This window comes from Lissotriton vulgaris, chromosome 12, assembly GCF_964263255.1.
Source record: "Lissotriton vulgaris chromosome 12, aLisVul1.2, whole genome shotgun sequence".
Taxonomy (NCBI): Eukaryota; Metazoa; Chordata; class Amphibia; order Caudata; family Salamandridae; genus Lissotriton; species Lissotriton vulgaris.
In genome coordinates, this window is record NC_141700.1 from 418,249,164 (window position 1) to 418,321,252 (window position 72,089).

Here is a 72,089-nt window from a genome sequence, read left to right on the forward strand (position 1 = left end):
CAGAAGCTCAGCCAGGAGTCTTCTATGGGTCAGTAATAAGTGAAAGCCTAAGCCACACTTAACCAGGAATCAAAGAGAATTATTGAAGCCTAAACCTCATCAAGTCCACTCAGATAGAAGGCACTCAGGGAAGGTGTCTGCAAAGAATCAACCAGAAAGTTCTGCATAGAGTCTGCATAAGGGGTTCAGCAAGGCAGTCCGGCAAAAGTCCAGAAAGAATCTTTGAATAAATCTGGGGCAAATAATGTACTATAACATACAAAGTCCTTAGGCAACGCCCCCTTGATCACACACTCAGGGGTCCATTGTCCTCCTAAAGTTCCTTCCCAGGTTGCAGACTTTAACATCAATGGATTAGCTCACACTGGACATGGGAACAACATCTATTTTTCAGACACACTTGGATTGAATCATTTGCTCAATAGACCTTTCAATTGACGCTTTGTATTTCCATGTACCTTCGTCAAGATCTTTTTCTTGGGCTCCTACCCCTATCTCTGGTATAGTAATGTATCTATTGTAAACTAACAATGAAAGTGAATACCTGCAGGAAATGTTGTGTGAGCAGAAAATGGAATAAAGCAGTTTATGAATTGCAGCATGGTGTAATACAGGCCTAAACTGGTAGGAGAAGTTAAACATCAATTGAACGGTGCACATTTACATACAAGGACTGTAGGTTTCTAATACATGTTATTGAATTCTTACCACATGTGACACATAATAAATCCCTAAAATGAATCCTGTGTACGTATGACTAAAGACTACATTTAAATGCATATATACGTGTAACAACAGTGCACACCTTCCATAACCTTTGTCGTTTCAAGTAAGCTAACATTCTACATATATGAGGATGATTTTAATTAAAGTTTCAAGTCATTATGTGATAATCATACGTTATAGCACACGTTTATGAAAGACAGGTTTCTTCTGCATAGCAAGTACATTACCTATTAAACGAGGATAGTTTATTATTCATTAATACTTCATTGAAACATCTCAATTAGCATGGTTAAACACACACTTGTGAGTAGATTATCTAATTCTACAATAAATGCACTCCCTAATAGTAATGTAGAATGCAATATTTTCATTAATCATTGACTCAAGTTAAAAATGTGCTGAGAGCACTTTCATGTCATGCATCCATTGATATTTTACGTCGAAATTTGTGACGTGTAGAGAGTGGACTACTTTGCACTGCACCAAAACCAAGCAGTAGTAGAAAGTAGAACCAAGTATGATAACAGGAACCCCTTTCTACACACAGTTGCTATCAATCTGCATGTCTTCAACATGCTCACACCTTTTTATAATCGATAATCATTGTGCTAACTGTAACTTTGTTTCTTTTAAGATGAGGATTTTTTGTATAGCCATACAAATACAGTATTTCAAACTCCTCTGTAGTGAGCATAAGGTGGCAGCAGGTGGGAGATATGTAATACACTCAAACTAAAGAAAAACAAACATTAGATTAAATGGCATCTCCTGAGGGGTGTGTGCCTTCCAGAAAGAGCAAGCAGAGGTAACTTTGCTTTTGTTAGGATAAGAGTAGCCTGATCTGCAGTACAGTCACAGGACTTAGTCATTTTGACAGTATGCAGTGGTCCACCACATCAAACATTGCAGGTGATCTAGCATATTTTACACGGTGTATTTACCTTCCTCTGTGATGGTGAGGGACATAATTGCGGGGGCAAGGTTGTTTGACACTTGTGTCCTGAGGTTTGTACTAGTATGGCTCTACAAACTGGCCCAAGTAACCCCTTCAGCACCTGACTCTCAGGATAACAATGGCGAGCAATAAATGGGTTCTCGAGGTGGTAATGTGGGGGACAAACGTACAGAACTCAACAGTCAAATAGCAGACACAGTAACATACTGTCCAGCCCAGTGATTATGTTAGTGAAAAAAAGAAGTTCTTTAATGTCATAACAAAACAAAATACTGCACAGCACAATAGAGGCCCAGTTACAGGATTGTGACCTTGCCTAAGAATCCTAGTCAAGTTTTGCAACAAGTACTCTCCTGATTCTGGAAAGCTCACTCAATGTCTGCTGTGACTTATGCAAAATTACAAACATAGGCACTGACTAGGCACAGGTCTAGTGTACTAGTGATGACCCCACAGAAAGCTGACGGATCATTTCGGAAAATTCTTCCCAAAAGCAATCGCACTTGCCAACCATTATTGTTCTCTGGGCAGATTTTCCTCTGCAAGATGCGTTCAGTCTTTCACATTTAGGCCCTGCTTTAACCACTCAAGGAGATGTGGCTAATGTTGCATTAACTGGTGTGCTCACTGGATCTGCACCATCAGCAGCACTCAAATCGGTAATGCGGACTCTGGCTGGGAAAAGAGGGGTGCTCAGCTTCAGCAGTTAAGACACATGGGCTAGTTTCGGATGGGTTGACACCTTTGGCAGTACCGGCTTCTGGGCTGTTTTTAAGTGGTAGCTTGTCTTCGGGAATTGCTACATTTGGCCTGAAAACAGGGTTATCCCTCACCAGGTATACCAATGTCGGTCAGCTGCAGGTCCAGGGTTTCAGACATGCCCCAGGGGTTCTGAACAGCACAACCCTGATTTTGTGTTTGATTTGTTTATGCGGTCTGCTACGGGAACTGCATTGGGTGGCCAGGAAACCCCTCATGCCACTAGTCTGCTCCAGCTTCACTCTTGATAGCAGTCAGCTGCTTCTCAGTGTTCCTCACACTGGAAAATCAAAAGCTGTGGAGAGATGGCGGCACTCGTGGTAGAAATGTTTCACAAATGTAAATGATGTAAGGTAGGTATTCGTATTTTAGGGTGCCAGGAAATAGTCCCTTCCGGCCGGTAGGGACTGGTAATTGTAATAAACAGAGGGGGAGTGCAAGGACCACCTGCACTGTTTCCAAAGGCACTCCGATAGGAGAGTGAGCTCCTGTATTATATTTTCTTCTCTAGGTAGTAGAGGTATTAAACAAACGTAGTCAATGGTAATCCTTTTTGGAATATTTAATCGATAAGTCACATATTACATCATAGTGACTTGTTTGCAGAACAGTACATTGATTTTACTTCTTAATTGATTACTTCTTAATGACATCCATTGATCAATGAATTATCCCTATGCATTTCGGGACTGGGTCCTTCGTCAGGGGATAGCGAAAGATCTGAAAATAAACATACTAATGTCAGGAAGGGGAGCTCGCAGCCACGAGGTATACATTACGGTCAGAAAAGCAAAACAAAACAAAACATGCATGTTTTGGCGCGAAAAGGAAATAATGGAATTGAAAGGTTCTTGAGTTAGTCAAGTCTGTGATGGGGAAAATTGATGGACGATAATGTGAGGGTTAACAAAATCACCCGTTGAGTGTATAATAAAATGTGTCAAGATCAAAGCAAGCCTGCAAAACGGAACGATCACCCGTGTGTAATACCCGACAATTATGTGCACTGGGAGAGAACAAAAGTGCGCTTAGCTAGACAACACGAGTGTGACGGTCAAGGAGTGTAAAGAGACTTACCACACTGGAAACACAGCAGGGCTTCTCCGCTTACAAACCCAGCCCTCCCCTTCTCTCTCCGAGCAGATAGCGAGGCTTCTAGGACCTAGACAGATCCTCTGCGTCTCTAGCCAGTTTTGCAACCTTCAGGTGATACCTGCTCAAATCTGGGAGACTGGCTACCTTGCAGACACCAGCCCTGGTTACATAACAGCTCTTCAAGTACTCTGAAGAGTACTTATATCCTTGGCCTAGAAGAACTTGGAGAAGGAACAAAGTTGGGTGGTTTGGGACCCACTTTAATACACATTTTCCAGACATTGTCTAAGGTTTTAGAACCGGTTTGAGTTGGGCCCTTTTCAAATGTAATTTTCTGGCTGTTGTGCAGACTTATCCTTTGTGTAACTTGATGGCTTACACAGCAGATAGGTGGGCTTCAAGGAATATCCTAAACAAGAGCACAATACAATGTGAACATTCTGCACATGGTGATATCAGCCTTCCTGAAGGACCAGTCAGGAAAAGATAAAGCAGCTCTGGCTTTGCCTAGAAACAGCCTCACCTTTAACAACAGAACATTTCTGACCTGATCCTCACCACTACCATCTACCAAATGGAAATGTTGAGGAATAACTAATTACCAGCCCTTTGTAGAAAGGACCTCAATCAAATTCTGTTTAGAGCCCTATGTAAACACCCTCACTTTTGTGCCTGGGTTCCAACCTCGAGCTACACAAATCCAGTCAATACTCCTCCACTGTTGGGGGAAACTGCATCCACCTTCCATCTTGTGCATTGCTAAATGAAGAGTCATCCCAAAAAAATGTCACTCATACCACCACTCAGACTCTCACCATACACGAAATCTAGTTAGCAAGCATGTTTCATATTCACTCTACATACATGCACTTGGCAAGCACACGGAATGTCAGGACAATGGTCTGGGGTGACACTAAAGTGGAAGTTTACATGAATGTGGTCAGTAGCCCACACTCCTTGCTGACACAGGGCAAGAGGTATGGTCAGGACTAATAGTTCACCAAGTTGGTACGCTGCCACCATCGCTTTATGTGATCAACTCAAGATATGTGATCAACATATCAAAATATTTATGTGATCAACATATTTATTTGATCCATATAGCAACATATTTATGTGATCAAGCCGAGATAGGTCTCATGTCTGTTATGAGGGCACTCTTGGTACACCCTCCAGGTCACAGAACAGGTTTTAACGAGGCCTGCGCGGAATTTCAATTATGCTTGAGTATTAGGAGTAATTTCTGTGATTCAGTGCTCAGTGCTCATGTGAATTACTGTTAACATAGTTTCTCTGGCGCACATAGAGTAATTTAGGGAAAAATCCTACTGCAAGAGAACATTTAGCGAGTGCGAGGGAAGCTCACACTCGCTTTTCGTGTTCTGCGCATTTAGCACTATTTCGTAGAACAAAATGCATCCTCACCTCTGTTTTGGATGCAAGGGTACGTTGTGCAGTAAGAAAATAGCACTAAATTCCAGGAGTAAGATAGGGGAAAATCCTACCCTAGGAGCTCATTTAGTGAGTATCAGCGGCTGCTCGTGCTCTCAATTCGCATTTTGTAACATTTTGAGATATTTCTTTGCGTAAGATGCATCCTTGCATCCATTTTGGGCACAAGGGGACATGTTTTGCTCCAGGAATTAACACAAAAAACAGAAGTAACTCTTCTCACTTAATTCTGCATAATCCATCAGAATTCTCAGGCGATTCCACATAATTATGTTGCACGGAATTACACCCACGCCTATTCCTAACCTTGAAATTATCATTGACAGATTGGCTCAGTCAAATTACTAGTTAGATCAATTTGGGCAGGTACAGGCTTTTATATTATGCAGGAGACATTCTTATACAACAAAGGCAGTGGCAGGCTAAAAAAATAAACAAAACTTTAAAAGGCCTATTTTCTTCCAATAGTTTCCACACTAGTCCTTCCCCTACAACCTCACAGCACATTGGTAAGCTGCTGGGCAGATAAAGAGGGAAAATGGGCCAAACCTGTGATGTCATTGGTATGAAAGGGTGCGTGAAACCATAGCCTCTACCCTTGTGGTGAATTGCCTTCAATGGGTGAAAGCACATTCTGTGAAATCTTGGGTTGGAAGTAAGTCAAAGGAAAGGTTCATGTTTGAAGGGTGTCTGGGTTATATGGCAGCCATCCTTTAAGGTTACTCGATTAAATGAATACATATCTCGTTCTTGTGCAGCATGGACCTCGCTTGTTAAATGTAGCAATAGTTAACACTGAGTACAGATCTGCTTTAACTAAGAGTAGTAGTAGTAGTTATAGTAGTATTAATAACAACATTATTATTATAATTAATATTAATAATAATAATAATAATAATAATAATAATAATACATTTGTATACTTGTTCATGGCAAAGTTTTACCATTGATAAGCTCTCTCAGTACTAACCATTTTTATGGCATTCAATTCTTTAAACTTAGAAGGATGAAGGTCACACCAGGTGGTAACAGGAAGGCCTTAATTTGCAGTACCATCTTGACGTCCTTGTGTAATTTTGCAAATAAACTTCAATATCACCTGTTGAATCACCTACATGAAATGATTCTGTGTCACACATTCATATATAACCAGCCACAGGGCGTTACTGCGGTATGAGAGGTTGTGTACTCCTCCCCTATCTATTACACGTTTGTGAGTCAAGCATGCATAGCTGCAGTGACTAGCTTTTGCAACATGATCAGAGCACATCTATGCCCTCAGGAACGCCATCCACCCCCTCCCACTCAGGACACTTGCAGTCAACTAGTCCAACTATAGAGAATAGGCACACTTCTGTTCTCTCAGCTCAACTCTCCAGGGCGCTATCATGTTCAGCCACAGTGTCTAGCTCCAAGGAGCAGGGTCAAAGCATACCTCTACTCTCCAATTAAAAGTGTTACATTTCTCTTGAGAAGTACCGGTACTCTCCGTCTAAACATAAAAAAGTGCTGGTACTCAGTACCGGATAGTACCGACCCATTTAAAGCAACAGTCCTAACTCACCACCAGTGCTTAATTTGAGCCGGAGCTTTCCGTTGCTGAGCACCAGCACTTAATTGGTTTCGGTGCTCAGCACCGGCAGCTAATTGTGAACACCACACTTAGGGCAGCATGCCACAAGGTGGCGCTGCTCATGTAATTTAGAGATGAGCAGTATAACAGTTGTTTAGGAAAACAATGTACATAAAAAATTACTAATACCTGCTTCCCCAGCTATTCCTTTAGCTTTGGGGACCTGGAATAATCTGAACTGTCACATTTACATGCGAGAGAGCTGGTTAGTAGTTGTTTTGGCAGCGATCACAGGGGCGATGGGTGGTGCAAGATGCAGTGGCCTCCTGGTCAGAGCCCTGGCACTTAATATTTTACAAATTAAACACTGCTCACCACAGCCATTGTTTGATATACATGGTACTATTGACTTGCATTTCTCACGGATGTATGACGTTACTCCGCATACTTTTACTCCGCATACCGTTACAACGCGACTTTTACAACGCATACCATTACAACGCATAGCGCTTTGAGGTGCTGGATAGTGGTAAGTATAATTTACTATTCTAACTCCAGTCCCCGTGGACCCTAGGGAAGGTGTTGGATAGTAAATTATACTTATTCCCTATCCTAGAGCGCCCCCCAGCGCAATGCGTTGTAATGGTATGCGGAGTAAAAGTCGCGTTGTAATGGTAGTGCGGAGTAAAAGTCGCGTTGTAATGGTAGTGCGGAGTAAAAGATGCGTTGTAACGGGTGTATACCATTTCTCACTCCCGTGAGCTGCAGCTTCCAAAATTGTTGATAATGTAATAATGCTACAAGTCACACTACTGGACTCTGTGCGCTATACAAATAATAATTACACTTTTTTTGAGACCAAGCTTTAGTTCCCAAACTTTTTCTTGCTATGGATGAGACCTGCCCTTTTTTTGCTGAAACTGCTATGGGAAGTTTCCCTCTGATATTAGCTGCAGAGCAAAATGTTCGAAAGTGAAAAACGTGCGATGAAACTTCGACGCCATGTTAAGCAATCTTGATGGTAGACTTGGAGGTGGATGACGTAATTGCGTCGTGCTCTCTCTGTGTAAAGTCTCGCACGTCGGGGGCAGTTTGGGAAGCCACGTGCTCGTTCAGCTGTTTGCGAAACTGTCTTTAGATGTGATCAGGGCTCTGCAGGGAAAGCTGAGAAAGAATACAACGGAGGGTTAATATGAGTGCGACAAATTTCCTCTTAGCCACACCGACAATCTCGGCAACCGGCATCATCAAAGCAGTCTGCTTGTCCTACCGGTTTGGGCTAACCCAGATTTCGAATGTTAAGTAGTTTCGAAGCACGATTGTGTGTAAGTGTTTGCCATTGGTCAGCACAGTCATCCAACTGTAAAACAAAAGAGCTCCTTGTTAGAAGCAGAAAACATCCATATATTCCAAAACAGCGGTCTGTAGCTTGTGACACCGCAGTATATGTTGCAAGATGTAAGTCGCTCTGTGGCACACATTATAGTCTTTGGTTTTAAGAAGAGACAGATGTTCTGCTTTCTGTGGGACATTTTATGGGATTGAGAGAGTCAGATGTGCTTTGTGGCTAACCCTGCCGTTTCACCCAATGATATTGGATACCCTATTGCTTTTTTCATGGTCCAATAAAGAAGTTTTGATGTTTTGATGTGCTCTGTAATTGACCCCTTCTGCAGCAGTTCAAACCACTGCAGTTCACTGCATTATATATTAAGTTAGTTAAGCCCTACTATTAGACGGGATTACCACGCGCTCAGAAAACACTAGTGCGTTCATGGATATACCCCCTAAGTATACCAGCTAAATTCCGTCTAAATGACTTGGGGTTGAGCAGGGCTCTGAAGAGTGCCACATGCTTGTGCTGTTGCACTGAGTCACTAATGGAGAATATTTATCAGATGATGTTGCCACCCTATAAAGGCTCATGCATTTAAATATAAGAGGATGTCTGTTTATATTTAGCTGAGGCCTTTAGAAGAGTGACAGAGGGATTTAAAAAATATTCCTCCTAATTGGCTGTAATAATATTCCTGAGAACTTGAATCTCTTCCAGCTGTTTAGTTAGTAACTCTATAGGGCACATGTAATTAAACACGTCGATCTGCATGGAACTTCAGTGACTTATAAAAGAGTTCGGCCCTCGCTATGAGTGGGCAGTCATTTCTAGTTCAGCCAGTAAGAGGAGTTATCTGCTGAATCTGGAAATACAATTGGTGCCGTAATTTGACATGAGGTATTGCCATATAAGGAATTACCGCAGGAGTTTCTGGGACAAATACGCTAAATCAAACACTAAGGAATTTTTCCTTTAAAAATGTCTTACATGCTGACCAAGTCTTAAACTCCCAGTAAAAATTTGTGGATTAAAAAAAAAACATTCCTGTTATTTGTATGGTTTAGATCTGCAAAATGGGACACAATAATTCATAGAGAGAATATCGCCAGTAATCTGACTTCCTGAGTGGGCACCTTGTTGCCAGTGCCCACACCCACGCTTGTCTGCATGGAGCATGCACTGAGCTCTCATGTATATAGCGAGGGTGGTTGATTTCTTGCAACATGCTCTGTTTAAAATTGGGGAGGGTTAATAGTGAGAAATGCTGAATATATGTTTGAAAGAAAAAAGAAATATTTGCGCAAGGATGTAGGTATGCCGTAAAGAAAGGGGTTTGTGTTTTAAAAGGTGAGAATTGTTGTTTTCAGTTTTAGAAACTTACTGATGCATGTGCCTGCTGAGTAACAGAGCAATGCATACTCTTAGAGAGGTATGTATGTAATTATATATCAATTGTGATATCTAGATGTATTCAATCACCCAGGTACCACACATGCACTCTTCTGATAACACAGACACTAATTATGTACTCATTGAACTACGCAGGCAACACCCATGCGTTCATCCTATTACCCACATAGTAGCAATATAGTTATGTGAACACACATACACCAACTATACAGATATGAAACCACTGATGTAGTTCCTACATTTCTTCTCACTTCTGAACACTGTATTATATTTTTTGCACGTTATTTCACGGTCCTGATGAATGCCCGTAAGTCCTAGAAATAAGGCAATAGCGGCAGAAACATGTCGACCAACCTTTTAACCCCCTTCTCACTCAAAGTGCAACTGTAACTCATAAACCAGTAAAACCGGATGCACTACTATTTGAGTTTACCAGACCCAAAATCAGATTTATTAAAAAAAAAATTTGTCTCCCTGGTTTTTGTTTTTTTTATCTCTGGCTCACTACTGTACCAACCTTGGGTAAAATCCTCCTGGTGGACGCTGCATAACCTAAGTAGACCTAATGATTATGCACACACGTGAAATATAAGCGGAGAATCAAGATATACCGCTTCAAGACACCACCATACCCATCACGTGCATGAGGGTCTTAATATTGGGACAGAAAATCCCCCCAACCATCCTGCAGACCTAAGGTTGATCAGGACAAGTGATCCTTTCTCCCTTGATTATAACATATCCTTTGGAAAATGAATGGATCAGTATTCCATCTCCCCCATTTCTGATTAGAAGAGTAGTTCCTACATACTCAGGGAATCATGCAGGTACTACCTATATTCTGAGGGAATCACCTAGGCACTATCTATGCACTCATCCAATCATCCAGGGAGTAGTGTTGTACTCAACCAGAAACACATGTATTTTCAAGATTTAGTGAGGAATATGTACTCTTTTAGAACCATGTGGTGACATATATAATAATCTGTCACACATTGTGTGCATGTACTCAGAAGAATTAGTGAGCTATATGCTGTGATACAGATTAATGTGCAGATTTTTATATGCAGTGTTTCTCAAAATTTAAATCTGACACATGTGAGTAGAAAAGTATAGAAACACTAAATATACCAGTGACACAGTGGCAAATAAATAGTCTTATGTTGTGATTTTGTATTTAAAGTATTAAGGCACTGTATATACTTTTACACTTTGTACATATAGTGGGTCTGTGTGGTGGATGCCTGGGTCTTTGATTGAGACTGTGAGTGGGTGAATGTCTCTGTGTGGGTCTCTGAATGGGTGCATGGGTATCTGAGTGTGTCTATGAGTAGGTGTTTAAGTGGGGCTGTGAGTGGGTGAATGAGTCTCTGAGTGGGTCTGCAAGTGGGCAAGAGTTTCTGAGTGAGCTTGAATAGGTGCACAAGTCTGTGAGTAGGTGTGTGAGTTTCCAAGTGAGTCTCTGAGTGGGTGTATGAGTGTTTGAGTAGGTCTGTCAGTGGATAAAAGAATGTTTGAGTGGGTCTGTGAGTGGGTGCATAACTGTCTGAGTGGGTCTGTGAGTGGGTGTGTGAGTGTCTGAGTGGGTCCATGAGTGGGTGCATGAGTGTCTGAGTGAGTCTGTGAGTGGGTGTGTGGATCTGTGAGTGGGTGCATGAGTGTCTGAGTGGGTCTGTGAATAGGTGCATGGGTCTCTGAGTGGGTCTGTGAGTGAGTGTGTGAGACTCTGAGTGGGTCTGTGCATGGGTTTGTAGGTTTGTGAGTGGGTCTGTACAGTGGGTCCATGGGTCTTTGACTGAGAATGTGAGAGGGTGCATGTCTCTCTGTGTGGGTCTCTGAACGGGTCTCTGAATGGGTCTGTGAGTGGTTGTATGAGTGTCTGAATGGGACTGTGTGTGGGTGTATGAGTCTCTGGGTGGGTCTGTGACTGGGGGAGAATCTCTGAGTGAGTATGTGAGTGGGTGCACGAGTCTGTGAGTGGGTCTGTGAGTGGGTATGTGAGTTTCCAAGTAAGTCTCTGAGTGGGTGCTTGAGTGTCTGATTGGGTCCGTCCTTGAGTGCAAAAGTGTCTGAGTGGGTTGTTGATTGAGTGCATAACTGCCTCAGTGGGTCTGTGAGTCAGTGTGTGAGTCTCGAGTGGGTCTGTGAGTAGCTGTGTGGGTCTGTGAATTGGTGAATAAGTATCTCAATGGATCTAAGAGGGGTGCATGAGTCTCTGAGTAGCCCTGTGGGCAGGTGCATGGGTCTCTGAGTGGATCTTTGAGTGGATGCATGAGTGTCTGAGTGAGTCTGTCAGTGAGTGAACAAGTCTCTGAGTGGATCTCTGAGTGGGTGCATGAGTGTCTGAGTGGGTCTGTGAATGGGTGAATGAGTCTCTGATTAGGACTGTGAGTGGGAGCATGAGTTTGTGAGACAGTCTCTGAGTTGGTGCATTACTGTCTTTGTGGTTGTTTGTGTCTGAGTGGGTCTTTGAGTGGGTGCTAGTCTCTGAGTGGCGACTGTGAATGGCTGCACGAGTCTCTGAGTGGGTCTGTGAGTGGATGTGTGAATAGGTGCATGAGACTCTGAGTGGCACTATAACTGGGCATGAGAACATAAGTATATGTGTGAGTGGGTCTGTGGGTGGGTGCGTGAACTTCCAATGTGATTCTGTGAGTGGATGAATAAGTATCTGATTGGGTCTGTGTGTGGGGTATGAACATCTGAGTGGGTCTGTGAGTGGGTAAAACAGTCTCTGAGTAGGTCTGTGAGTGAACGACTGAGTCTCTGAGTAGGTCTGTGAGTAGGAGCATGAGTCTCTAAGTGGGCCTATAAGTGGGTGCTTGACTCTCTGAGTGGATACATGAGTCTCTCAGTGGGTCTGTGAGTGGGTACACAAGAGTCTGAGTGGGTGAATGAGTCTCTGAGTGGATCTGTGACTGGGTGCATTAGTCTCTGAGTGGATCTGTGAGTGGGAGCATAAGTCTGTGAGTGGGTCTGTGAGTTGGCGTAGAATTGTCTGAGTGGGCCTGTGAGTGGGTGCATAAATTTATGAGTGGGGCTGTGAGTGTCTTTGTGCATCTGTGAGTGTGTGCGAGAGTGTCTGAGGGGGTCTGTAATTATGTGCGTGAGTGCCTGAGATGGTGTATGAGTGGGTGGATGAGTCTCTGAGTGTGTCTGTGACTGGGTGAGGGTCTCTAAGTGAGTGTGTAAGTATGTGCATGAGTCTGTGAGTGGGTCTGTGAGTTGATGTGTGTTTTCAAGTGAGTTTGTGAGTGGGTGTATGAGTGCATGAGTCTCTGAGTGGGTCTGTGAGTGGATGTGTGGATAGGTGCATGAGACTCTGAGTGGCACTATAACTTATCTTATCTTATCTTATCTTATCTTTAGGGGGTTTTGTATAGCGCTCTGTCAGCATGAGTTTCCTGGCGCTGATTGAGTGCTGTGAGGTGTAGGCACGGGGGTCTAGCCAGACTGTGTAAGAAGAAAAGTTTTTAGGAGTTTTCTGAACTCCAGAAGAGAGTTGGAAGATTTGAACGGGAGAGGCTGTGGGTTCCAGAGATTGGGGGCTAAGTGAGCGAAACTGTGGCCGCCAAATTTTTTGAGCTTGACTAGGGGGGTAGCCAAGAGTTGATGATGAGAGAACCGTAGATTGCGTGCCGGACGGTAGGGGGTGACCAGGGATTTAAGAAAGGCGGGAGAGGTCCCAGAGACAGCTTTGAATGCCAGTCAGCCGATCTTAAATGCAGCCCTTCGTTCAACCGGCAGCCAATGGAATTTGCGAAGCAATGGCTTCGCGGACTGCCACTTCGGGGTCTTGTAGGCCAGTCTGGCGGCCTGGTTTTGCACTAGTTGGAGCCTGTAAAGAAGGGATTTGGGTAGGCCATGGTACAGAGAGTTTGAAAAATCCAGGCGGGAGAGTATCAGGACAATCAGGACTTGTATCAGAGCCTCAGATGTTAGGAGGCGGGAGACTTTCCTGATTTTTCTGAGCTGGAACACGCAAGATGACACGACAGCCCCTACCTGGGGCTTGAGGGAAAGCTCTGTGTCGATAATGACCCCAAGACTTTTTGCTGACTTGGCTGGAGCGGGCGGGGGGCCAAGTTCCGCCAGCCAGAACTGTGGACCCCAATAGGTGGGACTGTTACTTGGGAGAATTAGTTCTGTTTTCCCCGGGTTCAGCTTAAGCTCGTTAGAATTCATCCATTGTTGGATGTGAAGCATCACCGCTTGACAGTCAGTGGCTGCATTTGGAGTGTCGAGAGGGAAGATGATTTGCAGATTGTCTGCATAATTGAAGACGGTGATGTCCCACCTCTTCAGGGAGTGGATGAGTGGTTGAAGGTAGAGATTAAAAAGCAGAGGGGACAGGGAAGATCCCTGAGGCACTCCGCAAGTGGATGGCACCTTGGCAGCCATGAAAGGGCCTAAGCGGACCGCTTGGGTTCTGCCTGATAAAAAGGATGTAAGCCAGGCAGAAGCCAGGCCCTGGATGCCGGCCTGCTTGACACGGTGGAGAAGGATGTTATGGTCCACCGTGTCGAACGCCACTGACAGATCTAATAAGACGAGCGCTTGAGGTGCCCCTTTGTCGGCGTTGCCCCTCAAAGAATCCATGACTGCCAGGATCACAGCCTCGGTGGAGTGGGCTGGTCTGAAACCGGCTTGGTTGGGTTCGAGATAGTTGGAGAGCTCGATGAATTGGGAGAGGCAGCTGGTGATGTGTGCCTCCTGAAGTTTGGATAGATAGGGCAGAAGGGAGATAGGCCGATAGTTGGCAAGGTCCTCAGGGTCGGCGCCAGTTTTTTTTAGCAGGGGCACCAAGACTGCCTCCTTGAAAGAGTTGGGCACCGTGCCTGTCTCAAGGGAGGTGTTTAACAGGGGTAGGATGCAGTCCGGCAAAGCCAGGCAGATATCTTGAAACACAGAGGGTGGACAGCAGTCGTTGACTCAAGCAGCGAGTTTGGCTAGAGTGTTAGAGTCAAGGGTAGGAAAGCTTAGAAATGAGAGTGGGTTTCCAGGGTAGGAAGCTGATGTGGCAGCAGGAGGGACAGGGGAGATAGTATTCTTAATCTTAATGATCTTATCGATGAAGAAACTATTTAGGGCATTGCAGGACTCCTGGGTGGGGGGTTGAGAAGGAAGGGTTCTAGCGTTGGACGTGAGCTCGCTCATAACTGTGAAGATCATCTTGGATTTATTAGGGGCAGTGAGAATCCTTTCAGAGATATGTAGGGATTTTGCTGCCAGATTTGCACTTTTGTATTTTTTTCGTGCAGTAACGTATAACTCTCTATTAGTGGGCGAATAGTTACGTCTCCACCTGCGTTCCATCTGGCGTAATTCAAGTTGCTGAGTTTTCAGAGTGGTGTTAAACCACCTGTGTGATTTACTGTGCCTGGAGCGAGGTTATCTGGAGAGGGGGGCAAATTGGTCACTAGCCTTGGTGATCCAACCGAAGAGGTCTTCCTCCAGTGTGTGGACAGTCGCAGCGCTATCGGTCAGGAACGGGAGGAAACCTTGGTAGTCAAGTGTGCTCCATTTGCGGGCAGCCCCGCCTGTGAGTGGGGGGACCTTTACGCGACCCCTGACAGTGATCACGGTGTCGATCATATAATGATCCGACCAGATGCAAGGTGTGATCACGGGGCAGGAAAGTGTGAGGTTGTGGGTCCTAGTATATGGCCCCTGATGTAGGTGGGAGAAGTGACGAGTTGGGTCAGGTTGAGGCTGGAGAGAACTTCGAACAGCTCAGCCGCCTGAGGGCCAGCATCGCAGTTGTTGTACCAATAGTTGAAATCGCCGAAGACAGCGATTCGAGCAGAAGTGATCAGGTTGGCTAGCTGTTCGATGAAGGCAGCGGGAACCAGAGGCATAGGGTGGGGGGGGGGGGGGGGCGATAGAGAACGATAAGAGTAAGAGCTCCATCTCCAGTTTCCAGGCTGATGATGAGGTTGTCTACATTAGTGAGGATAAGAGAGGAGGTGGAGATAAATTTGAACTCCTTTCGAATGACAGCTGGCACCCCTCCACCAGCCCGACCAGAGGGTCGGTTCATGTTTAGCATCTAGTAATCGGGGGGCAGTGCTGCCAAGATGTCAGGGAGAGAATCGTCAGTCAGCCAGGTCTCGGTGAGTAGAAGGATGTCAGGTCTTTCATCAATAAGGAGGAGGAAAAGGTCATCCTGGTGTTTTACAAGTGAATGTGTATTTAAATATAATACACGGATATGCGTATCAGTAGTGCTGGGGCAGGATGGGGGCTCGCGGCTGGAACGTGAGGGAGAGGTATTACGCGCAATGCTGCATAAGGAGGCATGTTCTCGATTAGCTTGAGAGAGAACGCAGTATGCGGACTGTAGTTTCCTGAGAGCTGTGGGAGAGTAAGTGAGGAGAGTGGCAGTGTCCCTAGCCCCTGGGCCCGTCTGGCCGCGGACGGGCGCAGGCGGGCAGGGCTCTGGCACGACTCCGGCGCAGGTCCGGCGTGGCCGATGAGCGCGTCCGCTGCGCGGAGACATGAACGTCCCTTTTTATGCGCAACTAGAGCACGAAGATTATAGCCACACACAATATGGCCGCCGCAAGTCTGTGCCTGGGACCAACTCCACAGCGTCGATACTCGGCTGGGAGTGGCCCAGGGCAGCGGGGAGGAGGGGGAAGAAGTCAGCGCTCAAAGCTTATTCAATCAAGCAATATTAGGAGATGTTGCGAGTAAGTTAAAAAAGCGCCTTATTGCGCAGGCAAACAATTTAAAAGTACAGTTTTAAACAGAGCAACACAACCTCCCGGCTTCCGCCTCAGGAGGGCCACAAACACTCAGTCAATCGAGCGCTGGGTCAGAGGGAGCCCCTTTTATGCGCAACTAGAGCGCGAAGATTTTAGCCACACACAATATGGCCGCCGCAAGTATGTGCCTGGGACCAACTCCACAGCGTCGATACTCGGCTCGGAGTGGCCCAGGGCAGCGGGGAGGAGGGGGAAGAAGTCAGCAGTCAAAGCTTATTCAATCAAGCAATATTAGGAGATGTTGTGAGTAAGTTAAAAAAGCGCCGTATTGTGCAGGCAAACAATTTAAAAGTACAGTTTTAAACAGAGCATCACAACCTCCCGGCTTCCGCCTCAGGAGGGCCACAAATACTCAGTCAATCGAGCGCTGGGTCAGAGGGAGCCCCTTTTATGCGCCACTAGAGCGCGAAGATTATAGCCACACACAATATGGCTGCCGCAAGTATGTGCCTGGGACCAACTCCACAGCGTCGATACTCGGCTGGGAGTGGCCCAGGGCAGCGGGGAAGAGGGGGAAGAAGTCAGCGCTCAAAGCTTATTCAATCAAGCAACATTAGGAGATGTTGCGAGTAAGTTAAAAAAGAAGCGCCCTATTGCTCAGGCAAACAACTTAAAAGTACAGTTTTAAACAGAGCGACACAAGAGCAACACAACCTCCCGGCTTCCGCCTCAGGAGGGCCACAAACACTCAGTCAATCGAGCGCTGGGTCAGAGGGAGCCCCTTTTATGCGCAACTAGAGCGCGAAGATTATAGCCACACCCAATATGGCCGCTGCAAGTCTGTGCCTGGGACCAACTCCACAGCGTCGATACTCGACTGGGAGTGGCCTAGGGCAGCGGGGAGGAGGGGGAAGAAGTCAGCGGTCAAAGCTTATTAAATCAAGCAATATTAGGAGATATTGCGAGTAAGTTAAAAAAGCGCCGTATTGTGCAGGCAAACAATTTAAAAGTACAGTTTTAAATAGAGCAACACAAGAGCAACACAACCTCCCGGCTTCCGCCTCAGGAGGGCCAAAAACACTCAGTCAATCGAGCGCTGAGTCAGAGGGAGCCCCTTTTATGCGCAACTAGAGCGCGAAGATTATAGCCACACACAATATGGCCACCACAAGTCTGTGCCTGGGACCAACTCCACAGCGTCGATACTCGGCTGGGAGTGGCCCAGGGCAGCGGGGAGGAGGGGGAAGAAGTCAGCGGTCAAAGCTTATTCAATTAAACAATATTAGGAGATGTTGCGAGTAAGTTAAAAAAGCACCGTATTGCGCAGGCAAACAATTTAAAAGTACAGTTTTAAGCAGAACGACACAAGAGCCTGAGAATCTAAGTATATGTGTGAGTGGGTCTGTGGGTGGGTGCGTGAACTTCCAATGTGATTCTGTGAGTGGATGAACACGTATCTGATTGGGTCTGTGTGCGGGGATATGAACAACTGAGTGGGTCTATAAATGGGTAAAAGAGTCTCGGAGTAGGTCTGTGAGTGAACGTGTGAGTCTCTGAGTGGGTCTGTGAGTAGGAGCATGAGTCTCTGAGTGGGCCTATAAATGAGTGCTTGACTCTCTGAGTGGGTCTCTGATTGGATACATGACTCTCTGAGTGGGTGTGTGAGTGGGTACATGAGGGGTTGAGTGGGTCTGAGTGGGTGAATGAGTCTCTGAGTGAATCTGTGACTGTGTGCATTAGTCTCTGAGTGGATCTGTGAATGGGAGCCTGTGAGTGGGTCTGTGAGTGGTGTAGAACTGTCTCAGTGGGCCTGTGAGTGGGTGTGTTAATTTATGAGCGGGTCTGTGAGTGTCTTTGTGGGTGTTTCTGTGCATCTGTGAATGTGTGAGAGAGTGTCTGAGTGGGTCTATGAGTATGTGCGTGAGTGTCTGAGAGTGTGTATTAGTGGGTGCATGAGTCTCTGAGTGTGTTTGTGACTGGGTGAGAGTCTCTAAGTAAGTGTGTAAGTACGTGCATAAGTCTGTGAGTGGGTCTGTGAGTCGATGTGTATTTCCAAGTGAGTTTGTGAGTGGGTGTATGATAGTCTGAGTGGGTCTGTCAGTGGTACAAGAGTAACTGAATGGGTCAGTGAGTGGGTGCCTAACTGTCTCAGTGGGTCTGTGAGACAGTGCGAGGGTGTATGAGTGTCTGAGTGAGACTGTGAGTGAATGTATGCATCACTGAGTGGGTCTGTGAGTGACTGCATTAGTCTCTAAGTACATTTATGAGTGAATGCATTAGTGTTTGAATGAATCTGTGAATATTTTTTGGGGGCGATATTCGTAAATTTGTCACGGCGTTACACAGGGGCCTCACTGACGGTTGCGGGGACTTCATGAATATCACCCTGTTTCTCAACATACTATACACATCAAGGGTCCCTCAAATAGCCTTTATTCCAGCTGTGAGATTAGCTCACATTCATCCTGACCGCTAATGCCAATTTCTGTCATTTTGTTCCAATTAGCTAAAATGGGAGCCAAAACTCCCTGCTCAGGTTGCAGCCAGCTAATTACGGCATTCCTGTTGGCGCGTGCATTTCTGATCAATCACAAAATTGCCACGAATTAACAGTGATCGCAGATATACAAATTAGAATTTCCTTACATTTCTCAAAAACTACTAAATGGATTTACACCAAATAATTAAAAGCGTGATCTGCGAACCAAAAGCTACCTTTCTAGCAAATTCAGTGTAACTCAGTCGAGCGATTCAGGCTGTAGTTGTGTTTAAAACTCCTATGGGAATTGACATGGGAAATACACTTTTTTTGACCCCCCCTTTCTTTCAGCCCCTGATTGATGAATCACCCTGAAACTTTCCGAGCAGATCAAGAATCACCGTAGCCATCTTTTGGAAAATGTCATGAAGATTCATCAACTAGCGCCTAAGCATGGGCGAATTTTGCGAATCTGGCGTTCGCGAATTTGCGTATTTGCGAACTCGCAATCCGCAAAATTCGCGAATTCTCGCGAATGTGCGGATTTTTTTTGTGTTCGCAAGGGTTTCTGCCAGTTCGCGAGGGTTTTATACCAGTTCGCAATTGCGAACTTACTTGTCGACTCGCAACGGTCGTGACTATGTTGTTTTTACGTCTGCTTCATCATCACAGGTTCACAGCACCCTCTGTTTCACCACTGCCACCCTGTTTCACCCATGCCACCCTCTGGTACATCAATGCCACCCTCTGGTTCATCACTGTAGATTATGGGGGGGGAAGCAAGCACACCTGCCCTGCTTCAACTGACATTAATTAATTTGGGGTTGATTTATTAATGTGTCACTGTTTTAAATTTCCAGTCTGGCACCTGCTTCCTTATCTGTAATTTGCTTTCTGTTGCAGTGCAATTTTTTTTCTAGGACCTTTGTGGCCTACTTGTAGCTATTCTATGAGCCTGCTGTGAGGGTCAGAGCAGGGTCATAGAATTGTTGCAACTAGCAACTGAACTCTGGAGGGGCCCCAGTCAGGAAGCACTACAGGGAATGGTTACTAATGATGAGTTTGAACTTTTGCACCTGCTGAGTGCTTTCAGTTTTGCAAAACTCGTTTTTCTGCAGAACAGCAACTGTAATGCCCCAAACAAACCTAGGCAACTGAACTCGGGAGGGGCCCCTCAGGAAGTGCTACAGGGAATGGTTACTAATGATGAGTGAACTGTTGCACCTGCTGAGTGCTTTCAGTTTTGCAAAACTCGTTTTTCTGCAGAACAGCAACTGTAATGCCCCAAACAAACTTACTTGTGAAAGTTGATTTCTAATCCAAAAGTGATCCAAAGAAAGTCAAAAGGCCTCAAATCCAAAAAAGTGCAGGCAAATGTCAACCTGAGGAGTTATTCTGATAAAAATCATCATTTTCAGAAGGTCTATGCTGCTTTCTAGTGGAATTCTTGTGCAGAATTGCAAATTTTGTAATTTCGCGAGTGCAAGATTGTTGCTGCCCGCCGCACCTACATGTTCGCAATTGCGAACTCTCGCGATGCGTCGCCAAACTCCCACGGGATCCCGCAGCAAGATCCAAAATGGCGCAACACTCGCAAAATATCGAGAAAAACAACTCGGCAAACGCTGAATGACGGTAATTGAACGCCCCACGCCGCAATATTGTATCACCAAGAAAAGAAATCCGCTGCGTGTGAATTTGCGGATTTTTGGTAAATTCGTGAGAGTTGGCGGATTGCGAATTTACCAAAAATCCGCAAAATCCGCGAGCGGAACGGATTTTCCGCCCATGCTTACTAGCGCCACATATATAGTCAAGTCAAGAAGCATTATTTGCTCAGCTAACTATAACTGCTGAATTTCTCTGGTTTTGTACGAGTGAAACCTAAGCCTTACTATAACCTCTCTGTAACCTTTTTTTTTCAGTGGATTTCTATTGTTTTTAAATTCCATTTCCTAATTATAACTGCAATGTAACCTTTGTTTTTTCAGGGCACATATATATGGATATAGCGGTCGCCAGTAGGTAGTTATAGTTAGGACCAAGTTTCCATAGGAAGAGTGTTTTTTGTTTTGCTTATAACTTTGGCTTCGTTTGATGAATCTTCATGAAAGTTTCCAAACTAATTATTTGTTCATATCAGCTCCTATATTGAAAGTGTGGGGGTGATTCGTCAAGGAGGGGCCGAGATAAAAGGGGGGTCCCAAAACATGTTGTCTCCATGTTAATTTCTATTGGAAACTTTAGACAAGGCTACAGGTCGAACGGGTGAACGGAATTACTCCAAATTTGGCAGGGAGAAGGGTCTTGGTCTTGTTTATTTGATGTAAATCAGTTTGGTACTTTTGGAGAAATATCGAAATTTACAGATATCGATATGTGGGAATTCTGCCATCTGATTGGCTGAGGCGTTACGAGCACAAGCTTGGTGCTTATTGGCTGCGAGCGGTTGCAACTAGGAAGTGTTGGCCGCCATTTTGGGATTTCGTTGAAGCGAGTAAGGGGAAAAAAGGCAAATGGAGTAGGAAGGAGGAGGATAGGAGCAGTGTAACCTCTGTGGGGGAGTGCGAAGCGAAGTAGTCACTCCTACTGGTCTGAAAGTGCGGTGTTGCTCGGAGTGACATGGTGCTGAGATGAGATGCTGCTACACTCAGGTATGAAACTGAGGGCCTAAACCGTGAGCTCATTGCTGTAAAGTGATGTGGTCTGGCGTTTGTAGCATACGTGTGGAAGTAGTGTTAGTAGGAGTTTATAGCATACAGGGAGTGGGAAGTGAACTACTGACCGCTTCAGTGAATTTATAGTATACCGGAAGTGAAGTACTCACACCTACCGGTGGGAAGACTCGGGGATCAAACCGAGCTGACTGGTGGAAAGGGATGGGCTCTGGGCGCTGCAGCATACTGGCCCCTGTAGTATAACTGTGTAAGTAGTGTTAGTATGCTTTATAGTATACAGGGAGTGGGAAGCAAACTAATCACCCCTACTGGTCTGAAGACTCGGGGATTAAACCGTGAGCCTAAATCGTGAGTTAATTGCTGTAAAGTGATGTGTTCTGGGAGGTGTAGCATACTAGTGGAAGTAGTGTTAGTTTGCGTTTATACAATACAGGGAGTGGGAAGTGAACTACTCACCCATACCGGTCTCAAGACTCATGGATGAATCCATGAGCTTATTGCTGTAAAGTCATGTGCTCTGTGTAGTATTGCAATGTAAGTTATAGTAGAATGTTAGTATGTAATGCTACTAGAATGTACGTATGTAATGTTAGAATGTAGGCTGTCATGAGGGGAATCTTGGGGAGTTTGTACATGGTCCTGGAGAAGATGGTTGCCTTGCTGTCTGGTCCTGTTGGTAGCTTTTTAAGCTGTCTTGTTTTCATGCAATAAATCTACTTTTCCGGTCCACTGCTGTCTGCCTCTACAGTACATAAATTTAGCGGCGAGCGTGAAAAGCTAAAAGAAGGCAGCACTCACCAGTATTTCGAGCTTCCTTGCTTTGTGCTAAAGACCCGTTTTCTTTGTTAAGCTGCTTTTACTCATCCCAGGGTCGTCGGCTCATTGAACTATGTCATCCGACCTCTGGTAGGATTTATATTTTTCGATTTTGGGCTTCCTCTGCCTCTTCAGTACACTCTGGTCGCTGTAGTACACATGTGCAAGTAGTGTTTGTATGTGTTTATACTAATTCTGTAGTTATGCAGTAACCAATTCATCATGGTCCTAGGGAGCGCCACCTCCCAGGTGCAGCTCACACAATATCCTGGTGTGCATCCGCGGGACATTTATGTTTGCTATTAGAGGGCGGGTGCACAGCTTCAACCCTGTGATAGCAAATCCTTATTTGGCTCATTGAAGCGAGAGGAGGAACACCTGGTATTGCTTCAATAAAGCGGATCTGGATGGTAAAAATGGAGAAAAAAAATTAAGCGTGGTCTCACCCATTCATTTAAATGAGCCCCTGGGTGGGTAATAATCCGTGGCCAATTGTATTATTATATTGCGGGGTCTGTGCACGACTGGGGACCTTAATCTCACATGTAAATTAGGTGCGGGAGGGCACAGAGACGTTTAGCAGCCTATGGGATCACCACCTCCCCGGGTATTGTTTACTAAATGTTCGGAGGGCTTTGAGGCCAACTGAAGTCCGGGGATCGCCACCCTCCAGGGCTTTACTTAAGTATGCTGGGTGGGCCTCACCAGTCCTTGAAGCCTCAGTGGTCTTAGGCAGTGCCTTATTGTTTTGTAATCACACAGGCAGTACTCATGGTGTTGTAATAAAGTGATACACACATAGAACCCTTGCAGTTGTAGAATTCCGAAGGCTTCATTTATGTAATTGCCTGTTGGTTTATAACCTCCTATAAACAGACGATTTTCACAATAAACTACAGAGAAGTGTTGTTTGAAAAAAAAAGACGTATACACTCACTTATTTATTGGTAAAAAAATAACCTTTATTCAAACAACACAAATAAATGGAAACGCAACTTTATTCGAAGAAACAACAGTATAACATGAAATAAGTGGCTGGGACAGCTCCGAAAGCAGCGTACAAAACCTGCAAGACTAAATTTAAACAAAAGTATGTGTGCTATGTCCAAGAGAAAAAGAAAGGTAGTCAGAATGAAAGGAAGATAGTGAGAATAGGACAGAAAGGGAGTGCGTGGAAGGGAGAAGGGGAGGGAGAGTCAAAAGAACAGAGGGAGGAGGAGACAGAGCGTTGGTCTACTGCACCCAGCCCTCAGTGTTTACTCCCATCACACGTGTGTCTAGGACGCTGGGGTCCGTGAGAAAGAGTGCGGTCTAGCAAGTCCTTAAAATGAAACAGGTATGAATGAGGTAAAATATGACATTATTAGCTATGGGAACATCGCTTGTTGGCACCTGTGCACCCAGGCTGCTGCACCCCAGCACCTTCCCCCACACTGTGCTCAATTGGAGTTCCTGCGCACCAAGACTTCACTGCTCACCTGTCACCATCGGTGTGTCCAACGACATGCCAGTGCAAGCTCCGACTCCGGGGTGCATCCTCTCTAGGGTAGCACAGCAGGTCTCCGGTTGGGACGGTGTCTTGATACCACGATGGAAGGCATCAGAATGCCCAGGCATCATCATGGGGTGAGCACCCGCTCCGCCAATTTCAGCGCAACAAATTCAGCATCTGAAAAGAGAGAACAAATATAATGATGGAACCATCTGTAGGTAAATGAAGGTTTATTGGAAGCTTGATAGGGAACACCAGTTGAAGTACGATCTACCAACTGTTAGTGGTAATCGTGGATTAAAGAGGAGATGGAGTGCACAAGAATACACAAGGTTAAATAATAATATGGTATGGTAACGTTTACATACAAAGGAACAGAGCGCATGCTAGAAGCATAATGTGCGCGAGTAATGCAGTGGTGCAAGACAGTGTGCATGTACACACTTACTAATCAGCGCACTATAGTGCCCTAAAAGGCAATGCCATGTGTCTGTAGGGCAGCGCAGACCTCTGGCTCAGGCCTACAGTATGGTCCAGGAGGTCCTTAAAATGAGAGAGAGATGTGACTGAATGAGGTCAGAGATCACATCATTACGCACAGCAACATCGCTTGTTTGCAGCTGCGCACCCAGGATGATGCACCAACACCCCTCCCGCAGCACTGTGCTCAACACATGTCTGTAGGGCAGCGCAGTCCGCTGGCTCAGGCCTACAGTACGGTCCTGCAGGTCCTTAAAATGAGACAGAGATGTGACTAAATGAGGTCACAGATCACATCATTACGCATGACAAAATCGCGTATTGGCACCTGTGCACCCAGGCTGCTGCACCCTAGCTCCTTCCCCCTCACTGGGCTCAATTGTAGCTCCTGCGCACCGTGGCTTCACTGCCACCTGCCACCATTGGTGTGTCCAACGACGCCCGGATGCAAGCTCCAACTCCGGGGTGCCTCTGTAGGGTGGCACAGCAGGTGTCCGGTCAGGGACGGTGTCTTGTGTGTTCAAACACGACAGGCAGCAGTGTTCACAATTCAGATGCAGCGTTGATTGCAGGATGGTGTACACCTCATGGGTCCCTTTCGAAACACGACGTCCAGTAGGGTTCACAAATGATGTTCAGTGTTGATTGTCAGGATGGCGTACTCCTTATGGATCCCTTTTTTCATTGCGCAATATGATATGCGAGATGGAAGCGGCCATATCACCTTAGGCAGTGTTCAAGAACTGGGACATGCAGCATTGTCGTTATCCTATTTATACTTACACAAAGTGGGCTGGGCTTGTGTACGCCAGGCCAGCGTAGGGGTGTGAATGATTATTCCGGGGACCTGGACGTTGTTCAGTTCCTGCCTGGCCAGGAAGTGTACTTATGTGTGTTTCTGTTGCAGTTTTAACATTGCAGAATGCGCAGTTTGCATTAATGTAGCATGTAACGGGAGGGAGGCAACTATCGCTAATGAAAAGCTGTTCGAAAACATTGACTGACCAGCATCACATGTTGTTGTCAAGGTTGTTGATATGCACAGACATGCATGTAAGTCGTTTGCGGTACTATTGAGTGTTGCTGTCGCAAAGTGCGCACTTGTGAATGTGCTCGGATGGAGGGAGGATCAGCAGTGAGGCTACATCATACATAGTCATAACCTGACAACAGAGCATACAGCCATACAAATCTACACAATACTGTTTACTGTTTGTCACATGTGATATAGGATGTGCACTTTGCCCGTGGCTGACGATACCCCTTGGAGGCAACAATACCTACGCTGAAAGGCAGCACAATAATGTGCACACACACACCAGGGGCATTGTGTAACACACATTTTTTTTTTTATGTAATATTTTGCATGACCATCACACGTGGAAGGGTAACGTACAGACCATGAATATTGATCAAGATGATTATTGCATGTTGTGTGTAGTATAAGATATGTGTACACAGCAAACAACTTTTCAAAAAAGCTCTCTACAGCTACATTTTTCTTAAAAAACAAAAAAGATGTACATATTTTATTGAGAATATATAAAACATTACATCATTTTTAAAGTTTAAAAAAAAATAATAGAGTTCTAAAATATATTTTTTTAAATATAGGTTTTATAGAAATTAAAAAACCTACAAAATTCACTGAAAAAATCATAGGTTTTACAGACGTTATAGTTAGGAATTAGCATTTTAAAAAACTTTGAAATTCACAAAAAAAAATAGGTTTGAGGGATGTTATAGTTAGTTGGACATTTGACTCAGATAAAACCAGAGAAATTCACCCGTTATAGTTAGTTGAGCTAACTATAACTCACGCACCCGCAATGCACTGCTGATGACAGCACATATTACATCACTCATGATATGGTCAGTGACATCACTGATGATATCTCAAATGACATCACTGATGACATCACGGATGACATCATCCACATGATAATCTGATGCGCATGCTGATGCTCTAATATAAACTTTGATACACCCATTCTAAAATGCAGACTACTATTTTTGAAACCATACACACAACAATGCCAGATACTACACACCACTCACTATTTCCTAGGTCTACAGACACACCCAGTCACTTTTACATGTAGTTACTCATCAATACAGTACTATAATATGCAGTCATACATCTATACATATAGTCACACTCCGCCACTCATCCATAGAGTTACTCACACACCTAGTCAGTAATGCAAAGAATCAATCATATACCCATTTACCCATGTATACAGTTATACACACCAACTCCATTATTTATAGACACACCACATCACTTATTTATACAGATACTAACACATATTTAATGTCTTATACAATCAGTGATAGAAGCAGACAATCATTTATACACCCACTCTTCAAATAACGTACTCTCACGTAGTCATTTATATACTCCAACAATCACATATAGTGCTTTAAAACATATGTAGTTAGTCACAGATATACCACTGCGACATGTATTCACTCACCAACACACCCATACACACACTAAGTCATCCATACAGCCCTTCCCAGATGCACTTTTGAATCCATACATCCAGTGAATCGCCCACTCAGACATCTATGCACAGAGTCATACAGCCTCCACCAACCCACACAGACACTCGGGCACCCAAACAGATACTCAGACAACACATCAATAACCCATATAGACACTCATGTAGCTATTCACCAACCCATGCAGTTGCTTACACACCAACTGAGAGACTAATACAGACTTTCACACAGTTTAGTCACTATCCCATGCAATCAGTAAGACAAGCTCAATCGCTCACCTATGCAGTCAGTCACACACCTACTAAATAATCCCTGCAGGCACTAGTAAATGCATTCATCCTTCAATGCACCTTGGCATAGATATACATGAAAAATATTTAAACTTTAAAGAAACACACAATCACTGGATGATGTCATCAGTGATGTCATTTGAGATGTCATCAGTGATGTCATCAGTGATGTCACTGGCCATGTCATGAGTGATGTAATATGTGACGTAACAAGCAGTGCATTGAGGGCGCGCAAGTTATAGTTAGCTCAACTAACGATAACAGGCGAATTTCTCTGGTTTTATATGAGTCAAATGTCCAACTAACTATAACATCCCCGAAACCTATGTTTTTTTAGTATATATATATATCTATATCTATATATATCTATATCTATATCTATATCTATATCTATATCTATATCTATCTATCTATCTATCTATCTATCTATCTATCTATCTATCTATCTATCTATATATATATTCAATGAAAAAACCATAGGTTATAGTCCATATATAGTTAGGAATTTGCATTTACAAAACCTTATTTTACTCGCATAAAACCATTGAAATTCCATATATAGTTAGATGCGCTAACTATATATCGCGCACCCGCAATCCACTGCTGATGATGTCACATATTACATCATTCATGACATGGTCAGTGACATCACTGATGACATCACTGATGACAACTCAAATGACATCACTGATGACATCACTGATGACAACTCAAATGACATCACTGATGACATCTCAAATGACATCACTGATGACAACTCAAATGACATCACTGATGACATCTCATTTGACATCACTCATGTGATAATACAATGAACCTCTTCAGACTCTAATATAACCTTAAATACACTCAGTATAAACAGACACTCACAGACTGTCACTCATCCATGGAGTTACTCACACACCTAGTCAGTCATGCAAAGAATCAATCACACCTCCATTTCTTCAACTATACAGTTATACACACCTTACTTATTCAAACATATTCTAACACATATTTACTCTCTTATACAATCCCTGATACAAGCTCACAGTGATCCATACAGCCTCTCACACATTCACTGGCTCTTATCCACAGTTATTTATATATGTCAACTCTCACATGTATTGTGTTTTACATACGTACTTACTTGCACATGTAGCACTGAGATATCCATTCACTCACCAACACACCCATGCACAGTCAACCGCCCATATAGCTGTTTCCACATGCACTCTTGAACTCATACACCTAGTGAATCAACTGCTTACACATCTATGCACAGAGTCACACACCTCCCAGCCACCCACACACACACTCAGCCTCCCATTCAAATACTTGGGCAACCAATCAATAACCCATATAGCCACTCTTATAGCTACTGATCAACACATGCAGCAGCTTACACAACAACAAACATACTGATGCACAAATTAAGACAGTTTAGTCACTAACCCATGCACTCAGTGAGACACATTTAATCATTCTCTCATACAGTCAGTCATGCACCTACTAAATCCTTCATCCAGACACTTATACATCCACTCATTCTTCAATATGTAAGACATATTTTAACTTTACAGAAACATACAGTCACTGGGTGTTGTCATCAGTGATGTCATCAGTGATGTCATTTGAGTTGTCATCAGTGATGTCATCAGTGATGTCACTGACCATGTCATGAATGATGTAATATGTGACATCATCAGCAGTGGATTGCGGGTGCGCGATATATAGTTAGCGCATCTAACTATATATGGAATTTCAATGGTTTTATGCGAGTAAAATAAGGTTTTGTAAATGCAAATTCCTAACTATATATGGACTATAACCTATGGTTTTTTCATTGAATTTTCAATGTTTTGTAAATGCAAATTCCTAACTATATATCGACTATAACCTATGGTTTTTTCTGTGAATACATATATGCATACATATGCATGTTATTTACATGAAAGTTTTAAAAACACTAATAAAAGCAAAGCTAAAAAGCCACCTCATTACAAACAGAATGGTTTTAACTTAAACGAGGGCGAGATCTATTGCATTTTCAATGCTTGTTTACTTTGGTTCTATCAAGAAGGCATTCAGATGTGTCACACATTTGCCATAAATTCTGAATGTTAGCACTCTAGTTGCTCATTAGATCACTGTAGTAAAGCTAGTGCTCACCAGGGAAGTCTGCTGCTAATCATGGTTTGCAGCCATTTTCCCGCATTTTTTATCCCGCAGACTTTCAGTCCGCATACCATTATCCCGCAAGGTCATTGAGCTCGCATACCATTATCCCGCATTTTTTCAAAACGCATGTGCATTTATCGCGCATGCCTTTACAAAGAATTACGTTTTAAAGGCATGTATGGTAAATGCATTTGCGTTGTGAAAACCACGATGACGAGAGAGGTAAGTGGGTTTGTGTTAATTTTTTCGTGGGTTAGTGATTGTGTAGTGTAGTGTAGTGTTGTGTAGTGTAGTGTTGTGTTAGTGTAGTGTAGAGTTGTGGTGGTTGTTTAGTGTAGGGTCATGCTGGGGGTAGTGTTTTAGGGTTTAGGGTTGTGTTGTAGTGTTTGCGTAGTGTAGGGTCATGCTGGGGGTAGTGTTTTAGGGTTCAGGGTAGTGTTGTAGTGTTTGTGTAGTGTAGGGTCATGCTGGGGGTAGTGTTTTAGGGTTTAGGGTTGTGTTGTAGTGTTTGCGTAGTGTAGGGTCATGCTGGGGCTAGTGTTTTAGGGTTTAGGGTAGTGTTGTAGTGTTTGCGTAGTGTAGGGTCATGCTGGGCGTAGTGTTTTAGGGTTTAGGATAGTGTTGTAGTGTTTGCGTAGTGTAGGGTCATGCTGGGGGTAGTGTTTTAGGGTTTTGGGTAGTGTTGTAGTGTTTGCGTAGTGTAGGGTCATGCTGGGGTGTAGTGTTTTAGGGTTTTGGGTAGTGTTGTAGTGTTTGCGTAGTGTAGGGTCATGCTGGGGGTAGTGTTTTAGGGTTTTGGGTAGTGTTGTAGTGTTTGCGTAGTGTAGGGTCATGCTGGGGTGTAGTGTTTTAGGGTTTTGGGTAGTGTTGTAGTGTTTGCGTAGTGTAGGGTCATGCTGGGGGTAGTGTTTTAGGGTTTTGGGTAGTGTTGTAGTGTTTGCGTAGTGTAGGGTCATGCTGGGGTGTAGTGTTTTAGGGTTTTGGGTAGTGTTGTAGTATTTGCGTAGTGTAGGGTCATGCTGGGGGTAGTGTTTTAGGGTTTTGGGTAGTGTTGTAGTGTTTGCGTAGTGTAGGGTCATGCTGGGGGTAGTGTTTTAGGGTTTTGGGTAGTGTTGTAGTGTTTGCGTAGTGTAGGGTCATGCTGGGGGTAGTGTTTTAGGGTTTTGGGTAGTGTTGTAGTGTTTGCGTAGTGTAGGGTCATGCTGGGGGGTAGTGTTTTAGGGTTTTGGGCAGTGTTGTAGTGTTTGCGTAGTGTAGGGTCATGCTGGGGGTAGTGTTTTAGGGTTTTGGGTAGTGTTGTAGTGTTTGCGTAGTGTAGGGTCATGCTGGGGGTAGTGTTTTGGGGTTTAGGGTAGTGTTGTAGTGTTTGCGTAGTGTAGGGTCATGCTGGGGGTAGTGTTTTAGGGTTTAGGGTAGTGTTGTAGTGTTTGCGTAGTGTAGGGTCATGCTGGGGGGTAGTGTTTTAGGGTTTAGGGTAGTGTTGTAGTGTTTGCGTAGTGTAGGGTCATGCTGGGGGTAGTGTTTTAGGGTTTTGGGTAGTGTTGTAGTGTTTGCGTAGTGTAGGGTCATGCTGGGGATAGTGTTTTAGGGTTTTGGGTAGTGTTGTAGTGTTTGCGTAGTGTAGGGTCATGCTGGGGGGTAGTGTTTTAGGGTTTTGGGCAGTGTTGTAGTGTTTGCGTAGAGTAGGGTCATGCTGGGGGTAGTGTTTTAGGGTTTTGGGCAGTGTTGTAGTGTTTGCGTAGTGTAGGGTCATGCTGGGGGTAGTGTTTTAGGGTTTAGGGTAGTGTTGTAGTGTTTGCGTAGTGTAGGGTCATGCTGGGGGTAGTGTTTTAGGGTTTAGGGTAGTGTTGTAGTGTTTGCGTAGTGTAGGGTGGGTAGTGTTTTAGGGTTTAGGGTAGTGTTGTAGTGTTTGCGTAGTGTAGGGTCATGCTGGGGGTAGTGTTTTAAGGGTTTAGGGTAGTGTTGTAGTGTTTGCGTAGTGTAGGGTCATGCTGGGGTGTAGTGTTTTAGGGTTTTGGGTAGTGTTGTAGTGTTTGCGTAGTGTAGGGTCATGCTGGGGGTAGTGTTTTAGGGTTTAGGGTAGTGTTGTAGTGTTTGCGTAGTGTAGGGTCATGCTGGGGTGTAGTGTTTTAGGGTTTTGGGTAGTGTTGTAGTGTTTGCGTAGTGTAGGGTCATGCTGGGGGTAGTGTTTTAGGATTTAGGTTAGTGTTGTAGTGTTTGCGTAGTGTAGGGTCATGCTGGGGGTAGTGTTTTAGGGTTTAGGGTTGTGTTGTAGTGTTTGCGTAGTGTAGGGTCATGCTGGGGGTAGTGTTATAGGGTTTAGGGTTGTGTTGTAGTGTTTGTGTAGTGTAGGGTCAGGCTGGGGGTAGTGTTTTTGGGTTTAGGGTAGTGTTGTAGTGTTTTCGTAGTGTAGGGTCATGCTGGGGTGTAGTGTTTTAGGGTTTTGGGTAGTGTTGTAGTGTTTGCGTAGTGTAGGGTCATGCTGGGGGTAGTGTTTTAGGGTTTAGGGTAGTGTTGTAGTGTTTGTGTAGTGTAGGGTCATGCTGGGGGTAGTGTTTTAGGGTTTAGGGTTGTGTTGTAGTGTTTGCGTAGTGTAGGGTCATGCTGGGGGTAGTGTTATAGGGTTTAGGGTTGTGTTGTAGTGTTTGTGTAGTGTAGGGTCAGGCTGGGGGTAGTGTTTTTGGGTTTAGGGTAGTGTTGTAGTGTTTGCGTAGTGTAGGGTCATGCTGGGGTGTAGTGTTTTAGGGTTTTGGGTAGTGTTGTAGTGTTTGCGTAGTGTAGGGTCATGCTGGGGGTAGTGTTTTAGGGTTTAGGGTAGTGTTGTAGTGTTTGTGTAGTGTAGGGTCATGCTGGGGGTAGTGTTTTAGGGTTTAGGATAGTGTTGTAGTGTTTGTGTAGTGTAGGGTCATGCTGGGGGTAGTGTTTTAGGGTTTAGGGTAGTGTTGTAGTGTTTGTGTAGTGTAGGGTCATGCTGGGGGTAGTGTTTTAGGGTTTAGGGTAGTGTTGCACTGTTTGTGTAGTGTAGGGTCATGCTGGGGGTAGTGTTTTAGGGTTTAGGGTAGTTTAGTTGTTTAGTGTATGCTAAAGGCATATTCGTTCTAAAAGTTTTCGTTATTTTAATTTGCGGCCTAATAGTACATGCAGGATTTTTTTTGCGGACTGATGGTATGCGGGATTTCGTCATATATTCGCTAATCATACTTTCTATGGCAAAATGAACCCCCTCATTTTGTTCCTTTTTAAATTAAATGTTTTAAGAGTTACCACTTTATTCCAATCAAGATGGCTTCAGGTGTGCCATACCTTTGTAATAAGTAGGACTGTTAGCACTCTAGTTGTTCTTTAGAACACTCTGGGACAATCTGTCATTGGGCTATAGTTGGGCTACATCTGGCTGATATTTGGGCTACATTTGTTTTTTTTTGTCTCTGGTGGCCATCTTTGGGCTACATTGGGCTACATTGGGCTACATTGGGCTACATTTGGGCTCCAACATATATATAGCCCAATGTAGCCCAATATATATTTTTCAAAGTTAATTTTCGTAAAAACCACTGGAGCCTATATCTTGAGACATAGCAAAGGCACATCGGGCTACCAGTCCCTACAATTTTGCCAAGTTTGGTGTAAATCCATTCAGCCGTTCAGGCTAAAAGTGAGGCCAACCGCCCTATGGAAAATTGCATGGGAAAAACACGTTTTGGGACCCCCCTTTTTTCTCGGCCCCCCCTTGACGAAACCCCCCCAAATTTTCAGGGGCTGCTCAGAAACAAAATGTTCCATTTTCCTGAAAATTTCAGCCAATTCTATCCTCATAAGCCAAAGTTATTCGACATAGAATTTTCAAAAATCCCATAGGAAAAAAATCCTAACTATATATACCTACTGGCTATCGCCAGTAGGTAATATATATATATATATATATATATATATATATATATTATTTTGTTTGTGGTGTTACTATTAGCAAAACAGTATTATAATTGTGTTATTGAGACACTTTAAGATGGCGCCCCTTGCTGCAAAAAAAGCATCAGTCCTTTGTTTGTTTCTTTATGTGTTTGTAAACATTCATAATGGCGCTGCGCTCGTCTTGTGAGACGAAAACATTGAGAAAGGGAGGGCTCTCCCGAAACGCGTCTGTCCTGAATAAACTTGCCCTGTGAATACGAGCTGTGCCGTGCTTGCGTGTGCTTCTTTCTTCCTTTGACCCGGCTGGGCATTTTGAGGATTGTGGAGCTTTGATATTTTTGCCGCGAGCATCAACGCGGTTTGAAAGCACCCGCTACTTGGAGTGACTCGTGTCTTGTTGGTGCAACAACGGAGCGGTTTTGATCTACACACGAGTGCACCGCCACCACCGGAGAACGTGTACCGAGGCTGAAAGCACACCTCGACGTTGCATCATTCCGGACCCGAACAGAACAAGGGATTGCAGCTAATCGGCTGACCCACGAAGCGGTAAGCCGTTTTCCAATTACTTTCCCAAGTTGACTGTTCGAGTTGAGAGATTTGGTGGCTTAGCGAAAGCCGGCAGCAGACTCTTAGCAGGGCAACTCCTTGGATCCTGGGACCAGGCTCCAATCGAGACACAAGCAGCATGTTTAACATGTCAGAGCGCAGAGACGCCGCTGGGGGCATGTTCAAAAACAAAAACCCGGACATCTCCAAACCAGCACACACCACTAACGTGACCACCCCTAATGCCCTGACAACGCAGTTCCAGAAGTTGGAAAAATTATACGAACGTGAATTGCGGAAATGGTGGGAGGGCACGTCTTTGCAGGGTTACGTGGAGGTACAGAGAGTACCTAGAGGTTTAAGAATCTTTACCGTCCCTGCATATGAAAATCCGGACCCCCTCCTACTAGAAGCCTGGGCGGCTCACATAGCGAACTCGTGTAAAGGCATGCTGGAGATCTTAATCCAGTTCGCTTGGAGTGATCGCGACAAAGTGGTCAAAGAAATTGAAGAATTGGAATCTGTCATAGCACAAAACACTGATAAAGAGGAGCAAGATATGCTGAGGGCCAACATGAAGAAAAGACTCCAAAAATATGAAACGAAAATCAAATTACGGAAACAAGAAAAGTTTGACCGAGATGAACGCGACTATGCCATGGGAAGGGTTCTGACCTTTTCAAAAAAATATGATCAGCCACGCAAGGAGGTGGCCAGAAAAAGGCAATTGCCCAAATCAAACGTCGACATGAGAGTGGAAACTTCAGATTCCGACGTTAATGCCAGTGAACTGTCAGGAGAAGAAACATCTGGCGCGGCATCCTCATTTGAGGCAACAGATGAACAGACCCCTTTTCAGCAGGAGTACACGGTCATCCAAGAAAGTTGGCTAAGGGGCGGCAAGAACAAGCCACCAGAAGTGGCCGACAAACCCGACGGGGAGGCTGGAAAAGAAAAGGGAAAGGGCAGAGGCACCAACCAGACCAAACCGACAGCCAGGGTCACGAGGAGTCAAAGAAGAGGAAGACGGTAAACTTATCAGAACAACTCACCATCGTTAACCTCTCCGAAAGACACCTCACGCCAACGGAAGAGTCTGTACTAAAACTAGGACTCACTTTTTGTCCGAATAGGAATATGGAATATACGCAAACGCGTATTGATTTATATAAATTCATTCGGAAAGTCAAACTTCACAAATTTCATAAAACTAAGCCCACAGCAAAAGAAGCTCAACAACTGAGACTAAATCGGAATGTAACGGACCTCCTCACAGTTAACGACCTGACAGCCTGCGAGGTATTACACAATCTGAGAAGAGAAGGCGACCTGGAAGCCAGTCCAGTAGAAAACACGCTTACACAAAGACTGGCCAATGTCGACATAGATCAGATTGCACCCAAGAGTGATTTTAAGTTGGCCTCCAAATTTGTGCCCCAATCACCAGTGGATCCTATTGACGTCTTTTCTGATGTGGTCATCAGGGACCTGATGTCCCTAAGAAACGCCGAAAGCAACCAGAAGACGCAATTCAATACCACGAGGGTGCAACAACGTGCCATTAAGTCACTCATGGAGGATAAGAACATTGTATGCAAACCCTCAGATAAGGGGGGCAATGTTGTAATCATGTCGAGACCCAAATACACCGCAGAAGCCATGCGCCAGCTACAGGATACGTCATGTTATGCTGTGATCAAAAAACAAGAATATCTCAACAGCATTAACGATCTTCATACCTTACTCAAGAAGTGGTACGATAAACAAATGCTAACGCTGGAGGAATATCTGTTTCTAAAAACTACGAATCCCACATTACCTTGCTTCTACCACCTACCCAAGGTTCACAAGGACATCAAGGAACCTCCAGGGAGACCAATTATTTCTTCCATAGGAGGATTGACTGAAAATCTGTCCAAATTCCTGGATCACCACCTGTTTAACTTTGTATTGTCCCTCAAATCATATATCAGAGATACTACTGATTTCATTGAAAAGGTGGAACAGTTGGAGTGGCAATCTTCTTATATCTTGATTACCATGGATATAACGAGTTTATATACTTGTATTGACCACGAACAGGGGTTACAGGCAGTCGAATACTTCCTCAACAAGAAAGAACTCAAATATGCGATGCATAACAAGATGCTTTTGGAATTGATTTCATACTGCCTGCATAATAACATCTTTCTCTTCCAGGATACTATGTACCGCCAACTCTCTGGTACGGCCATGGGTTCCTGCTTCGCCCCCAGCTACGCGAATCTTTTCGTCGGCTGGTGGGAGGAGCAGGTAGCCTGGGCCCCCAGACTGGCCACCTGGAACACCAGGGTGGTCACTTGGAGCAGGTACATAGACGATCTGTTCCTGGTGTGGAATGGTACAGTAGAGGAAGCTAACCAGTACATCCAACTGCTCAATGAAAACGAATACCATCTGAAGTTTACCGGTGAAATCAGTAGGGACAGGGTCAACTATCTAGACCTAGAAGTGAGTGTGAGTGAGGGTCGTATCTGCACACAACTTTACCGCAAGCCCACGGCCGGCAATAGCGTTTTACACGCTTCTAGCGGTCATCCCCGTAAACTAATCAATAGTATCCCGTACGGGGAGTTTTTGCGGTTAAAACGTAATTGCAGCCACAATACTCAGTTTGAGAAAGCAGCTGGTGAATGCATGGAACGATTTCTAACCAGAGGCTACAGTTTTTCCCTTTTGCAAAACACCCTAGAGAGGGTTAGGAAAGTACCACGTGCTAGTCTTTTTGTTAAAGAACAAAGTCCTGATACTGAAGGTAAATTTCGCATCATAACACCATATGCTGCCGACTCATGCAAATTGCGATCCATTTTGTCTAAACATTGGCATATTTTAAAATCGGATCAAATTGTAGGGCCGGATATCCCCAACACCCCACTGATCACATTCAGAAAGGCCAGATCACTCAGGGACAAGATGGTTCATAGCTACCTACCACCGTTGAAAAGACCACTAGGCACCTTGAAAGACGCCAAAGGCTTTTTCCCTTGCGGAAAATGCAAAGCCTGTGCCTCAAGTAAAAGGACGTTAACATACCGAGTCCCAGGAATTAAGAATGGTAGGAAAATAGCAAAGTTTATGTCATGTCAGTCTGACTTTGTTGTTTATTGCCTCATGTGCCCCTGTCAGTTACAGTATGTTGGGAGTACCATCAATCCTGTTAAGTTGAGAATTTTGGAACATATGCGGGCCATTGTGAATAAGGACATCACATATCCAGTGGCCCGTCATTTCTCCCTTAAACATAACAGTGATAGAAACCTTCTTAGATACTTCTGTTTGGACCGAGTCGAGGAAAATCCCAGGGGGGGTAATAGATTACTTGCACTCAGAAGACTCGAGTCCCGTTATATAATAGACCTTGAGACGAAAGCACCTGGAGGCTTAAATTTGGGAGAGGAACTGGCCTCACACCTGGGTTGAACATTTGTGCAGTTCTATGCTATGACTTCCTGTCAAGTTGAACACTGAATTTCCAACATTGACTTGACATTTTGCTAATTTGTGCTAAGGTTCTTTGGAGTTGTTTTGTACGTTTTTGTTTTTGCTTTGTTTCTGATATGTGATGGATGCCTTCATCACCACTGAAATTATACTGAAGGATATGCTTAAATAGGTAACCACATTGTATGTTTTGCAGTCCATACAGGGGCTGCAATTGCCGATCCACGGCAAGATTTTTCCGACCTGTACACTTTATACATACGGTGTTCATGTCGTAGGTTGGTTAGGTTTCAACATTATACCACTGTCTTAACCCTGTGATATACTTTATAAGATTAGTATTGGGTTTTTTGTTGACAGGAGGTTAGCCGATACACGGCATTATTTTGTTTGTGGTGTTACTATTAGCAAAACAGTATTATAATTGTGTTATTGAGACACTTTAAGATGGCGCCCCTTGCTGCAAAAAAGCATCAGTCCTTTGTTTGTTTCTTTATGTGTTTGTAAACATTCATAATGGCGCTGCGCTCGTCTTGTGAGACGAAAACATTGAGAAAGGGAGGGCTCTCCCGAAACGCGTCTGTCCTGAATAAACTTGCCCTGTGAATACGAGCTGTGCCGTGCTTGCGAGTGCTTCTTTCTTCCTTTGACCCGGCTGGGCATTTTGAGGATTGTGGAGCTTTGATATATATATATATATATATATATATATATATATATATATATATATATATATATATATATCCTACTGGCGGTCGCCAGTAGGTAGTTATAGTTAGGATTTTTTTCAATGTTAAATCTCAAAATTCTATTTGGAAAAACTTTGGCGCCGGTTGACGAATCTGCCTGAAAATTTCCTCAAAATGGCCTCGTTGAGCTCCAGTCCTTCCCTGAAAGTTTGGGGGGGATGCGTCAAGCGGGGGCCGAGATAAAAGGGGGGGCCCAAAACGCGTTTTCCCCATGTTAATTTCCATAAGGCGGTCGACCTCACTTTTAGCCCGAACTGCTGAATGGATTTACACCAAACTTGGCAAAATTGTAGGGACTGGTTGCCTAATGTGCCTTTGCTATGTCTCAAGATATGTGCTCCAGTGGATTTTTAGTAATTTAGGTTAAAAAAAATATATATATCTATAGGCGCGCCCTGGTACGCGCACCGGGGAGCGCACCGGGTGTGCTACGCGACTTGCGCACGGAAAGCTGATTGGCTCACCGGTGTCCATTTGAAACAGTCCGGTGCGGCCGCCATCTTGTGTCTCGGTAGGATCGAGACACAAGAGGTGACATAAAAAAAGGGAGAAATGACTATAAGGGGGCAGGGTAGACCCCTCCCTGACCTCCTAGGTTTGATGTGGGGGCTAAAATAGGGTCCCGCGGGGCATTAAAAAAAAAAAAATCGATTTGCGCGGGGGGAGCGCCCGGTACGCGCACCGGGGAGCGCACCGGGGAGCGAAGCATAGGGAAAATCCAGGGCCTTATTTATGAAGGCCTTGCGACAGTTTTGCGCCGCCAGTGCGTCACTTTTTGTGACGCACCAGCGGTGTAAAAAATGCGCCTCATTGCGCTATATTTAAAAAGTGATGCATCTAGGTAGATGGGTTACTTTTTAAAACCCTGAGCCACATTATACCTGCGTCAGGTATAATGTATGCAGAGGGGGCGTTTCCCCACAAAAAGCCTCATAATAGTGACGCAGTGTAATCTATGAGATTTCACTGTGTCACTTTTAGGACGCTGTTGCGTCAAAATCTTGCGCCTGCCTCACAGCAGGCGTAAGACTGACGCAAGACCTTTCACATGGGGCTTTCCCCATGTGAAAGGACGCATTACTGGAGTTGCGTCACTTTTGTGACACACTCCAGCAATGCGTCACTTTTGCGCTTACAGATACGCCAGAAATACTGACGTATCTGTAACTCCTTGCGACATGATTCGTCATACATTAAATATGACACATCAGAAATGTCGTAAGGAGTGCGCACAGAAAAGTGACGCATCGCTGTTTTCACGCAGCGATGTGTCACTTTTCATAAATGAGGCCCCCAGTTTATTCACTGTGTCACCTCTACGACCCTTTCTTGCGTCAATACGTCCCTTTTGCATACATTACACCTGACGTAGGAATAATGTGGTGCAGGGGCTTACAAAGTGACGCAACTACCTAGATACGTCACTTTGTAAATATGACTGAATAAGGTGCATTTTGTACAGCACTGGTGCGTCAGCTAAAGTGACGTTCCGGTGGCGTTAAAGTGATGCATGGCCTCATAAATGAGTCCTTCAGTCTTCTACTCATGCGTCATATTAAATTTATGACGTATTATGTTGGAAGTTCTTTTAGATACGTTAGTATTTCAGACGTATCTGTAAGCGTAAAAGTGAAGTATTGCTGGAGTGTGTCACAAAAATGAAGCTACTCCAGCAATGCATCCTTTCACATGGGGCCAAGCCCCATGTGAAAGGGCCTGCACGCCTGCTGTGAAACAGGCGTAAGATTTGGAAGCAACAGCGTCATAAAAGTGAGGCAGTGATATCTCATAGATTTCACTGCGTCACCTCCACGACCCTTTCTTGCGTCAATACGTCCCTTTTGCATACATTACACCTGACGTAGGAATAATGTGGCGCAGGGGCTTACAAAGTGACGCATCAACCTAGATGCGCCACTTTGTAAATATGAATAAATAAGGTGCATTTTTTATTGGACTGATGCGTCATAAAAAGTGACGCTTTGGTGGCGTTAAAGTGACGCATGGCTTCATAAATGAGGCCTTCAGCCTTCAACTCCAGCAATGCATCTTTACTTACCCTTCCACACCCCTGTTCCTTTTCAACATTTTCTTTGAATATCAACATTCCCCATATTCACTCTTCTTCTCCTTACTTTCCTTCCCAGCACTCACCTTCTTTCATTCCTCCTACTTCACTTCCTTTCTCCTCTCATACCTTTCTGTTCTTTCTTACTCATTTTCCTTTCCATTTTCAATGCACTCCATTTCACTTACTCTTTTTCATTTTTTTAAGAATATAGCTCTTTGATGAGAATTGGAGGTAGTTCTGAAAAGAACTTTTTGTTTTCTTCTTTTTTCTAAACAGGAACAAAAACAGGGAATGGAAACTGCTCAACAGGAGCAAAAAAAACAAAAGAAATTAGGGGTGCTAAGGGCAGTGATGGTTCTCCAATGCTCGAACCATGAGCTGGACACTTTGCTCCCCATAGGTGAGGAGTTGATTGCAGTATCTGCATCTCAGGATACCATGGTTAAAAGCAGGTTGAATGTTTGGCACCAGCTCCTGCGATTGCCCCCTCCCAGAAGAAGTTGCTCCTCCGGTGGATGTAGAGGCCCCATCACTGGGAACCTCTTGTGCCAGAGCCCTTACACTTTCCCGGGCAAAATTCTGGGGGTGCCTCCTCTCCACATGCCGGATCATCGTGAAGTTCCCAAATGAGTATTTTTTTGGGGGGTCACCCCGTGACAGGACCTGTTTGCAGATCCTGCACTCCACTTTTGGAGCATTCACCTTCTTCTGGTCAGCTGGAATCTTAAAAAATTTCCAAATAAAATGTTCCTTCACCTTTGGGGTAGGAGGCTCTTCATTGATGAAATCAGGCTCTTCATCACTGCTGGATTCTCTTGCAGCCATGATTAGCCAAGCAAGATCGAAGAGAAAAAAGGCAGGTCTTTCAGTCACAAAAGTGAAAGAAGAAGTGAAGGAAATGGGTGGGGATTCATTCTTTGTAAAAAAAACTGTTACCAACCAATGAAAAGTGTTATTTTAAGGTCACATGACTTGACGCGCTGACGCTGCGCGCACCGGAGCGCTTCCGGGTGCGCACACGCGGTGCGAACGTAGGCGCTTCCGGGTCGCATACGCGGCTCGAATGTAGGCGCTTCCGGGGGCGCTTACGGTGCGCGCCGAAGTGACGTTTTGATAGTTTCACGGAAATGCTATATCATTTTCATTTCCTTATAAAAAAAAAAACTGCTTTTATTTGTATGGTACGAAATGTTTTGCGTTATTATTAACTTTTCATTCATATTTTTTTCACGAACGAAAGTAGCGCTCTGGGTGCGCTTTCCGGAGAGCTTACCGGAGCACGCACCCAGAGCGCCCCAGGAAAAAATGATAAAAAATAAAAAAAACTTAAAAATTAATACTTACACAGAACAGCAAATTGTAAAAAAAACATAGGTTAGAAACTCGATATAAAAAGGAATTAGCATTTTAAAAACCTATGAAATTCACTGAAAAAACCATAGGTTTCACACCAGTTATAGTTAGGATTTAGCATTTAAAAAAACCTATTAAATTCACTGAAAAAAACATATGTTTCACACCAGTTATAGTTAGCTGGAAATTTTACTGACATAAAACCATTGAAATTCCACGTTATAGTTAGTTGGACTCACTATAACTTGCGCGTGTAATGCACTGCTGATGACCTCACATATTACATCACTCATGACATGGTCAGTGACATCACTCATTACATCACTGATGACACCATCCTTATGACAGAGTGACAGACCTCCTTTCACTGTAAAGTAACCCTTGAAACATATATTAAAAAATAGAAACATTTTCAAAAAAAGTGGTGATACCCATACCAGATACAACAACAAATTCAGTAATACCACCATCTATATACACATCCACTCATTCACCAACAGTTCTACATAGTCACTCATACATATATTCACTCATCATATGTAGTGAAACACCTATACATCCTATTACACACCGACAGTCATCCAAAAGTTACTCACACACATAATCACACATGCAAATAAACTATTGAGCATCCATTAATTAGCATATACAGCTATACACACACTACCACCTTACTTCTAAGGAAACCTACACATACTCACTCTCTTAAACAATCACTTATAGAAACACATACTTATTTAAACAGGAACTCTTTCAATCTCTCACTCTCACATATACTCACTTATATACATCAATACTCACATATACTAGATTAAAACATATGTCGGTACTGATAAGGACACTAGTGAGACAGTCATTCACTCATTAACACACACATGTACACACTCATCCACCCATACAGTCCTGCACATATGCTGCCTTCAAAACACATACAAACAGTGAGTCAGTCATTGATGCATCTATGTGCTAAGTAACACCCCCACCAAACCATACAGACACTCATACTGATACTAAAAAAAACATCTAATAACCCATATACACACACATGTAGCTACTCACCAACCCATGCAGCCACTTATACACAAAGTGAAACACTGATACAAGGTCTGTTTCCTAATACAAACTAAATTCATTTATAATACATACAGATATACGAACAAATCTACAGACAGGAAGCCAAAGTTAATAACAAAACACGATCAAATGTATCAAATGACTATGGCTTTCCTGGCAGCTGTACATTTTAGTATATATGACGCTACGAAAAAACAGATATCCAGATCCTTTAAAGAGAATAATAGCTGTAAAGCATTCTTCGTAGAGCGAACATTATTTTTTAAAAAGATGGGTTTTAGATATAGTACCCTAAAGGAATGATAAAATTTGCCAAACAATAAAAAATGGCAGCAGCTCTGACGTGAAATATTATCGCAAGGGCATACGGTATCAGATCTGGCTTTCATTACAGGGAATGCACCAAGATGGTTTACGATTCCCAACCTTAAGCGTGTTAAAACAAACCGGTGAGAATTACGAGTGACACCAGAAAGGTAAGGTTGGAAACCGGTATTTAAATTGCAATCCCGGTAGAACATCACAGATTGTAACGTTCCGGACACCCTATCGTGACACTCCTTCTTATAGTTTAAAAACCTTTGTTTTATGTCATTTTTGGGGATGGAAACAACAGATTTGGGGTCAAGAAATATATCAAACTGAAATAGAAGATGAAACCAATAGTGTATGTACTCAAGCCACTTAATAGGTGAGGAGTGGTCCAACCTGAGACAATCGAAGATTATCTCCTGAGTAAATTGTGTTTCAGACTTGGCCCAGATTGAACGCCATAACAGCAGGGGACGTAATGCTGCTAGATCCGAGATGCGATTGATTCCGACTTCTTCGTGAATCAGTTCTACAGATGCTGAGGTCGGTACACACAGCAACCTTCTGAGGAACTTATTTTCATCTCTCTGCACAGTTGGACCAACGCAATGACCCCACACCCCCGCACCATACAGCGCTGATGTGACACATCTTACATTATAAATGTTCATCATATCTTTGATACTCCTCACCCCAAGTTTAGAAGAAAATTTAAAAATACTGTTGGTAGGCCTCGCCATTTTTAGACTAATGTTGTCGAACTCAGGTTGCCACATCCTGTTGCTTGCATAGGTAATGCCCAAATAGCAAAAAGTTTTAACTTGTGTCATCTTGACTTTTTCTATGCAGAAACTGGAATTAGCTTTCTTGGCTTTCGTCCCACAAGACATTACAAAGGTTTTAGATTTGTTTACTAGTAGTCTCCTACTTTCGATAAACAACATAAATCTGTCGATAAGACGCTGTAAACCAATCTGTGTGCGAGACAATAACACAGCGTTGTCCGCATACAATAAAATTGGGACCGGTTTCCCTCCTATCAATGGTGCATCTGCGGGAATCTGGCACAGAATGGAATCAATTTGGTTGATAAAAAGAGAAAATAAAAGGGGGGCCAGTACGCAGCCCTGGCGTATGCCTCTTGAAACTTTGAAGAAAGAGGTACATTCGCCTAGGGAACCATAACGCACCTTGCATGACAGCCTCTCGTAAAGCCTGGCCATGAAATATATGATCTCCTTGGGTGCACCCAATTCTATCAGAACCTGCCATAATATAGAGTGGTCAACCAACTCAAACGCGCTGCTCAGGTCCGCGAAGCAAAGAAACAAGCTGCCTTTTTTGACTTCCGTACATTTGTTGATTAAGAGATCTAGATTTACGCATTGTTCTAGTGTCCCCATGCCTTTCCTGAAACCGTATTGAACCTTGGTTAAAATATCCTTGTCATTTGCCCAGGTTTCCAGTCTCTTCAGCATAATACGGCTCATTACCTTGACTGATGCATCTAACAAGGAAATAGGACGATAAGTGCACGCCTCCGATTTACTGCCTTTCTTGAATAGTGGTATGATGACCGACTGGCCCCAGGATGGTGGAAGGCAGCCCTCTGCTGCTGCATTGAAAACCCTCACTAAAATAGGCGCCCACAGATTCATTTCGGTTTTAAGTAGGTCTATAGGTACTCCGTCTGGACCCGGAGCCTTTCCTCCTTTACTATTGGACAGTCCTTCATAGACCTCATCCAGACTTATTCCCAATGGTAAGGGCAACCAAGCAGAATCCTCATGGGCCGGGGTTTCTAAGGCCTTCTCCTCAGGATTGAAAATGTTAGTGTAATGTTCTATCCATGCATTGCAAGCTACATAAGATATTAATTCGGGGATACCGTCTGTATTTAAAAAGGGGCTGTTAATAGTTTCCCAGTAAAGTTTACTGTTTTGAGTTTCAGCTGCTAAGTTTAAATTATGCCATGCTTCTTCTTGCAGGACCTTTTTCCTGTTGGAAAGGGCTACCTTGTAATTAGCACGCAATAATTTGATGTTAATATTATTGAGAGGTTTATTACTTAGTGCCTTTTTAAGGTCGCGAAGGGACGAGGTGCAATGTTTGTCAAACCAACCCATCCCGGCTGCTTTAGTTTTAGACTGTTTCTTTGTGAATATTCCTTCAATGTTTGTGTTCATCCTAATAAAGCTTGAAAGCAGGGTTGCAGAATTGATGACATCTCCAAGACAATAAGTAATCTCATTTCTACACATTTCTACTACCTCCTTATGTTTTTTCGCTGGATCGATTCCGGCCCATTTAATCCTTGGGCCGTTCAGTCTCGTGGGGGCTATGTCCATGGAGCAGGTTTCCTTAGCGGATGACTTTGTACCCCATCCCAATAGAGTCAAGGAGATACTGTTATGATCGCTAAGGGTTTCTTCCCTAACCCACAGATTGATATATTCACTATTATTGGACATCAGAATATGGTCTATATTAGTGTTGGAATTCCTACCAGTGAATGTGGGACAAGTGAGATTGAGCTTATTTTTATTACAACTAAGCAGATCTAGGTCAAATTTGACCAACAGTTTATTTATTATCGTGCCATAGTTACAGTGTGGAAAGTGTAAGCAATCAGAACTGTCTGCCACGCCACTGTTGCCCATCTCTTTTCTAAAACAACAGGGGTTACCCATTGCTAAAGGGCATGGCTGAATATTAAAGTCACCAGCCCAGAGGATGGATGCCAGTCTGCATGAAGATGCCAATACCTTTTTGATTTCGCTTTCCAGGGGGAATAAAATATTTCCCCTAGAAGCGTCAAAATTGTTATTGTAAAAGTTTACAAGAATTAGGTCTTTACCCTTGGTGGATTCCATCCGTAGCACCTGACTGTGTGTTCCAACAGTGGAGTATCTTTTAGTTTTAAAGTTAATCAACTTGTTGGAGATTAGTAGCAGTAAGCCCCCCTTAGCTCTACCTGATGAAGAATTAGAGGCGTTTAAACAATAAGATGAGTAGCCTTCTGCATAGATAGGTTCTTGACACCACGTTTCTTGGAGACAGATTATGTCATGGCCGGCCCCAATGAACTCGTTCCAAAATGGGGTATTCAATTGAGAGATACCAGCTATATTCCAGGTAAAAATTGTGTACCCCGTAGCTACAGCTGTGGTTATAATATCACTTTCTCATTGAGGGGCAGTCGTTATATCAGGGGCACCCAGCTTAACACCTGTAGACACTACCAATGACTCCTGTTGGTCCACTAATAAATCTTCTTCTATATCAGATATCCTACCTTGGTTTGGAGTACCCACTATCTGTATAGTGATGTTTGGGTCATTAGGTAAATTTGGTGCTGTAGAGGTTTCAGAGTAAGTAACCAAGGTACACCTTGGCTTCACCTCTCGCCCTAGCGCCCCCTGAATTGAGTTACTACTATATAGGATGGCTGACGGTCAATCGACCATTTCCAGGCAATTGTATCTGTTACTGACGGGAATGCCTCGCCAACCCCCCATTATATGATGGTCACTGCTAGGATGCCACGGCCGTTGTTCCCAGTCACTACTCCTGTTCCTCTGTGTATACCAGGGACCCGCATAGTTCCAAGGGTGCTCAGGTGGTTGCACCCAATTTGGAGCTATCGGGTGCTGGCGCTCAAGTGGTTGCACCCAGTTTGGAACTATCGGGTGCTGGAGCTCAGGTGGTTGCACCCATTTTGGAGCTATCGGGTATTGGTGGCTACGCACATGTGGATAAAAGAAGGAAAGGTGATAAGCATTGATCCCCCCTTTCTTGTCCAAAGCAGGCCAAGAGCAAATATAGTCCACAGAGTCTGGGTCATCACAGGTTACAATGATGCAGTCTCCCTGTATACTTTTGGGTTCAGCCCCGATCCACGGGACTCTACGCACCGCTGAAATTCGAATTGTATGGGGGGGTTGTAGAGGCCTATTTATACTAAGCCACTGTGAGACCTTGTTCCTAAGGGACCAAGACGGCTCCTCTTTATTTATAGGCAGTTCCGGGACCCCCGTAAGGATGACAGTGTAGGGGGATACTTCAGGTCATAGATGGACAGGCGTTTGAACTTATGACCCCTCTTTCCCTCATCCGGTCGATTTGATGATGGTGCTGGGGCATTAATGGAAGGGTGGACCTTTGGTTCGATAGCTGGGTTGATCCCTTATTGGTGATAGACTGAGTGGGGGTGGGCTGGGAAAGGGTGGGCTGAGAAGAAGAAATAGTAGCCAAGGTCTCAGCCATAGACCCACTCTCAGGAATAGTTGATAAAGGGGTTTCTGGCCTTTTGGGCTTGGTTTGATTAGGTTGAGCTTTTGTCGCCTTAAAGGGCTTAGCTCCACCGTCCAAATGAGCCCCTTGAATTCCTGTTCTAGAGGGATTCGTTATACCCACCCCAGGGTTTGTTTGACCCAAGCTATGCTGAATCGATGGCTTCTGGGAAAGTATTGCAAGTTGTTTTTCAATCGACATTATGCTCCGTTCTAGGGGTTGCAAAAAGTCCTTTAATAGTTCCCTAAAATTCGCTAAAAGCTGGGAATAAGCACTACATGAGCTACAAATACCCCCCTCCTTATCCGTGGTCATTAAGTTTACTGTAGGTTCTTATAAGTTAATAAATGGAGTAATGGAATCACTTGGAGCACCCTGCGGTAAAGGGGCAGTTGCCCCCTTCTTGTTAGTAGGTATATTTTGGGGTTTGTTTGAATTGCCCTTCTTCTTATCTTTGCCCTGTTTAGGTATAGCACCCCCCTTTGCCCCCTTGAGCTGATTCTCGGGACCTAGGTCTTCAGATAAAATTAGCTGGAGGTCTGGAGTTTTCTCAAGGTTCCCCGTAGAGTCAAAATCAGAGGTGAGATTGGTAGCTGACAGGTCAACACTTTTCGGGATAGAGTGGACCTCCGCTATGGCGTTTGATTGCAGTAAGACCGGAATGGGCGAGGCTAGTTGGAGTGGGGATAACGCAGAAGCTAAGGGGCCCATAGAAGACCTCCTAGCAATTGCCAGGTCTTGTGACACCCTTCGCTCCAGCAGGGAAATACTTAGGTCAATGGCCTCATTAGTTCTGGAAATTAATTGGTCAAAGCAGTTTTCATCGCTGTCTTACTTCGGGTCCCCCTTGTCATGGTCGTAAGACAGATTTTTTAACACAGGAATTGGGGGATGCAAATAACTGGATTTTAAGAAGCAAAAAGCAGAAAGAAGGGCCTCTGGACATTAAAGTCCGCCCCTCGCCGGTCTCTGCTCGGCGGCCCCGCTCAGGTTATTAAAGAGCAGCCGGGCAGCGGGAGACAGGCGGGCGGGTCCGCGCTGGCTCAGGTGTTCAGAGGAGGCTTGGTGCGCAGCATGCAAGTGTTTACGGGCGACAGCAAAAGCGGCAGCAAAGGCGTAGGAGGTTCCCAACCCTCAATGGGGCTGATGGTGAATTTAAGCGCCTCCTGGCGCTCCCCGGTGACGCGGTTCGCCGCAAGGGCCTCTGGACATTGAAGTCCGCCCCTCGCCGGTCTCCGCTCAGCGGCCCCGCTCAGGTTATTAAAGAGCAGCCGGGCAGCGGGAGACGGGCGGGCGGGTCCGCGCTGGCTCAGGTGTTCAGAGGAGGCCTGGTGCACAGCATGCAAGTGTTTACGGGCGACATATATAAAACATATTGATTTTTCAGAAAGACACACATTCACTGGCTGGTGTCATCAGTGATGTCAGGAGTGATGTCACTGACGATGTCATGAGTGATGTAATATGTGACGTCATCAGCAGTGCATTGCAGGCGCACTTGTTATAGTGAGTCCAACTAACTATAACGTTGGAATTTCTATGGTTTTATGTCAGTAAAATTTCCAGCTAACTATAACTGGTGTGAAACCTATGTTTTTTTCAGTGAATTTAATATGTGTTTTACATGCTAATTCCTAACTATAACTGGTGTGAAACCTATGTTTTTTTTAGTGAATATATATAGATAGATAGATAGATAGATAGATAGATAGATAGATAGATAGATAGATAGATAGATAGATAGATAGATAGATAGATAGATAGATAGATAGATAGATAGATAGATATACAATTACACACATATATATATATTTTTGTATGCATGCAGGTATATGTATATATATATATATATATATTAAAAACATATAACATTTGTAAAAAGTCACAGTTTGCCCTAATAACACATCCCATATAGGAATTTTTGTTTAATATCACATCAAGAGAGTACTCCAATTGATAACTGTAAAAGTTGACGTTTTGGTCCTTTTAAGTTGTTAACATCACCATCATCAGGACTTGTATATCAGCCTCAAATCTTGTCTGACTGCTGAAACTTAACTTAGACAACATTATGATCCTTCAAATATTCGACACATAAAATATATGTTTCTTATTTGATAACATACATGTAAAAGTGTTGCAATTTCATATTTTCATACAATTCGACTGTCCTGTGATTACAATGGTCTGTGCCAACTTTTCACCACATTTACAATATATGTACATCACAATCAATTTATTAATTTACACACATGTGAATTGATATTAACAATTGAGTTGATATCCACTATATTATAGCTTATTAGATTCTGGATGTCACCACATCACTATTAACATGCTGCTAAACAAAATACTGTCTTGACCGCACCTAATGGCCAGGACAGATAACATACTGAAGACTATTTATGATCCATATGAAGAGTTTCTTATTAAAACATCTCTCATTTTATGTAAATAATCGTATATATATCAGCATGAATTGATGAGATTACAACAAGTCATGATAGGCAGTTACTCACAAGGAAACAGCTTATTTTTAGTATGGGAAAAGCAGTTTTAAATAATCCCCACGAGCAATCAAAACTCACCTTCGGCTGTTTATGTCAAAATCACTCATGATTCTGTTAGCTCTTGGCCAATTCAGAAATTGGACTGGATCCATTTTACATGGCATGTCACATAAGTGAACCACAACAAACAAAAAAGCAATATTTAACGATGATGTGGCAGGTTTTAATTTGTAGGGGTCAATAACGTCTTGCAGCTCTTAGTCAGAGCCAAGAAGGTTAGTGCTCTGCTCTTTGAGTGCATGAGAGTACGTTGTTCTAGAGTTTGGGTCTTTGCATTCTACAGTGTTTTCTCACTGTTGCAAACTTAGGGGCCGATTATGATCGCGGTCACATCCTCTATTTTTAACATTGCCGCGGGTGCAGCTTCAAGCTGAACCCGCGGCAATGTTAAAAATGCACGCATTGCATTTGCATGCAGAAAGAGGCAGGCACCGCTCGGTGCCTGCCGCTTTCTGCATGCAAATGCAGGGGGGTACCATAGGTACCCCCATGTGCACCCCCCACCCCCCCTTCACCTAGCGGGCCCGCAACGGGCCCCCTAGGTGAAGATCCGTATGCTTTTCCACGGCGGAAAACCCGCAGCGGAAAAGCACTTTTAAAAGCCCATCCTGATATGGCGGACGGTGTCTGAGAGACACAGTCACCATATCAGAGCTTTTCCGCCGCGGTTGTAAGCCGACCGCGGCGGAAAAGCTGCGGACGGAAACCAGGACCCACCAGCCATCCTAATGTGGCGGTGGGTCCTTGGTCAGTCCGCTGCGGTTTTTCCGCATTCTCGGGGCCGGCGGTGGCTTCCGCCGGCCCTGAGGATGCGGAAAAACCGCAATCATAATCAGCCCCATAATGCATAGAAAGCTGGTTAGTCTTATGGGGCATCTGAGATTGCGCAAAACACTTTTGTCTTAGAAATAGTTAGGAGTGTTCTTAGACTCACAACTGTAAAAAGCTTCAGACTCAGTGGCGTTTCCAAACTTGAGGATGCCTCCCTGCAAAGTACATGAAGGGGCCCGCCTCCAGACTCAGTCAAGAGCTTTCAGGCCAGGGTACTGTGCTGAGGGGGACCCCTGGAGGTCGGGACTTCCCTGCACAGCTGGGGTCTTTGTTATGCCACTGCTCAGATCCCTGGAATTTTTATGGCTCACTTCAGAACCCTATACCTGTTGTTTTGTATGGATGACATTGTCTCTTTCTCTAAATCCCATGGCTAGTTTGACTGCCATATTGCAGAGTACTGAATGCTTTCCTGTTGGTTTTATGTGATTTTTGTGATCAGAGCATTAGCATAGTCCAGCTTGAGTCGCTCTTGGAGCCTACACCATTTCAATGCTAGAGCTCTTCAGAGGAGAACAGTAATTGACATAGCTGGTGTAATTCTCCACATTTAAATGGCAAGAGTCCAGATTTATTTATATCTTGTAGCTGCTTACATAACATAAAGTCATTTGTTCCCATTGTAGCACATCCTTTGCCATTCACTCTTACCGAAAGGACATCTCCGCCGATGTGTCACCATTAAGCTGACCACATCCCTTCAGGTGAGAATTAACTCGTTTTCCAATCCTAGACTTTGTTGTGGCAGCCTAATTCAGGTTACTGTAGTCTTGTTTACCTACCACTGAACATATTATCCTAAAGCGCCTGAGATAAATTGTTAGTCCGGTGGCTAGGACTGCACATAATGACCTAGAATGAGGCGGTCACCCAAGTCACTATGTGGGTTGCAGGTAAATGTGTTGCGTGTTTATCTAGGTTCCTGATCGATACTGTGACCTTATGCCCCTATTCGGCTATAAATCCATTTATTCCCTATATTGGCATAACCGTTCAAGTGCGATATTCAGAAAGTCATCTCTGGCCTCACAGGAACAGAGCCACATTCCAGCATAGTTCTCTGCCACTTCCTTTGCAACCAATTAGTGCAATGACAGAGCAGAAGTCACTATCTGATATTCCTAGATTAACACTCCGAGTTCTTCAACAAGATAAAAACTCAGCAAACCTGGAAATCCCCGCTTGCTGTGTTTTGATTAGTAATGGAACTCTAATGAGCAACTGATAGCTATCACTTCCTAGTGACATCTTTAATTGACGTCTTATGTCCAGCAAACTTACGTCAAACCAGGCACCTGTCAGGTGTAAATATTACCAACGTTGCCCTATGCAATCGCCTGTTGCTAGCTGTCTGCAAGACCCCGTGTTGGTGAAGCTAGCACCCTGTTGCTGCAGCCTGCTGCCCGTCGCCTGAAGCTGCTGATACCATTATCGCTGCTAAAGCGCGAACGATGGTGTGGTGTAACTAGGAGCTGAACAGCCGTCCCTCTGCGAAGAGCCCAGCAGAAGCCAAGCTGCCCGCGGACGCTGTCCCCCCTCCTTCTCCTCGACGCGCTGAAGAGAGACGCTGCCTTTCTCGTGAAGAGAAATCCAGCTCCAGCGTTTCTAGTCTGCCCTCGCGGGTGACTGGGATACCGAGTTTCCCCGGAAGGAGATACCAGACCTCCATCATTCTATTCAGAGGTATGGTGTTGACTAAACCCTTAGTGAGAATTCTTGAAGCAAACCTTGGCAAAACCAACTTAACTTAAAGCTACTTACTTACTCCCCTTCCACGTGTTAGGCTTAGGTCAGGCACACTGGGGTAGGCTTAGTTAGAAGCACCAGTTGAGTATTTTAGCCTAATGTATATATGACTGTATATTTGTTTTATTACTTTTAAACCATTGTATGGATAATAAACCATATCAATGCTTTTACAGTATTATTTCGCAATCCTTATCTTACTGTACGTACCTTTTATCATAACAAGTCTTGCAATTGTGGCAATACATTTCTCTTGTACGAGAAGAAAGACTGTTCAATAAATGTTAACCCTTTATTGACAAACGCCCGTCTCTCTATTCTCTACATATTGTGAAAGTAAACTGCACTAACCTGACTGAGTGAAATACATGTCTATTGTTTCACACGACCCTAGAGATTGACTCTTAATCTGAGGAGCAAAGTTGTCATGTTGCACGGTTGTTGGAAAGCTGAATCCCTTCTTGTCTGTGCCAGGGAAGCTGATCACTTCCTATGCAGAGAAGAAAGTTTCCAGTGACCTCTGAGCTAGTTGGTAACACACCCAATTAAGTTTAGCATAGTCAGTGGAGGCCTGGAAGATCCGCACTTCTACGTCGATATTACTGTTTATGTTATTCCAATGCGCAGGGCCTAGTGGGAAACTAGGAACTACACTACAAATGTGTATTTCTGTATTTTAAATGTAGGAGAGGGAAGGCGGATTTTTCACCAAAGTGAGCCTCCACCACTTTTTTTGAACAAAACTGTATGTATGTATGTATGTATTGTATGTATTGGCATTTATATAGCGCACTACTTACCCATAGGGTCCCAAGGCGCTTCGACCGCTGCGAAACCCTTCCTGGCTTCCCTGAGAGATGGTCCCTTAATGGGTATCTCCAGGGTGAGACCAGGCATCCCCGGCGGTCTGGTGGGGCCGTTAGTGAAGATGAGGCAAGCTAATGCCCAGAGTTGCCGAGTGTGATCGCTGATCAGAGTGGGCACCGAGGCGAGAGAATTATCGAGTCCGCTGACCCTGGTCCAGAAACCTGCCGCGCCGGGAATCGAACCCTGGTCCCGGGCCGTCCTCTGCTCTCGGGTCTGCCGCCTCTAACCAGTGAGCCACACTACTTCACTAGCATGTGTGTGGGCGTCCAGTAGGTTCCTGCAGGCAAAAACACCTCTCATGGCAGTCTAGCAAAAGTTTTTTTAAGTTACAGACTCTACTATTTAAATTTAATATAACTCTCATAAATGTTTCACTCTCGCTAGCAGCCACTGTGATTTCAGTTTGGTAATCTGTATACTATTCTTCACTTTCAATTTTATCGGCAACTCACACCTGATATTACTGTTCACAAAAGCCACCAAAGAAAGCCTATTAAAGTCTCTCACTGAGTATTCTCATTCCATTCATATAAGAGCAATTGTCACCAATTCTTTCTATGTAGATGTTGAACCTTAAGCATGTTGACAACCTGCAGATGCTGGCATTATCCCACCCCACATTTCTGAAGAAATAGTAAACCCTGGTGAATTAATGACAACTGAGTTGTGTTTTTTTTACAACTGTGTATATTTTGGGGAGAAATTACCTGTTTAAGTCATATATTGCTCTCAAATCACTGATCTGTAAAAGGTCCCCTTTTCATTTAGAACTGCCTATTGGTTAAGTGTCACCAAAGCAGATTCTGGCTCTGATCTAGAGTGCGTAGTATGGTATTTTCTCCTTCAGGGAGACAGAATACAATACTGCTTTGCCCTGACGGAATACCTCTTCTCCACATTTAGAGATATCTACCTGCCTGGCAGACATCTGTAGTCATTGGCAGGTTCTTGTCAATGTGCTAAAAGTTTGACAGATGGCTCCTTCAAACATGACAGCTATCTGTCAAAATATTACCAAGTTTTTTAATTTTTTTAAAACAAAATCCCATTGATGGATTTTGTTTTTGAAAAAAAGTGAAAACTAATAACCCCGACACCATCAGAGTATCGTCTTATGGTGTGTGGGGGGGACCTTATTCTTATATTTTTACTGCCCCACCAGGTTTTACTTTACATGCCTGTGATGAACAGCAAAAAAAGTATTTACCACCATCCATTCTAAATCAGGCATGCAGTGTTATATGTAAACCTCCACAGCCCACTCTCTGTTGGGCTTTCAGAGAAGTATGTTAACTGGGGTAAGCTCCGTCGCTGACATACTTAAGGTATACAGGTGGGCGGGCCACGCGTTTGGCGGGGAGGGTAGTCCGTCGCAGTTGCGACAGAGTACCCTCTCCGCCAAACTCTTAAACAGGCCTCAGTGTACTTTCTGAGCATTTTATGTTCACAGTGCTTTTAGCAAAAGAGCAGTGAACAAAACTCTGCAGCACTCCCTTGCAAGATGGAAGAAAAAAAGTCTTAAACTCATAAAAGCTTTAAAATCACGCATGGTGAAAATGACCACCCAACTTCAAATCCATAACCATGCAAAAACAAAAAAAAGGCTATAACTCACAAACCTGAGACGTGGATACTAGGTATTCTTTTTTTCTTTTCATTAGCTATCATACTGTCTATTATAAGGGGTCATTATCTAGCCACAGTATTCAGTTCAAGCAAAATGACAAACAGTAATCACTTCCTAAATTACAGTACATTTTATCATAATGAATACCTTTATGAACCTCTGTACTGTTTGCCTATAATTGCAGGTCCTGACCTGACCCCTGGCTCTAAGCACAATACTGTTGGAACACCTATTTTCCTAAACTATCTTAATTGAGATGGTAAGTCAATGCTTAGGTGTGTAAGATGAGCTGATTGCACTTATAAATATTTAGCGACATGACCTTGACATTTATGTGTAAACATGCACTGAGTCTATGTGCAGTTTGTCCAAATTCTATCTTTTTTATTACTTGCCTTTGTGGGCATGTGTTGTGTACACATTCTAGCATATTTAAATTGCAGGAATTTCTACACTGTTAAACTGAGTTTTGACATCTAGGTATTTAAGGGTCTCATCCAAGAAATATTCCCCGGAGCCCTCTAACTCCTTTCCAACCTTGCCACACATCAGCAAATACAATAGGAAAGAGTTTGCACCATAGTAGTGTTTGTAGTCTGCAAATGATGAATTATCTTCCTCAGAAAATATGTTGACAAGATTCGGATCTGTAGAACAATAGAATGTAAATAAAAAGTGGGACCTAACATTGGGTGTAGAAGTTTTACTGAAAATAAATCCTTCGCTCCATGCTGGTTTAAATCTCATTGGCTTTGTCCATAATGTAACTATAAGATGCTTTCCAGGAGAGATGGGTGTGAGGAAGATAGGCACTGTGGTGCCGCTGCTCGCGGGTTATCCCAACCAGTGTAAAGCAGCGCTCAGATTTACTTGATCTTTGATAAAGGGGTGAAAAGATGCCACCTCTGGTTCATGCTAGCAATGTTTCCCACTTATTTCTAAAATGAGGTAAGGCTTGTTCTGAGGTTTTTTAAGTTACCCATGTGACCGATAAATCTTCTACCAACTTTTTAAATAGTCATCATATGTACTCATGCTCCACAGATCACTATCTATGTCAGTAGTCAATGTAAAAACTCCTTTTTTCAAAGAAATATTAGAAAATAAAGTAGGGTGAATTTGAGCTGTAGTGTCAGTGACAGCCAGTTGGGCAGATCTACTGAAAGCTGGGTGACTAATAATTTACACATATATTTGCTGCCAAACAATTTTTGACTAGCCTTGACACTGCACACTCCTTTCATGATGAATAGTCTCTTTACTATGTCTATGTACATATGGATATAGTAAGTGATGCTTTTAAATGTCCATAGATGCTCTGGACTGTGGGGCAGGATAGAAGTGTACTGCAAAAGTAGCTTTAGAAAAGTAAGTAAATAATTTAATCAATAAAAAGAAGGTCTGACATGCCCAAAAGGGCATGCTATCCCATGCGGGGCAGCTCTTTTTACTCAACTATAACAAATAGGTACCTTTCCTTTTCTATCTATCTATCTATCTATCTATCTATCTATCTATCTATCTATCTATCTATCTATCTATCTATCTATCTATCTATCTATCTATCTATCTATCTATCTATCTATCTATCTATCTATCTATCTATCTATCTATCTATCTATCTATCTATCTATCACAATGAGAAAGAAAGCAGTGACACTCAGGAGATGACGTCAATTGTACAGTAATTTCATTACATGGCAGACAGATGTCATTGTGATTTTGTTGGTGGAATTGGTGTTTTCCACACTGGTCTCACACTAAATTAATTTAGATGCCTGAAGGCAGATCACAACCTAATTAGCATATAGTGCGGGGCTTCCAACAATGATGATATTACTCACTGGAGCTTACTTAGGGGACATGTCTCAAGATTCGGGCCCTGGGAGCATTTAGCCCTTCCCTACACCTCCAGCCAGTGCCCGTATGCTGCTGGCTCTATCGCATCAAGATGTCAGGAGGCGCTTCCTCCAACACCAGACCCGCACCTGTAAGGGGGCTCTAAATGCAGGGATGAGTACCCTGGCGTGCCTGCCAGCCAAGGGACCATCTCTGCCGGCACCCACAGGTCTTGCAGTGCATTGCTAGAAAGGATATGCGGCTCACCGGTCTCAGCCACGGTACAGCGTCTGTATTTCAGAGGCAGGGTGGCACTCATTACAAGTTCCACTATGCCGACCGGCTCAGAGCCATGTCATGAGCCACAGGGAGATATTAGGGCCTCACGAACAGCCTGTTGCTTTGCACATGAGGGACTCCTCATCCTGGCATAAATTCAGGTCCAACAGCTAGGCCACTCTCTGGGGGCCTGCAGGATGTGGCGGGTACGTCATGGCCCAGGCTTTCATCCTAGCCCCAGGAATCAGAGGTGATCTCGGACCTCAGTCATCGGGCCCCAAAGCCCAGCTCCGATGTTGCGTGGTACACCGCCCTCAGACCAGGGGCAGCATCTGCTCCATATCTCTCCAGCTGCCTCTGTTGTTGCCAGATGCAGGGGGCTCCCAGAGAGTAAGCATGGGCGAATTTTGCGAATCTCGCGTTCGCGAATTTTGCGGATTTGCGAATTCGCAATCGGCAAAATCCGCGAATTCTCGCGAATTTGCGGATTTTTTTTTTTTGTGTTCGCAAGTGTTTCTGCCAGTTCGCGAGGATTTGGTACTAGTTCGCAATTGCGAACTTACTTGTCGGCTCGCAACGGTCGCGACTATGTTGTTTCTACGTCTGGTTCATCATCACAGCCTCCCAGCACCCTCTGTTTCACCACTGGCACCCTCTCTTTGACCCATGCCACCCTCTGTTACATCAATGCCACCCTCTGGTTCATCATCACTGTAGAAGATGGGGGGAAAACCAAGCCCACCTGCCCTGCTTGAACTGACATGAATTAATTTGGGGTTAGTTTATTAACAACACCTGCCCTGCCCCAACTGACAATAATGAATTAGGGGCTAATTAATGGGTCACTGAAAGAATTTGAAGTTCCAGCCTGGCACCTGCTTGTCTGCTCCTTTAGCTGTAAATCAGGACCTTTGTGGCATACAGTTAAGGTCAGAGCAGGGTCACACAATAGTTGCAAGCAGGCAACCGAATTCTGGAGGGCCCCCTCAGGAAGCACTACAGAGAATCGTTACAAATCATGAGGTTGACCTTTTGCACCTGCTCATTGCTTTTGCTTTTGCTAAAATCGTTTTTCGTTTTTTTCGCGCTATTCGCGGGGCGCGGCGTCGTGCGAAACCGACCGCGGAAGCCGCCAATTCGTGCGAATGAGCATTTTATTTTTTTTGCGGCTTGTTGTTTCGCGAGTTTTTTTGCAGTATTCGCGAGCCGCTTGCAGCGCAACACGCGAATTTACCCCAAGGTCGAGTACGGGCGCGGCCATTTTGTTTGAGTGACGTATTTCCGTTTCCGTCCGCTATGTATAATCTCGCGCAGTAAGCGCATTGCGAGTAGAGGTTCGCACGAGATCGCGCGGGAAATCTAGAGGTTCGCACGAGATCGCGAGGAAAATCTCGCGCGAACTTACTTTCGCGCTCGTGAACGGGCGCCGGCCATCTTGTTTTTCATTCATTTCCTGTGTCTGGGCATGGTGTTTAATCCTCTTGGTATCTTTGCCATCCTTTGCTTGTTTTCAGTTTTTTTTTAACGATTTTGCTTCTTATCTATCCCTCTCTTTTCCTAGCTGTATATTTTTGTCTTTTCTGCTATTTTTCTTTACTTTTAAACTACTTTTTTAAACTCTTTTCTTTTCTTCTTCCCTATCCTATTCTTTCTTAATTTTCTACTTCTTCCTACCTTACCTGCCCAGACCATGGTCAAGCCAGGCGCCGTGAAGCTGCCCAGACACTTGAGGGCTGCAGCGGCGGCGAGGAGTAGTACTGGACCCAGTGCCAGGACAGCATGCGGGAGATTGAGGGGGGGCAGGTGACGCGACGGGAGATATTCAGCCCGGAGGAAGTGGGCGCGCTGGTCTACTTCGTCCAGCGCCGCCTGCCCAGGACCATCGCGGGAGGCGGCAGGATCGCGGCCGGCGGCTACAACATGCGGGAGCGCCGGAAGCGGTGGGAGAAGGTGTGCTGGGCCATATCCCACCTCTACGGGGTCCAGCGCACCTACAGCCAGGTCACCCATCGCTGGACGGACCTCCTGGACCGCGAGCGCGACCTGCTGGACCAGCTCGGCTTGGAGATCCCCGGGCTTGGTGAGTAGTAGTAGCCATTTAATCACTCACTACTATGATGTTTTCTCCTGCTCTGTGTTGTTGTATTGCAAATATTTGTTTTTTACATGGAGCAAGCCAATAATGCCGCTGATGACGATTACATTGTAGTTAAATTATATTTCAAAATCTTCTGTGCATTTCAGGTGCACTGCTCTCCTTCTCAGTGGCGTTGCTACTATGCTTATTTGTTTTCTATTTCGTGGTCTCATTGGCCTGAGTAACTATTATGTATGAGTGTACTTTACAGAACTGCGTAATGCTAGACACTAGGGGGCAGATTACATTTACAAGCCCCTTGCGCCACGTTTACGTTGCCTTGCGTGACGCAACAGCGGCGTAAACGTGCCGCATCCCTGCGAGTCATTTACAGCATGACGCATCTAGGGAGATGCGTCACGTTATAAAGCCATGGGCCTGCACCACAATGGGTGCGTTCCTAGTACGCAGGGTGGGCGGTCCAGCGTCTGTGCACCTCGCAAAATTGCCTGCGTGAAATCTACAAGATTTAACACAGGCACTTCTGCGACGCTGCTACGTCAATTCAATTCCTTATGTCTGCTCGAAGCAGGCGAAAGGACTGACACAGCATGTTAAGTATTGGGTGGCCCTGAGCATTACTGGAGTTGCATTGCGTTGGCGACGTGACTCCAGCGATGCGCCGCTCTTACGTGACGAGATGCGTCACGCAAGTGCCTACCCTTGCGCCAGGGCGCGCCGCATTGTAAATGAGGCGCATCTGCCGTGTCGCAAGGGTAGTTTTGCGTGACGCATTTGATCTGGCGCATCTCCGGAGATGCGCCAGAACGCGTAAGTAAGTATGCCCCTAAGGGGCAGAATTGCAATTACCGTCGCATCCCTGCAAAGTAGCAGGGATGCGCCATTAATTGTGCGGCCCGCTACCACCACCAAACATGGTGCGCCGTATTTGCAATGCGGCGCACCATGGGCCCAAAACGTCACCGAAGCTTTACTGCTGGAGTTGCGTCGCAACGATGGCGCAGCTCCAGCAATGCTCTGGGGTACCCTATCTCCCCAATGCTGGGTCAAGCCGTACGTCTGCTTCAAGCAGGTGCAGGGTTTGTGTGACGCATCATTGTCCTAAACGTGACTGATTGAAATTTTGTAGATTTCCCTCAGCCACTTTTAGGATGTGTTCCAGCGCAGGAATGCCCTCCCTTGCGCCGGAACGCCCCCTGATGGCGCAGGGCTTTATAACGGGATGCATCTCCCAAATGCGTCACGTTGTTATAATATTATACGCCGCACCATGGCGCCCTTTTTTGTTTAGCTGCTGCGTCACAAAAGTCACGCAATAACGGCGCAAAAGAGCCGCAAGGGGCTTAAATCTGCCCCTTCCTTTGTACCCCTGACAATAAGAAAAATAGTGGCGGTGGATTGATAGTTTGACTATTTAAATGACTGGTAATGTAGCAGGCAACTGTTAGTGTTGTCACTGATCTGACTGAAATCACAATGGAGTTTGTCTGTCACTTTGCGTCTTGCCTGCGGACTGCTGCCTGCCAGTCCTAGGTGAACCTTTCAGTACTTTGTTTAGTGAGTTACGTGACTTTCGAAGTCACAGGTCCGCAAATAAATGAAAACTAACCCTAATCAATATAATTTCGCGGAAATATTTTGTTATTGTTCTTTTGAAATGTTTGATTTGGTTGACATTGACAAGCAACAATCATCCATGTTTTCTGTTCTTTCTTTCATGTTGTACGTCAGCTCCCCTCAGGGGCGAGAGGAGGACACAGGAGCAGCAGGCGGCGGATGCTGTTCAACAGGGCCAGGATCGGGCAGGCGAGGGCTCCTCTGCTGGCCCCAGTAAGTTTTCATTTTAGACTAGTACCTATTTTTCCTAGCGTTCCTCATTTGACTTTTTTCAAAATTGTCTTTGATCTTCTTGTAGACTGTATCTAAATTCTTATCCTGCCTCTACTATGACTCCCTGTGGTATTACTAGATTATTCTTATTAGTCTGTCTGTGTAGCTAACTAAGATTGCACGGTTGGCGAAACTCCCATGATTCTAGTCAGCAATAGCTCTATCAACTTAGTGCAGTCCTCTGGGATTGTCCATAATGTCTTTTGAAGTGTTCTATCTGGACTCATGCTTGCAAAAATTGCAAAACCTTTCGCTCAGTCACTCTAGTCTGGACCAAAAAACACAGATTGTATTTAAGTTTAAAAGCTTTATTAAAAGTAAACACATTTATTAAAATGAAGTCATAATAAAACTAAACGTTTAACTGATAATGGAAAAGTGGTTAGTGCTGATGATTAATTGAAGACATTTCTTGTGGTCGAGCCGAGCTCTCACCTGGTTTCAACTTGATCTTGTTGTTAGAAGTCCATCTTCTGTCTGTGTGGAGAAAAATGGTGCGTGTTAAAAAAACAGCCTTCATCAGTTGTGCCAAAAAGTGCAGCAAGACAACCTTCCCTGGAAAAAGGGACATTTTTTTAAACTTTAAAGTAGACAGTCACAAATTACATTGTTTTCACATGTCTTCATTCCTAGACCAAAGACTAGTGAGTGCTTTATTCTAACATTCTTAAATGTACTTTGTAGGTGGAACATCTGGTGGCGGGGCCAGTGTGGAGGTGGTGGTGCTCGACATGGAGGCGGAGGGCGATTCTTCAGGGGAGGAGGCGGCGGCTGTGAGAGTTGAGACGGTGGTGGTGGCGGCCAGAGGTAAGCTCTTATATATTCCTTACTTATTGAGATTGAAGACTAGCTGGGAAGGCAAGAATATGAGATGCATGGCTGGGTGAATGATGAAGCAATGATGGGTGGAAGGACAACAGCCTGGGTGGGTGACACAGAAACTGTATGTGTCCATATACCTGGATCATGCTACTATCTGACTCTTAGATAGCATATGTGTATCTAGAGCAGGGGTACTCATAGTACGGCCCCCGGGCCGGTGGTGGCCCGGCAAGCCTTCCTTGGCGGTGCGCAGACCTTGCAGACAATCACTGCTCCCCCGGCCCCCACAGAGCAGAGGTTTTTTTGTATTTCACCTGTTAGCGCCCCTGCATCTCCACTCTGACAATCACTGCTCCCCCGGCCCCCACAGAGCAGAGTGGAGATGCAAGGCCACAAAGAGGTGAAATAGAACAAAGCCTCTGCTCTGTGGGGCCGGGCAAGCAGTGATTGTCAGGGTGGAGATGCAGGGGCGCTACAACAAACAAAGCCTCAATAATATGGTAATGGTCTTTTAAAGACCTGTTAAGTACTTTGGTGTTGTTGTCTGTGTGTGCGCGTTGAGGAAGCGGTCTCAACCCGGGCTGAAGGCTGACACAGATAGACACACACACAGTGAGATGACAGAGGGGGAGGGAGAGGGAGGGCAGGAGGGAGAGAGAGATGAAGAGGGAGGGCAGGAGGGAGAGCAGGAGGGAGAGAGATGTATGTAAATGCTGGGTCTGGTGGCTCAGTGGATGAGGGCATCTGCTGCAGGGACCTGTGTGCAACCTCATGGTCACAAGTTATTGTTTTGCTTTAGCCCCGCCCCCTCTGACTCCGCCCCCACCAGTGCGGCCCTCAGTCACAAACTACACTGTAAATTTAGCCCCTGAGAGAAAGTTTGTGAGTACCCATGATCTAGAGAGAGTAGACGGTCAGTGGATGAACTAAGTGTAACTTTGAAGAGCATGTAACACTGCACCCGCACGTCCGTTCCAGTGTAGGAAAGGCAAGGAAAAGAAGTTTTAATTTTGTCCAAATACTACCATCAATAGTAGCAGTAGTTTGTATTGCAAGCACAGCATAGATCCGGTTATTACGGTGGCCACTCCCTACCTCTCTTAATAGGCTTAGTAGTACTCAGTCATTCATGTGTGGCTGTATCACTGGTCACTCAATAAAAAGCAAAGCACCTAAAGTCATCCCATATATAAGCAAAAACATCCCATGTGAAGTGATAGATAATCGGATTATTTATCTTCTTCAATTTTCCATTTCTAGTACTCATTTCCACTGTAGGGTGAAAGTTAAATTAATTAAGCAGTAGCCCTTGAGTTGTAACAGAGTATTCTCAGTGCCACCCGTAATAGAAAAGTAAGAGCTTCCCCACCTGCATGTACTGGACGGGTACAGTAACGCAACGCAAGTCTAGGTCACTCCTCATGGCGTGCGTCTCTTTTTCTCGGGTGCAAGTTTACTGCGCTGGCATTATGCCGGCTTGCAGAAGATAACGTACCAATTTTCCTAAACAAGAGACAAGAAGAAGAATAAGACTGGTGTACTTTCATAGTCGACTCCAATGGAAGTCCATAGTGCTCGTAGAATTTGTTCCTTAAACTCCCACTAATGTTAGAGCAAGGATGAAGAAGTGTGAGGTTAGATAGATACTGGCCTCAATAGTTATGTAATGCGCTTGCAAGTTGCTAGTTGTAGTGCAACACAAATTTCTGCTGAATGATTGAGTTAATCTTAAAGAGCATTGGTTACAGACTATGTCTTTCTTTCTTCATATAGGTTCTCCTTCCAAACGAATAAGGAGGAAGGAGCTGGCTAGAGCGGCCCGGCAACGGAGGATCGATGCCACTGTGGCCGAATATCGGCAGCTGGTGGCCCTGGAGGACGAAGAAAGTGTGCAGTCGGCCACAACAACTACGTCGTCTGCATCGGCCTCCGTTCCCCCACGGGCTGCCAGTGCCACCCAGCACAGTGGTCCACCCAGAATGAGCCGGGCTGCCAAAGCCAAACGCCACCGCCGAGTAGCAAGGACAACAGCTTCCTCTCACAGCCGTTGCACCTGCAAGGCATTGAAGGCACGCCTGCGCCGCAGTACCCTGATGGTGTCCCGCCTCCAGCAGGAGCTCCACCACTTTTCAAAGGAGTTGGAGGGGCTCCGCGTAGAGCACGCCTTGCTCCGCCAGGAGCATGATGCCCTGGCCCAAAAAGTTGACAGCATCCACCCATAGTGTCCCTTGCCCCTTTTTTAGAGACTTTTGGGGGGTGGGAATTGGGAGTTGGGTTTTTGGGGACTTTTGAAGGACAATCGTTGGGGTTAGGGAGGGTCTTGCGGGAGATTATTTTGTTAGGGATATAAATATACTTTTTCAAACTTTATCTGAGCATACCCGTTTCTTACTGCTTGCCTGGTGGGTGGGGGTTTAACAGTGACTTTGTTTTCCTGAAAGTTTAGTTCCATTTTCTTCCTTTAAGTGTAAATGCCCAAATGTTTTCAACACTAAGTGCCTCTCACAGACTAAGTGAAGTGAATCCAAGAGTCCTAGGACTTTAGTAGTACTACCTTCAGTCTCTCGTCTCTCCTACTAATACTCCATTATACCCCCAAACCACCAAACGCTTATCTTACCTGTAATTTGTGTTTGAAAGTAGGGCTAGACCCAGGGCTGGCTCCACGGGAAACAGCGAATAAGGTTGGCAATCTTGGTCGGATAAAATTTCCTCATAGCGGTGGTACTAGTGGTGTGACACAGTGGCAGTTGCATGCCTATGAAAAAAAAGAAAATGAAATCTGGTTTGTCCTCCTGAGCAATTCAACGGTACAACTGAGAATATAGCAGGTGACAGAAGTACAGTAGAACAGTGCCACATTGTAGCCTAACAAATGGTAAAGTATAACTACTAATTCGGTTGAAGTTCTTTGACATTAGCCATGGTTCTTTGTCAAGCAGAGTAAGAATATATCCTCGGATTTCTTCACCAGCCTGTTACTATCACCTTATCCTCCCCAGCAAGTGTGTGGATTTATTGCTGTAATTTAGTCACACATCAATCAAAACCACACAGCCCGGGGGAAGAGGGTTAGGGTTTGAAAAATGGATGGGTACGGGGATTTTTGGGAAAGGTTTTGGGAGACAAGAAAAAATAGCACAGCATAGACAAACAATTGTGAACATAAACAAATCTTTGGGTACAAACCTATCCATCAATCTTTGAAAGTGCATGCACTACTGCATGCATGTCAGTGAAAAGTAAGTAGTACTTTCGACAACTGTGGAAGAAAGAATGCGACAGTACAGGGCCTGTGTGGAATTATTGATAACGATATTCAACATAAGGTCTCTGTAGCCAGATACCCGAGAGCCTTGCTGGTCACTATAAATCCATTCACAACAACACTCAGTGGGGTTGGTCTGGAAGGTATAGTAGATAGAAAAGGAGAAATTGCTTTTTTTCTAGGTGTCCCCTCACTCACCAGGGTTGCCCCTTGGTGACATGCTTCATCATTGGGGCCATCCCAGTCCTCTACGGCCTGGGGCGTGCTGCGACTTGCGAATTACGTAGGAGCACTTACAAATGACTATGTGTGGTGCAGATGTGATAGTGGAGTGGACTAAGTGATGTGTACTGTTAATGGATCAATTTAGAAGCAGAGAGAGATCCGAGAAATGCAGTCACAGTCAGAGAAAAAGGCAAGGGATACTGTATCTATGTGGTTGTAGTGGTCCTGTTGGAAGTGGTAAGTAAGTTGCCTTCAGAAAAAAAATCCTCTTATTAGCGGCACTCCTCCATTGCAGCCGACGCTTCGTCCATCGATGTTGGTCACCAGAAGACACCCTGTAAAAAAAGCACAGCATAGACAAACAATTGAACATAAACAATTCTTTGGGTACAACAAACCTATCCATCAATCTTTGAAAGTGCATGCAATACTGCATGCATGTCAGTGAAAAGTAAGTAGTACTTTCGACAACTGTGGAAGAAAGAATGCGACAGTACAGGGCCTGTGTGTAATTATTGATAACGATATTCAACATAAGGTCTCTGTAGCCAGATACCCGATAGCCTTGCTGGTCACTATAAATCCATTCACAACAACACTCAGTGGGGTTGGTCTGGAAGGTATAGTAGATAGAAAAGGAGAAATTGCTTTTTTTCTAGGTGTCCCCTCACTCACCAGGGTTGCCCCTTGGTGACATGCTTCATCATTGGGGCCATCCCAGTCCTCTACGGCCTGGGGCGTGCTGCGACTTGCGAATTACGTAGGAGCACTTACAAATGACTATGTGTGGTGCAGATGTGATAGTGGAGTGGACTAAGTGATGTGTACTGTTAAGGGATCAATTTAGAAGCAGAGAGAGATCCAAGAAATGCAGTCACAGTCAGAGAAAAAGGCAAGGGATACTGTATCTATGTGGTTGTAGTGGTCCTGTTGGAAGTGGTAAGTAAGTTGCCTGCAGAAAAAAAATCCTCTTATTAGCGGCACTCCTCCATTGCAGCCGACGCTTCGTCCATCGATGTTGGTCACCAGAAGACACCCTGTCCACTGCCTGCATGATGCTGAATTGTGGCTCGCTACTGTGAAGCCTGACTCCATCCTTTTTTCCCCATTGCAGAGACTGAAACCCGGCCTGTAATTATTCAACAAAAAACAGGAAGTGATATAATATTACAACACCACTGATAAATAAATATAAGGTATGTAGGCTGTGGAGTGCAAAAAGTCACAATTTGATTTTCCTAGTAGACAGTACAATATTTTGGAAAGTGCGTACTCTGAGTCACCTTTTGAAGGATAAATAAGTATGGGCAAATTAATGTAGCGGATCTTTCCCCTCAAGCTAGGTGTACTGTAAACTGTGTTTTAGAACAAAATTAGATCTTCCTAGCAGTGCTCCCACCCAGACCCTTACTAAAGCCAGTCGCAAAAATGTAGAAGACCCCCAATCAAATCTCAAAAAACGAGGCCTAGCAGAAAACTGGTGACATAACTTACTTTGAAAGTAAAAGTAGGCCGAAGTACCCCTTTCCTAATTACCCCTTACCCACCGTGGATTGCATTCAAACCACTTGCAAGCAACCAAGCAAAAGTAGCCATAGCTAGCATCGCTCCAAGACTCAAAATCCCCCCCACTCAAACACATGCAATAGAAATACTGCTAACCCTAACGAACCCTAAGTTAAGAATAGTGGCAAAGGCTTTCTTTAACTATGCCAAATCCCCCCTTTCCCACCATGGATTTTCTTCAAATGACTTGCAACCAAAATTACACATTCTCACGAGTGCTCTAAGACCCCAGAACTCAGTTGCAAAAATCTAGAACACCCCGAAACACATGCAATCCTGCTGCTAGGGCTAACCATAACGAACCCTAAGTTACAAAAAGTGCCAAAAGGTTTTTCCGCGAGGATTTTGTCCCAACCACTTCTACCCGGCGGTATTAGACCTTCCCAGGAATGCCCCAAGACCCGCCAACCCACCCGCCAAGAAGCATAACGCCCCCAAACAGGCCAAAAGCAAAATCTCATACTTGCAATATTTCTCGGCCTTCGGTCCAAACGCGCTGCGTAGCTAGGCCATAAGTTGGGGTTTGCCACGACGGATTTCCTGAAAAGCAAATGCAATCAAGATTAGAGTGTCCCAGCAGTGCTCCCAGACCACGAAACTCACCCACAAACACCAGGAAGCCCCCCAAACAGGCCCCCGAAAACGCTACATTGAGCAAAATATCAGAAATAGCCAAAAAAAAATCGGCCTGGATTTTGTCCCAACCACTTCTACCCGGTATTAGACCTTCCCAGGAATGCCCCAAGACCCGCCAACCCACCCGCCAAGAAGCATAACACCCCCAAACAGGCCAAAAGCAAAATCTCATACTTGCAATATTTCTCAGCCTTCGGTCCAAACGCGCTGCGTAGCCAGGCCATAAGTCGGGTTTGCCACGACGGATTTCCTGAAAAGCAAATGCAATCAAGATTAGAGTGTCCCAGCAGTGCTCCCCGACCACGAAACTCACCCACAAACACCAGGAAGCCCCCCAAACAGGCCCCCGAAAACGCTACATTGAGCAAAATGTCAGAAATAGCCCAAAAAAAATCGGCCTGGATTTTGTCCCAACCACTTCTACCCGGTATTAGACCTTCCCAGGAATGCCCCAAGACCCGCCAACCCACCCGCCAAGAAGCATAACACCCCCAAACAGGCCAAAAGCAAAATCTCATACTTGCAATATTTCTCGGCCTTCGGTCCAAACGTGCTGCGTAGCTAGGCCATACGTCGGGGTTGCCACGACGGATTTCCTGAAAAGCAAATGCAATCAAGATTAGAGTGTCCCAGCAGTGCTCCCAGACCACGAAACTCACCCACAAACACCAGGAAGCCCCCCTAAGAGCACCTCAAAGGCAAGCAAGTCATCAAAAACACAAAAAAAATTCCGCCTGGGATTTGGTCCAAAACACTTTTATCCGGTATTAGAGCTTCCCAGCAATGGCCCCAGAGCCGTCAACCCAGGAGAAAACGAGTAGAAGACCCCCAAACAGCCAAAGAGCAAAAGTACAAAAACGGGGACTTAGTCAATTTTTCACAAATTTCCCAAATCACTCCGCGCGCGCTCTGCAGCTAGGCCCTAACTCCCCTCTGCCACCATGGATTTGCTTCAAACCTCTTGCAAAGTAAAGTATATATAGCCAGCAGTGCGCCCAGACCCCGAAACCCACCCACAAACACCAGGAAGCCCCCCAAACAGGCCCCCGAAAACGCTACATTGAGCAAAATGTCAGAAATAGCCCAAAAAAAATCGGCCTGGATTTTGTCCCAACCACTTCTACCCGGTATTAGACCTTCCCAGGAATGCCCCAAGACCCGCCAACCCACCCGCCAAGAAGCATAACACCCCCAAACAGGCCAAAAGCAAAATCTCATACTTGCAATATTTCTCGGCCTTCGGTCCAAACGTGCTGCGTAGCTAGGCCATAAGTCGGGGTTGCCACGACGGATTTCCTGAAAAGCAAATGCAATCAAGATTAGAGTGTCCCAGCAGTGCTCCCAGACCACGAAACTCACCCACAAACACCAGGAAGCCCCCCTAAGAGCACCTCAAAGGCAAGCAAGTCATCAAAAACACAAAAAAAATTCCGCCTGGGATTTGGTCCAAAACACTTTTATCCGGTATTAGAGCTTCCCAGCAATGGCCCCAGAGCCGTCAACCCAGGAGAAAATGAGTAGAAGACCCCCAAACAGCCAAAGAGCAAAAGTACAAAAACGGGGACTTAGTCAATTTTTCACAAATTTCACAAATCACTCCGCGCGCGCTCTGCAGCTAGGCCCTAACTCCCCTCTGCCACCATGGATTTGCTTCAAACCTCTTGCAAAGTAAAGTATATATAGCCAGCAGTGCGCCCAGACCCCGAAACCCACCCACAAACACCAGGAAGCCTCCCAAACAGGCCCCCGAAAACGCTACATTGAGCAAAATGTCAGAAATAGCCCAAAAAAAATCGGCCTGGATTTTGTCCCAACCACTTCTACCCGGTATTAGACCTTCCCAGGAATGCCCCAAGACCCGCCAACCCACCCGCCAAGAAGCATAACACCCCCAAACAGGCCAAAAGCAAAATCTCATACTTGCAATATTTCTCGGCCTTCGGTCCAAACGTGCTGCGTAGCTAGGCCATAAGTCGGGGTTGCCACGACGGATTTCCTGAAAAGCAAATGCAATCAAGATTAGAGTGTCCCAGCAGTGCTCCCAGACCACGAAACTCACCCACAAACACCAGGAAGCCCCCCTAAGAGCACCTCAAAGGCAAGCAAGTCATCAAAAACACAAAAAAAATTCCGCCTGGGATTTGGTCCAAAACACTTTTATCCGGTATTAGAGCTTCCCAGCAATGGCCCCAGAGCCGTCAACCCAGGAGAAAACGAGTAGAAGACCCCCAAACAGCCAAAGAGCAAAAGTACAAAAACGGGGACTTAGTCAATTTTTCACAAATTTCCCAAATCACTCCGCGCGTGCTCTGCAGCTAGGCCCTAACTCCCCTCTGCCACCATGGATTTGCTTCAAACCTCTTGCAAAGTAAAGTATATATAGCCAGCAGTGCGCCCAGACCCCGAAACCCACCCACAAACACCAGGAAGCCCCCCAAACAGGCCCCCGAAAACGCTACATTGAGCAAAATGTCAGAAATAGCCCAAAAAAAATCGGCCTGGATTTTGTCCCAACCACTTCTACCCGGTATTAGACCTTCCCAGGAATGCCCCAAGACCCGCCAACCCACCCGCCAAGAAGCATAACACCCCCAAACAGGCCAAAAGCAAAATCTCATACTTGCAATATTTCTCGGCCTTCGGTCCAAACGCGCTGCGTAGCTAGGCCATAAGTCGGGGTTGCCACGACGGATTTCCTGAAAAGCAAATGCAATCAAGATTAGAGTGTCCCAGCAGTGCTCCCAGACCACAAAACTCACCCACAAACAGACGGAACCTTCCCTAAGAGCACCTAAAAGGCAAGTAAGTCATCAAAAACACAAAAAAAATTCTTCCTGGGATTTGGTCCAAACCACTTTTATCCGGTATTAGAGCTTCCCAACAATGGTCCCAGAGCCGTCAACTCACCTGCAAAGAGGTACAACAACACCCCCACAAGTGCTGAGTCTTTCTTCATTGGGCGTAAACCAGCCCTCTGGTTTGATGGAAATAGGAGTCTGGAGGAAGGGGATAGAGGAGCATGTTCTTCTGAACTTGTGAACCTGTGGAATGCAGACTGCGGCAACTTCAAATCAATTAGCAAACCAGTGAAGACAGTTCTGCTGATGGGCTTGATTTTGTGATTATCTGATTAAAGTTTGAAATATATTAACTGTGCACAACAAAGAAAGACAGACAGACAGGAATAAAAGTGAATAGGGACGAAAAAGAAAGTTATTGATTTGTTGTCTCATTTTCAGGGCTCGGTATCACGGTCCAGGAATAAGAATAAGGCTTCGTCATCATACTCTACGAATTCAGGCAGGGTGAGCTCAGTGTCACCTGACAGAGTAGAAATTCCCTCATCTATGTTGCTGGCCACCGTCTCTTCATCCGGCACGCTTTCTCGTACTCTGAAATCTGGTGGTATGAGGTGCTGATTCATCTTGATCATTGTTAACCTCTCCACATTTTTGGGCGAGAGGCGGCTCCGTTTGGGAGTTACAATGCCACCAGCAGCACTGAAAACCCGTTCAGAAGACACGCTTGCGAGTGGGCAAGACAAGTAGTTTAAAGCCAGGTTGGTGAGTTGTGGCCACAATTCTTTTTTCCCATGCCAATACGCCAATGGGTCAGAATTAACATAGACCTCTGTTGAGTCATTCAGATAGTCCTTCACCATCGACTCAAGGTCCTCTTCCAAGGTTCCTCCACTTTGCTTAGCTCTTGCTGTGCCTCTGACCTTTTGAGAACCAAACCCACGCAGAGCTAGCCAATCCTCTTCAGCCTCCAATGTTTCTGTTGTGTCTCGTGCAGATGATCCGGTTGCCGGTGTCTTTAACGGCTGAGAGGTCACTTGTGCCACAGCCACAGGTGCAGAAGTGGATTGTTTTGACTGGGGATGGCCTGCTGATCTACTGCCATTTCCTTCAATTTCCAGCCGTTCTCTTTCAAACCTCTTGGCTGACAAGGCTAGCCAATGTTTGTACTTTGGAACATGTTCATCATCAAAAGGAAAGAATGCTTGGCCTGCCAGCGCCTTTTTGTAGCGTGGATCCAGAATAGTAGCACAAATGTAATGCTCTTCTGAGTGGATCTTTTTAAGACGTTCATCACCTTGTAGGAGCTCTAATAATTGCTCAGCCAGAAGCAAAGAGTCTTGGTTTTTGTCATCTTTTTCAAACACAGAACACACCTCCTTCAGTTGGTCCTCCAGCATGTACAACAATGGGATAGCTTTTCCCAAATTAGAGTCCTCCTTGCTGACTGCACGCGTGAGAACTCAAAAGGACGAAGCATGCGTGTCAGGCTTTGAACTATCTTCCATTGCGGCCCACCCATCCTCAGCTCCTCTGTACCCTCTGTAAGGAAATATTGATCGAGTTCCGTATACTGCTCATACAGACGCTCAAGCATGTAGAAGGTTGAGTTCCAACGTGTTACCACCTCCTGGATGAGTGCTTTCACTGGCATTTGACGTTGATATAGCAGGCTCCTCAGCTGCTTCCGGGCCTTAAAAGAATGGCTGAAATGCTTGCACATTTTTCGGCAGGTGTCCAATACACTGTACGCTGCACTGCCTTTATTACCCAAGAATTTTTGGACAACCAGGTTTATACAGTGCGCCAAACACGGCACTCTGAAATAGTAACCGTCCCTCATGGCCTTAACTATATTGGCGCCATTGTCCGTGGAAACATAACCAACCTTGCGTTTTAGTGGGGACAGCCAGTTAAGGACCTTTGTGTTAAAGACATCCAAAATGTTTTCTGCTGTGTGACATTTCTCCAAACCAAACATGGCTAGTGTTGCATGTTTCCGAGCAGCTTTAAAAACAATGTTCGTGTCAACACCTGCGTTTAGCTGTGCTTTAGCCCCTGAAAAAGAGACCCAGTGTGCAGTGATGCACATGTAATCAGCGCCTGCACCACTGGTCCACATGTCTGTTGTCAGATGTATAGTGTGAACAGCACTCTTCTGCAAAGCTGCCCCAATCACCTTCAGAACATCTTCATGTAGTGCTGGAACCGCAACTCGGGCAAAATAGAACCGGCTAGGAACCTTCCATTTAGGGCAGAGCGCTGCCACTAATTCTAGAAAACCAACCCCTTCTACAAAAGAAAAAGGGAGAAGGTCC